The sequence below is a fragment of the Gobius niger genome, assembly GCF_951799975.1.
Source record: "Gobius niger genome assembly, chromosome: 22".
NCBI lineage: Eukaryota > Metazoa > Chordata > Actinopteri > Gobiiformes > Gobiidae > Gobius > Gobius niger.
The window spans coordinates 1,753,937-1,814,884 of NC_136873.1; the positions used below are offsets into that span (position 1 = coordinate 1,753,937).

Genomic DNA, 60,948 nt, shown 5'->3' on the forward strand with positions numbered 1-60,948 from the left:
TGATGCTTTCAAACATGTGTGTGTTTTCTTGTAGCACTCTGAGATTCACTGAATGAAAAGCGCGTTACAAATAAAATGTTTATTGTTTTTATTTTTATAACGTGTATGTAAACATGGTTCATGCTGTATATGAATTTTTTACATGATGTAATGAAGCCTGTTCATTTGGAAAAAATCTAATTTGAACTAAAAGGGATTATGGGATATGGGATCCGTTTCTGGAGGACTTCAAAAAAATTAAAACAGGCAAATGTGTGAATGTGGAGTGCATCCGTGGCCTGAACCTCCTTTTAAAAGTGTTAATGAATGTATTTTTTTTTTTACCCTGAATTTATGTGTATTTCTGTAAAAACTACATTTTCATCAGAAAAAAATACACCAAGTAACAGTGTTGTGTTGCCGATGTGTGTAGTTGCTCATTCATGTTTTTTTTTTATCATTTTAATATCCATTGCCCTCTTAATCATCTGTTGATCTTTAGCCCTGATGTTTTGGTCTAGGTCTAGTTCACACTTGTTCTTCAAATGTTCAAGAATGATTAAGGAATATTAAAATTCTACTATTAAAAACAAAAAAAGGAAGAAACATTTGTTGAAAATAAGGTCCATTGGCTCACTTTACGACTCCGAGGTGCTGTCAGAAGTTTGCCCAGAAGAGAAGTGTCTTTACCCACGGTGGCGCAGCAGTTAGTGCTCGTGCCTCACAGCTCGAAGGTCCCGGGTTCGATTCCCACCTGGACGGGGCCTTTCTGTGTGGAGTTTGCATGTTCTCCAGTGTCTGCGTAGGTTAGTGGTAGGTTATAAAAACATGTAAATAGGTGAATCCTCCAGCCAGGTGTTTCTGACCACCAGCCTGGCTCCACATCATGAGGATGGGTCTCCGAGTGCCGGCAGCTCACTGCTCCTACAGGACGCCCCATGTGACACTGAGGACGGGTCAAATGCAGAGAACACATTTCTCTACAGAGATTAATAAAGTATAACTGAACTTTTCTTTTGAGAAGAAGCATGTTGATCAGGGTGTGTCGTAAAGTGAGCCGATGAACCAAACAATTACAGTTTTTGTGCGTTTCCGTGTCACTGACCACCATGTGACTGAAAACAGTTTATCTTTTGTTATTAAGTCAATTACCAAGTTTTATCTAATAGTTCCATGTGCATTTCGTGTTTATTTCATGTTTAGGGGTTAAACAGGTATTGGCTTGCCCGGGGGTTAAGGGGTTAAACAGTCATCCACCGTTCTTGTGGGTTAAGTTTGAATATGTATTGTTTATTCATTTTGACGGTGTTTTTAGGGAAACTAGGCAAACAAGATGCATGCTAAGACTGGCGTGTGAAAATAATGACGATCTCGAGTCTCGATCGAACTGGAGGGTAGTAACAGTAGTGCCCCGTGTGGCCACACCTGGAAGTGCATATCCTCCACGGTGTTGAGAGTCATGGCGACCAGTGAGATGAGAACGAACATGGAAGAGGCCACAGCCACGACTTTGGCCAGCACCGAGGAAAATGGCTTCTCCATCAGGTTCCACAGAGCACGCCGAGCAGGCCCGTAACGCATATGACAGAACAGATCCTCTCGCTCCTCCACCGCCACCTGCAGGACACAGTAGTATATATCATCTACCAGGAACTCACTGTCAGTCACAGAACGGAATAGGAAATAAACAGGAACAGGAAGAACTGGCACACACAATTTAAAGGGACATTTTAGGATTTTTGACATCGGTCTTAAGTTTCTAATGTTGTTGATTTCTGGAAAATATTCTCTCTGATAGTTTAATGGTTTAGCTCTATAGTCTGTGTAGGGGTAGTGTCAGTGTGGGTGCATTTGGAAGGGATTTTTTGTTATAGCGCCTTGTGGGTCGACCCTCCAAACAGTCACATGAAAAACGATTGACTATTTGCTGATCTTATTCCCATGACAATGGGAATCAACCTTTCTGACAACACGCATGTGCATTTTCCTGATGTCACAATATGGTCTCCTCTCCCTCTCATGGTTAAACAGTGACACTGATACACACAGCAAAGCTTTACTGAGCAGCAGAAAGAAAAGAGGGGCAGAAGAAAGACATACTGATGATATGAAGTTGATCCATCTTGCAAAGATATTTACTGATTTGGACTCTTGATAACTGGGTATGGACTAGGCTCTCCCCTGGTTTATCGGAACTTTTTTCTACTCTCCCACCCCCGCCCTCCAGTCGACATGTGGGCGCCCCTCCCTACTCAAGAAAAAAGCGCCTGCCCTGGTGTACTGTGTGTTTCCTATGTCTTGATGTTTTTATACATGTGCTTTGCATTAACTTAGCCTGATTGTAATTTCACATATCTTCTTTTGTAAGGCACATTGAGTTGCCTTGTGTACAAAATGTGCGGTATAAATAAAGTTGCCTTGCCTCGCCTTTGCCTCGTGAGAGCTGTAAGACTAAACGTCCGGCAGTGTGTAGCATACAAAAAAAATAGTTCTTTCATTTTGCAAAATGAGAAATGAAAGTGAGAATAGACCTCTTGTTTCAGTCGGTTTGCGGTGGATTCACACTGACCCTGGAGCCCCTTTACAGCGACATAAGTAGAGCCTGTGTAAAAACGACCTTAGGTCCTGCTGTTCAGACAGTGCTGATGTCCGTGTAGTGCCGTATAGCTGGACATGATTGAAGGTCCGGGGTCTGCAGGTTCCACAGGTAGGACATTCATGTTACACATTCAGCTGTAGGCGCTGATGCTGTCAGATCAAATTTTTAAAATAGCTCGGGTCTGAATCTGTCTTTTCTCCCATTGTGGCCCGGTTCCGGGCAATGGGCCTAGGGGTTGTTGCGCAAGGCCCTGGTGCAAGTTTGGCGCTATTAATTCAGGCAGACACTGTTTAATCATTCCTGTGATTTTGATGAAGATTGACCACATTTAGTGACCAATTTAGGCAGAAATGTGAGAAATTCCAGACGATGTACTTACTTTTTCTTGGCCCTGTAAGTCCCTGTTGTAATGGTCAGCGGGCGCTGTGCATGCAAGTTACAAGTTAGCCTGGAATAGTTCACTGGTTTCACAAAGAAAAACCACCCTCTGCAGTAGGCTTGTTGATGATAATGCCCGGTCTGGCACCGGTGAAGTTGGGTAGATATTGGATATTCGGCAGATATTCAAAGCGGGAGCTGCAGCGCCTGTGAAGCCACCAGACACCCACGGGAGAGCAGATAACGATCGTACACTAATATTTGGTCAGACTTAGGGGCTGTCAGCAAATTACTGTACTTAAATTGTGGTTGTGTAGTAGGCCTACATGCCATTTATGCATGCGAGTCTGCACAATGCGCCCACTCCCTGCCCGCGATGGGCCCTTCAAGTGCTGACGCACCGGGGCCCACGGCACTTGGGCACCGGCGTACCCCGTCTTAACCAAGCTGCTGGTACAGGCTCCTGTCACTGGTTCCTAACCCTATTATAATCTCTGTGTGGCGTTTCAGGACACCTGAGAGCAAACTGAGCAGAGACCTTTGAGCCAAACATCTGTCCCAAACTGGGCCAAGAAACAGCTTATCTTGCGCACATCTGTCCAGGCGTGGTTTATGGGAGGGCATGAGCACACAGGCAGGATCAGCTCAGGCGGGGGACAGACTATGGGAAATCTTTTCAGTCGTGTAAAGACTCACATGAGTGAACATAGTGACTAAAGACTAGAGAACACCCTGACCTGTGTTTACTCCTGCCCCCCCCCGGTGCAGGATGGTTCTAACCTCGTCCAGCAGCAGTTTCTGGATCTTGAGCTGTTCGTTAAGCTCGTCCTGGCGCTCCTCGAACGAGATGCGGCAGCAGCGCTGGGTGTTGCGGATCCGCACACCCCAGTAGTTCATCTCCTCCAGGAAGCTCCGCGGACACAGCTCGTCTTTGATCCACAGCACACCCGTCCTGGACACAAAGACAAAAGCATTCACATAATCGCTAGTGGGAGAGAAACTGATTGTTTTCACTTGCAGAAGGTGTGACAGACTCACCTGTAGAAGGTGAAGATGTGATGGAATACTGAGGGATCTCTGTCGAAGAAGAATTCTTGGCTTTGGACGATATAGTCGTCACACAGGTCCAGTCTGCGGCTGTGCTCAGAACACGTGGCCAGGCGCCCGATCCGGCTCTTGGGGTAGCGTGCAGCCAGCTGGTAAGACAACTGATACGCCTGAGGGTAGAGGACATTAGTGAGGACACCCTCCCCAGGAGATTTAGCTAGAGCTTTTCATTCTGAACAATATTTTGAGGGCTCTGGCTCATATATGCTCCCTTTTTGTACACAAATAGATCCGTATGTTCCAACCATTGTTACTGCCGCTACATTTATGCTTCCACACGTTCCTAATGGCCAGGCTGTGTTATCCAAAGTGTTAGAGGATAAAATGAAATAGCTATTTCTCATACGTTGTACTCTCCGTGGGCCAAGCTGTACAGTGGTACGATCTATGTCCTTTACCGCGGTCCTCCAGCACCTTCCCTCAGCCACTGAATGTTTGCTTGCTTATCAGTATGATGCTCGACAGAGGGTATTTATCCCTCTTCTGCGGATGCATAGACGATCTTGAATGATAAGACTAGTGCAACGTCTCGAGTTCATGTCTCCGGGTCACACACCAATGGTAAATACATTTCTCTTGCATAAGACATTCGGACTGTTGCCTATTCTTAATCTATCCTCTCGGACGCCATTGTTATTTCTCTAACACAAAGTTACCAACCAAGAAATAATTCGGGCAAAACTAAGACAAAATTAGTCTCAAAATGCAAATTAAGTTTCAGATTAATGTGTGTGGTCTCGAAAATAAACCCTGGTTTAGGGGGGGAGGGAGACTGGAGGACAGGGATGAAAGACGGGACACTCACCGTACCCCCGACGTTGATATTTAGGGTGAACCTTTTTGTGGGAGACACGGGGAACTGCTCCTGGTCCTCTTCATGTTCATATTCGGCATAAATGTCATAGATGTCTCGGCTCACGTCCTGTCAATGAGCAAAACACACATAAACTATAGGATAAAGCACAGAGAGGACTCAGGTGTGCTTATTAACATACTAAAAGTCTACCAAAATCTGACCACTGGAAAGGTCTAATTTTCAAGATGGCGTCCAAGAGGGTGGCGAGATCCTTAAAATGCCCATTACTCCTTTATTATTCATCTTAAACAAGTCATTTTGGTGTCTAACCCCATGTTTTGGGGATCTAGGAATCCCATGTTCAAATTGTAGTGACATGATTATACAATTGTGAAATAGAAATGGTGGACAAAGACTCTATATATTAACATTAGCGAGTTTGTCACGGCAAAGACACACATTTTCAACGCAACCTTACATCGCTTCCCAGAGGCTTAGAGGGGCATGGATTTAAAGCCCCAACCCTGTTCTTCCCAACGCAATAAAAGGTAAGTCTCTACGACATTTACTCGCAGAGATATTCCTAAGTCTGTGAGACCACGTCGGCCCTGACATGGTAGACCTGTTATCTTAGCATTTTAGCCATTAGCATATTTAAAGTATAGTGAAATGATTACAATTAGAAAGTGATTACAAATCTCTTATTTATTTTTGAAGAAATACCTTTGATTTGCACCAGATTTACAAATAGTCATTGTCACACCCTTCCTCCCGTAATGATTACCATAAATGCTCTAATATAGGCCGTGGCCTTTATTTACTCAAGGGCATCTAGGACCAGGCCTTGATTGGAACCAGGCCACAATTAGAGACAGGCCTTTATTTCTATTTGAGCAAAATGGACGACCAGGAAAATGAAGAAAAACGAGATTTGTGTCCATTTGTACCTAAAATATTAGGTTCATTTATTAATGAACATTTCAAACCCTCTCCCAGCGGCTGGAACATTGACGCCTTTTATTTTGTCGGGACAACAGGAAGTGTTTCGTTGCTGTTAGCGGAGCTTTGACATCAATGTCACTGCAGGTTTCTGTTTCGTTTTTACTGGACCGGATTATTTGTTGTTATCTCGTGTAAAAGGCGAGTTTAGACGGAGCGTTTGTGTTTGTGATCGATCATGAGACTGACCCGAGAGAAGACGAGACGCTCGCGCTGATGGGAGGAGTTATTTTGAGGCGTGGGATTGACCTGCACACGGAGCAGCTGGACGTGCTTTGAAGACGCGATGGAGACTTTATTAAAACCCTGGAGGGTCACACAACTCTCCCCCTGTTTCCAAATATAGTCTGTGGAGGTTTGAAAAGTGGCTAAATCTGTGTCAAAGTTGCGCTCGGATCAGCTCAGCATCCCCATCGGCCCGGGTTCCCGTTTGTTACGTCCTGCGCGTGAGTTTTCATTTATCATTTATCTAGTATGAGACAAATTCCTAACATGGGGAATATTTCTACCGCTATAGTTTCTATGGAATGGTTTATATGGAAAATGGAATACAGGCCAGTATTAGAGAATTTACGGTATGTGGATTGTCACAATTTTCCACTTGGCATGGTTCACAAGTAGACGTGCATGGTAGTCACGTGTACTTGTGACGTGACTACAGTATTTCTTCAAAAATAAATAAGAGATTAGTAATCACTTTCTTATTGTAATCATTTCACTATAATTTGAGGGAGTCGCCCAATTCGTTTTAGATGTGCACATTCAGAGAACCAGAGTTACTGTAAGTAACTGTGCTCATGTGAACCGTGTGGATTAAACTCCACTTTTAAACAAAAAGGCCACGGAGAACGGCTTTACTCTCGTCTATTCGTCAAACTACTGTCCTGATACACTAGACTCACCAGACACAATATTGTGACACAATATTGTGACAATCCACATAATCATTACGGGAGCATGAGGTGCAGTGAGCCCCGGAGACAGACGGCCGAGCGGGACACGAGCGGAGAAGCACTCGCGCTTTGGAAGTCTCCTGCTCATCCACTTCAGCAGACTGCTCCACTTTGGTGTTATATGTGGCAAAGTAGGCGGAGAGTGAGTGAGGCTGTCAGAGGCTGTCAGAGCCTGTCCCGTAACAACGCGTTGATTAATCAGTGAAACAACACCGTAGTTTGACTGAGATGCGGGGCCCTTACGGCTGTGGGGGCCCTACGCACCTTGCGTTGTAAGTTAGGAAAAAACGGCTCTGAAAGAAACCAGGCTGTTTTTTGTAAGGTACATTTTAGAAATCACATACTAATGAGGGCCGGGCTTTGATTGACAGGCAGTTAGAATTAGCGCTAATGGACCAAACTACACTACAGTGAAGATCCCGCCCTTATGCCGTTTTTAGGAACGTACTCTGTCAGAGCAGCCTCGAGGAGTGAGGAGACGAGCTTATTCATTATTATGTCTATGAGCTCAGCTTGTTCTACTTCCTTGGCCGGCCCCCCTTGTGCAGGAGCAGTGGGGGTGGGGTTTTCAACACAGCTGAAGTGCGTGAGTCATTTACGCACAGGTGTCTGTTAACATTGCTCTGTGGTTGGTGGTCTGCCTGTACCATGCAGCTCACCTGTGTATTCCCGGTGGCTTCTCTCCGGTCGCCAGCCGGCATAGGGAATGAATGGAAGCTCGCCGCTCCATTCACTTCCGCCGCTGTAGGTGTGAGCGCGGTGTGGCTCAAGCTAACGGTAGCGCCACAGCCCATACAGTGATTTACGGTTTTGGTCCAGCACGCCCAAATAAAAGCACCGTCTCACTCATTAGTCCAGCAGTTCATTAGTTCAACTTTCTTTGCCTAAATATTAGCAGACAAAACTCATTCAATCACTCAATTGAAAGAAAATAATTTTTGGGAGATTTGGCCCGTCCTCGCTCTGCAGCCTGCACTTTCTCTCTCCTGAGTCCCCTCAAAATTCTCGCTTTAGAGTTTTTAGACTTTATTGTCCCCAGGGGGAAATTCTCTTTCACGTACAGAGTGCATGTTTGACAAAGGACAGACAGAACAACAGAGAACAAACAGTATGGAGCACACTCAGCGAGGCCTGTTGTTAAGATATGAACATTTAAGAAAAAGGTCAGGCTTTTCAGTGATCTGGTCGGTGAGAGGAGTTGCTCGCAAAAACATGTAACTTTTGGACATTGAGAGACTCATTCGTGACAGGATCGCATGTGGGATTAACAGCAGTAACATGTGACTGTTACTTTGAAAACTGCAGGGCCATAGTGGGGCACGCAGTGGAAGACGTTCACGCAGTGCATGGAGCTTCACAGCTTCCAGCAGAAGGAAAGCACCGTGGATTGCAAGTTTTGCGGCAAGACGCATGAGAGAAGCATACAGAAATGTCCAGCATTTGGAAAGAAATGCCAAAAATGTGGTAAGGAAAACCACCGTGCGGCTAAGTGTACAGCCGCAAAGAAAACCCAAAGAAGAAGAAATCTGTGCACAATATTACTGAATGTGAAAGTCAATATGACATACTGTGTGTTAGAGACGTAGCAGACAGTGAACATGTAAATGCTGTTGACTCTAACAAAGGTAATGACACCCAGTTGTTTGCAGGCCTGCTCCTAGGGAAAGATATTGTAACATTTCAGATCGATTGTGGAGCTACATGTAATGTTTTGCCTCTCAACATGCTGAACACAGATGCTAAGCTTGAGGATACAAAGTCTGTGTTAGTGATGTACAATGGAAGAAAAGTGAAGCCACAGGGTAAATGTAAAGTGAAATTAAGAAACCCTTGAAACCAAAAACTGGACCAGCTAGAGTTTCAGGTTTTTGACAAAGATTGTACTGTACCACTGATTGAAACTCATAAAAGTACACGGTAACACTTTATAATGAGGTTACATGAAGTCATGCATGAATAACATGAAATTATACATGAATGAATGCATGATTTCATGATGTAGTCATGTATGATGATACCATGACTCATCATGAGTTAACATGACTTCATGTTAAGTAACGACTGTAATGAATTCATGAGAAAATCGTGTTAATATATCATGATGAATTCACTAAAATGTGTGGATTTTTTAACAAAAACATTAGCTAATCATAGTTATGAAGTTTATGCACGAATATCATGATTCATCTTTTTTAAGAAAATGAGTTTGCAAGATATAAATTTACACAACATTTACTGCTGTAATGAACTCATCATGAGCTGATCTTAGTTGTTTAGTAACACCAGGAAGTCTAGCGAATGTAGTGTGTGAGTGAGTGGTTGGTGGTGGTCGGAGGGGTCGATGGCGCAGACTGGTTGCCTCGCTTCCGTCAGTCTACCCCAGGGCAGCTGTGGCTACAATAGTAGCTTACCACCACCAGGTATGGAGTGAATGAATAATGCAATGTAAAGCGTCTTTGAGTGTCCAGAAAAGCGCTATATAAAACCGATGCATTATTATTATTATTAGTTCATTCATAAGTTGATGATGATTGCGTCCCCTTTACTAAAGTGATGCACTTTTATGCTTTGGAAAACCAGTTGTAATGAGGTTGACGGACAATATTTGGGTATTTACAATATTGGCCGATAGAGCCTTCCTCTTTTTTGCATTGGAAAGAGCTTTAACATGAGCCTTCCTGGGCCTCAGGACTGGAGAAATGTTGCGGTGAAAATGGGTACATCTTTGATGTTGTAGACTTTTATGTATCATTTTGGAACCATCCCCTCCTGGAACCGCCACCTTAACGTGGTGGGGGGGTTTGAGCACTCGAATGATCCTGGGAGCTCTGTTGTCGGGGGCTTCGTGCCCCTGTAGGGTCTCCCAGGGCAAACAGGTCCTAGGTGACGGGTCAGACAAAGAGCGGTTCAGAAGCCCCTGATGAGAGACCAACAGGCCCGGTTAGAACCATGAGGCCGTCCTTCCGTGGACCCACCACCTGCAGGGGGGTCTGATAAGGGGCTGGTGCCATGTGATTTGGGCAGTTCCAACAGCTGCCCCCACGACCCGGCAACGGACAAGTGGAAGAAAATGGATGGATGGATTTTGGAACCATAAGAGACAAACATTTAACATTTTTAGACATATTTTAAAAATTGTTTAAAAAAAAAACTGTTTCTGTTGATGTAACCGCCCAGAGCAGCTGAAGGTCCTGATTTGATGAAGCCAACAGAACAACATCGTCTGCAGCAGAGATGAGATCCTGAGGTTCCCAAACCGGACACCCTCTGGTTTGGGAAAAATCCACTTGTGAAATATGAATAATGTTTAGACATTAATGGTAATAACTAAACAGTGGAAGCAGAATTGCAGGTAAAATTGTATTAAAAATCATCAGATTGAACCTTTAGTTGTGTAGCTTGACACTGACACTGACTTTATCATCCACATCTACAAAAATTGTATGAACACAAAAAAGGAAATGCGAGTGTAACATTGGCCTTTTATGAAACTCGTTTACCATATATGGGCAATGACATCATCTTTGATGACTGATTAGACCATATTAACGCAAGAATTTGCCTTGATAATGTTGATTTTTTAAATCAGCGCCCTCATATTGGTAGAAAAGATAAGCTTCCGTTTCAAAACACAAAACTAAATATTTGACCATATATGAATGATGAGGTCATCTTTGATGACCAATTTGACCATGTTAACACAAGAATTTGGTTTGGCAATATAGATTTTTTAAATCAGTGCCCTCGAATTCGCTATGTCTCTAAAAAATCAGAAAGGTCAGTTTTGAAGCATGTTTTTTACAGTGTTAATTAATGGAAAACCCTACAGTCTCTCCCTGACTGTAGGGTTTTCCATTGGTAATGTGCAGTCCTGTCATCACACTGCACCACAAACCAAAACATACGTTTCATTCACAAATATATATGTTAAATATAATCATATTTTACGTGAATAAATCTGAGCAAGCAGATTAGACATTGTGAATAAATCTGGAATTAATTTACATTTTTGTATCAATGAATCAATATGACACAAATTTCACCCCATACACTGGACCCCACGAGTCATGACAACAGCGAATGTTGTCAAAATGTTGTCAAAATGTTGAAATGAAATGAAACACAAAACTTTTGTCGCTTCATATGTCACGACCGAAGAGTCCTACAACTGTATAAATGTTGTAAAAGTGCATCAGAAACCCATCTCCTCTGCCTCGCCGCTAAACAGACTCCCCTTTGTCTCTTATAAACACACAAAACGGACGGAGGGCAAAGATCGGACCATGTTCTAGCCCATGGAGGCTGAACTGTGTTTGTGGCATCAGAAATAGACGACATCCTTTTAATTCTGTAAAATAACTAAGCCAAGTCTACAAACTGGCTGCTTTAAAGGTGCATTATGTAACTTTTCTGGATGGACCATGAGCAGTGAAAACCTACCAGAAACCCTTATCAAACACACATCAATTCACGCACTCATACAGGATTTCTGTGTGTGCCTCTGGCTTGTTCCATCTGGTTAAAGCAAATGTGTTCAAAGCTAATATTTTTCACACCGAATACAATTGCAATGATGACTTATTCTACATGACTGTGGGAGGCACTCACCTGGAGGGAGGTCCACGGCTTGAGGCAGGTGCTGATGCGGAGCAGCTGGTCCTGGTCCGAGTCACTCTCGGCGGTGTGGCCCAGTTTGTAGTTGTGGAACAGACTGCGGCTCCGAGCGCGGAGTGTGGTTAACATGCTTCGACTGGAGAGAGGCGCGGACCAAAGTGTTCCAGAGGAGAGACAGGAGGACGGGTCTTCACCAGTGCAGCTGTGGACTAATCACTGCTGATCCCTCCACTGCACACACTTAAATACCTTTATCCTCGCAATCTCTGCACACGCTCATCGGGGCGGGCGGCCACCGATGGAGTGCACACACCCTCCAGTCACCGGCTCCAGTCTCATCAGAGCATAAGGCACCACCTCAGGAGTATATGCAAGTCAAAATTATATAGTCAGATTAGAACATGACTTGTCCAGAAGCATCCACGTTCAGGTGTGAGAGGAATGTCTAAACCAAAGTAAACCAGGACTAAACTGACTGTCGCTGGTGCTTTTCAACTTTCCTGCAGCTTTAAATTAACCGACAGAGGTCACAAAGAGGACCAGGTAAATGCTTTACTCCATTAAACTCCATGTTGTTTTTATTGTATTATTTTCATTTGTTATCGAAAATAATTCAATCATTTAATTTGGGCCATTATTATTAATTATGTATTGCATTTTGGCAACTCTCATGGCCTGTCTCACCTCTTTGTTCACTTCTTTCTTTTCCTCTTCTCAGTCAGTGTAGAAAAGCGTCTTTTTCCGATTCAGCACCTCCTTTAGCTGTTTGGTCAACCAGGGTTTGTTATTTGAATGAATTAGTTAGGTTATAAAAAGATTTCCAAAGCTTTGAAAATCTCCCAATGTACTGTTAAATACACCATCCAGAAATGGACAGAGTATGGCATCATTGCAAATCTACCAAGACACGGCCGTCCTCCTTAACTTACTGACCGAACCAGCACTGACCAGAGCTGTTACCAAGAAGCCTATGATGACCCTGGATGAACTGCAGAGAGCTCCAGCTCACACTCACCTCCTCTAGCTGTTCTGGGGGACCCCGAGGCAACACCAGGCCAACTTGGAGACATAGTTCCACCAACATGTCCTGGGCCTTCCACGAGGCGTGAAGGAGCAGCGACTCTACTCTGAGCTCTTTCCGGGAACTGAGCTCCCCAGCCACCCTGCGAAGGAAACTCATTTCGGCCGCTTGTGTCCTTTCGGTCATGACCCAAATCTCATGACCATAGGTGAGGGTGGGAACATAGACCGATCGGTAAATCGAGAGCTTTGCCCCCAGACTCCGCTCTCTCTTCACCACAACAGTCCGATACAGCGACCGCATCACTGCTGACGCCGCACCGATCCGTCTGTCGACCTCCTGCTCCATCCGTCCCTCACACGTGAACACGACCCCGAAGAAGAAGATCCTTATTTATACAGCGCCTTTCGCAGACATAGTCACAAATCGCTTTACATGAGAATTTTACATTCACTCCATACTCGGTGGTGGTAAACTACTTTTGTAGCTTCAGTTTCCCCTGGGGGAGACTGACAGAAGCGCCGTCGTGACATACTTGAACTTGAACTCCTCCACTTGAGGCAAGGACTCCCCACCAACCTGATGAGGGAATGCCACCTTTTACCGGTGGAGAACCATGGCCTTGGATTTGGAGGCCCCAGAGCAGCTGAAGGTCCTGATTTGATGAAGCCAACAGAACAACATCATCTGCAAACAGCAGAGATGAGATCCTGAAGTTCCCAAACCGGACGCCCTCCAGCCTCTGGCTGTGCTAGAAGGAATTCTGTCCATAAAGGTAATGAACAGAACTGGTGACAAAGGGCAGCCCTGGTGGACACCAAGACGCACTGGGAACAGGTCTGACTTACTGGCAATGCGAACCCCCCCACATCACTCCCGTCAAGGTCTCACTGTCGTTACCCACGTGGCCGTTGAAGTCCCCCAGTAGAACAATGGAGTTCCCAGTCGGACCATCATATAGTACCCCTCCCAGGGACTCCAAGAAGGCCGGGTACTCTGCACCGATGTTGGGCCCGTAGGCCGAGACAACGGTGAGAGACCTGTCCCCGACCCCCTCGGGGTGAACTCTAACACGTGGCGGCTGAACTGGGGGGCTATGAGCAAACCCACCCTGGCCCAGTTGTCTCTCCGCGGACAACTCTAGAAAAATGGAGAGTCCTGCCTGCCTCGCTCCAGGACTGGGATCTGGAACCCAAGCACCCCCCCCCCAGCGAAGTGACGTTCCATGTCCTGAACACCAGAAGCTGCACACGCGGACCAGGTCATCGAGGCACCTTCCTTTGACTGCCACCCAGTCCTCTCTGCACCCTATAGTACCCCTCCCAGGGTACTCTCTACAGATCCCTCTGTGGGTGGTGGGTCCACAGGAGGGCGGGCCCACGTCATCCTTTCGGGCTGTGCCCGGCTGGGCCCCGTGGGCAGAGGCCCAACCACCAGACACTCACATTTGAGCCCCAGGCCTGGCTGGGCGACATCACGGTCCTTCATTGAATATTGTCCGGACAATATGGCTCCTAGGATCACTCGGGCACTCAAACAACCCCACCACATTAAGGTAGCAGTTCACGGGGTTGATATATATCATTATATATATATTATTTATAAAAAATTACCCAATTTTCACCTCATTTATTCAAAATTATTATTTTTGTTTTCTTATTTTTGAGATAATTTCTCCCAATTCTCCCCAATTATTTGCCATTTTTCACACATTTCTTGACATTGGAGATGAACCCGATATTGTAAATTTGCAGATCTTCCACACATTTGTTTCGTTCAGGTATCGGTATCGAAAACCAAGTATCGTTAAAGTGCTGGTATCGGCCCTAGTCCCGAAGCTGCAGCGCTTGAGAAAAACTGGTTCAAACTACTCATCAAAACACTTCCGTCGAGCAGAAAAAACAGACACCTGTTCTAAAATGTAGTAATTTGTACTTTTTACCCCATTACATTCCAGCACTGAGTTGTGATTTTATGTCAAGGGTAAAAATCGCACTGACCCTTTCTCTCTCCGTGGTTAAATCAGCCTCAGATTAATGGATTATGGCCCGGTGTGCAGTGGAGGGATGTTCAGGCAGCAGCTGGGTCGGCCTCACAAGTGACTTCATTACTGTGTTGTGCTGGCCCAGGTCGGCCCATAAGCTCCACCATAACGTCTGCGGTAATCCAGAGTGACCCGTGTGAGCAAACCAGCGCTAATCCTGCAACAGCCACCGTCACCCCAGTCAGCCGGGCATCTGGACTCTCACCGCGGGGGCAGATTTCTTCTTCTTTACGTTTCTTTAAGTGTGAAGGCCTGAGTCATTCTATGGGCAATTCATTGTTGTTGAGGGTCTCCACATTTTCCATGTTTTCCATATTGAGAATAGATTTTTACTTTTGTAACACACCGGCTGTAAGCGTGATCAGCAAGGCGCCTTAAAGGGGCCAGATGCAAGTTGGTGCTTTTATATGCACTAGTGCCACCTCAGGTCTTACGCATAACTGCAGCCTCTATATTAAACTCGTGCATGACGGCAGTTCAGTCCCAAACAACTTTTTAAGTGACAGTGCAGGATTTTAGAGGCAGTTGTGGCGAATAGATCGGACCTCATTTTATACCATTGGACACTGCTGGAACATGCTGAAACTCCGCATAGTCCCTTTAAGGCAAGACACTGCAGGTGAATAGGGAAAAAATGTATATTTACAGATATCAATTTGAAACTTTTGCTGTCGATCACTGGCATAAATGTGAGAAAAAAATACATTGCAAGTTTTCTGTCATTTTATCTTTTCATATAAGAACTTTTTATGCCTAAAAATGCCTCAAATTTCCCATCTTTTCGGCAACGAAATCTGAATAATGGATAGAGCTACATTCAAATTTATGGTTTCATTTCATTGATGAATGAGTTACCAAGACGTTTTCAGAGGGGATTTAGGATTTCTTGTTTAGTTTTAAAATAAGCTGTTTTTTGTGGAAAAATTTGTAAAAATTTAATTTTCGCCTTATTTTTTGACATTCAAAACTCAATAAATGGGGCTTAAGGGATTAAATAATAAAAAATCCCTCTGAAAAAATCTTCCAAATATCGTTCAGTCCAAGGCTGGAAAATGTGAAGTCTTTAGGTCCGACTGACGTGGACATAGTGTCGCCACAATGACAGAAAAATGTGTTTTGAGAAAAAGGCCCTTGAAATTGCATTCTCCCATATAAGTCTATGGGGGAACATTGAATCAGAGCAATATTTAAACATGTTATTGTGAAGATTAGGGATATTTTCTGTTTCCAGGTGAAAGCTTATATGTTCAGAGACCAATTTGGCCCAAAACCTGAAAACTGAAAAAATTTAGTTTTGCCTGTAGTGTCTCCCCTTAAGAGGAAATCTGTGAAAACATATCACCACTTTAACAGAAAATATACCTAATCTTCACAAAAACATGTTTAAATATTGAGCTGATTCAATGCGCGTCTTTGTCCTGACTTTGTCCTTTAAGACGCGCATAGCAGTTAATGAGAACATACAGATGTGAAGAAGAAAGTTGTAGTCATTCCGACATAAACAAGGGCACTTCCTGCCACAAGGGTTTTGTCCGAATGTCCATTCTCGTCCCTGACCCCTCATTCACTACACAGGCCCGCACTGTAGTGGACTAAATAGTGCACTGATTCTGTTTATGTTTTGGACAGAAGCCCAGTACTTTCTCCTCGCTGCGTGCCGTCATGTGCGCTGTGGTGTGTTGAAAGGTTTTTTTTCAATTTTTTAATCAGAATTAATTTATTGTTATAAACGTGTATTTTATGAAACAGAACCTCAGTTGAGGCACTTTTACGGATGTTTGATTTTACATTTAAAATTAAAACTATCACCTACCACTAAAAACATGTACAATAGGTTACCCTCTGGGGCCAGGACTCCCCTGAAAGAGATTCTTAATCTCAGTGGGACTTACCTGGTTCAATAAAGGTAAATTAATTAAGAGACAGTGGAATATTTATGGATGAATACGAGTCAGATGCGTATTTCAAATGGATTTTACATGAATGAGGAAAGAGAGTGGACACTGTTGTAACGCCCCCTATGGGTCGATCACCAGGGTACAAGGAGACCAAGACAGAGAAAGTTTTACTACTAAAATTGATTGAGGAGCAGGTTAGGCAGATGGGGTTCAGCTGATGCCCTTAGGAGTAGGAGGAGCTTGATGGAAGGGTGGGCCAGCTGTTTTTGAGGCGAGGAGGAGCTTAGCGAATGGCGGGCCAGTTGGTTTGGGGGTCCAGGCTTTGGTCGGCAAGATGGGGCTCTGCAGCGTAACGGCTGGCACAGCTGGTGTGGTGCTTTGTCCCCAGCGCGCCCCAGTTGGTCCTCGCAGAGGAGCAGACTCGTTGCGGACAGCCTGGACGACCCTGAACACCAAGGGAGACAGAGTGTGAGAGATAGCCAACAAATAGCTTCACAATCCCATTTTTACTATTATTTGGGCCTTTAATGTGAATGTGAGTGCTGCTGCTGGAGGAGACTGACCTGAACACCAAGGGAGACAGAGGCTCAATCCGAAACCATCAAATTATAGCCTCTAAGCACTAACACTAGCAACTAACTCCTTAACCTTTCATGGGTCGACTGTTAGATCTGTGCAGTTAGTGAACTAGACCTTCAGAAGCATTTGAACAATCCGTCCATCATTAAACAGGGGAAAAGGAAGTGACATCACCAACAGCTGCTTTTCTTCTTCTTTAAAGTTATTGGTGGAGTGCAGGCCAAACAAAAGTGCATGTCGCCCCCTAGTGTCCAACAACAACATAGTGTCCAAACAAAGACATTTAAGGAGAAAAAAAAATCCAAATGATCCAAACATTTCCCTTTAGTCTTATTTTATTTCAACAGGTGTTTCATAAAGCTACATTATGCAAATGATCCATGTGAAAATGACTTTCTGACCTCCAAATCGTTTTTTTCCTCTATAGAATCTGCATGAACCTGTTTACAACCTTGACAATCACCATGTAGGATCAGGGAGGAAGTGGGTAAACACTGATATGTTCATTTGACTCCCGTCTTGCCCCTGAGTGGTGGACCTGGTGGTCTCTCCCATGTTACAACTGACCCCATTATTCTTTGGAAAACATCTCCTGAAGCCCTTCTCCATTACAAGTGTGCTTTCAGACTTACAACGGGGTCTCCATTTTTGCTTTCCATTGTCATTGTCTTCCCTCCAAACCAATAAATCCAATCATTAATCACACAGCTGTTCAAGATTGAATCCAAATAATTAACCTTTCAAATTGCAGGCCGTCATCCAGCATCTTCCATTACACTGCGTTCCAAATTATTATGCAAATTACATTTTTCTAAGATTTTCTAAATTGTCAACTCAAATGAGAGTCAGCATAATTTTCAAGTCTTTCGCTGGTAGAGGATCAATTAAATGTGGTGGAAAAAATTTCCTAGTGATAACGGTATTTTTTTCAAAAATAAACATAGTAAAAACCTCAAAATCCACTGTTCCAAATTATTACGCAACTCATCGTTTCAATACATTTTAAAGCTTGTAATTGACTGAAAATGGTCATTTGTTGTATTTGTAGCATTAGGAGGTCATATTTACTGAAATCAAAAGCTATTTCAATCAAAGAAATATTAACAGGTCAAGATATATTTTAACATAGGAGCCCTTGTGTGATTGCAGCTTCAAAATTCTTAAATCCATTAAACTTGTGAGTTTTTGGACAGTTTCTGCTTGGATTTCTTTGCAGGATGTTAGAATTGCCTCCCAGAGCTGCCATTTGGATGAAAACTGCCTCCCACCCTCAAGTTTTTTTTTGTTGAGGCTCCAAATGTTCTCAACAGGGTTGAGGTCAGGAAAGGATGGGGTCCACATCATGAGTTTCTCTCCTTTTATGCCCATATCAGCCAGTGATGCAGAGGTATTCTTTACAGCAGGACATGGTGCGTTGTCATGCACGAAGAGGATCTTGTTCGGGAAAGCACGGCTCTTCTTTTTGTAGCATAGAAGACAGTGGTCAGTCAGAAACTCCACATATTTTTCAAAGGTCATTTTCACGCCCAAAAGGGCCTAAAGGAGCCGACCAGCTCTCTCACCATGATTCTGGCCCAAAACATGACTCCGCCCCCTCTTTACTGACGTCACAGCCTTGTTGGGACATTGTGGTCATTCACCAACTATCCACTACTCCATTGATCTGAGCATCCAGGGTTACACGGCCTCATCAGTGAACAAGACTGTTTGAAAATGAGTCCTCATGTATTTCTGAGCCACTGCAGCCGTTTCTGCTTCAGCGTCAATGAACAGTTTAGGGGAGGCCGGATAGAAGGTTTATGCACAACTGCAGCCTCTGGAGGATCCTACACCTTGATGTTCGGGAGACTCCAGAGGCACCAGCAGCTTCAAATACCTGTCTGCTGCTTTGTAGCATCTGTTCTAATAATCTGATGTGTTTGTCTGGCAGAAATCGTCCATATTGTGCCTTTATCTGCATAAACCCGAGTGTGTCTGAATCATCCACAAATCTCTTATCAGTATGATGATTACGCTTAATCTTTCATGAAATATCGAAGGTTTTCATACCTAGACCAAGGCATTCAACTATTTCATGCTTTTCATCAGCAGAGAGACCCTTTTTCTTAACCAAATTGCTTGAAAATGATGATCTGCATAATAAAGTGGAACACCCTTTTTCAGTAGTTTTTCCCTTAACTGGGCTTAACCCGACAACTACTCATCCCAGGTCTCTGAGATTAATGTCAGTGATTCATAGAGCCCCAAGACACGACACCATCCATGAGTTTCATTATTATTATTATTTTTTTTACCTTTTTGACACAAAAATACAATTTGCATAATAATTTGGAACGCAGTGTACACTCTTGGACAATCCTTCCCAGATCCAGAGACCCAGAGTCACTTGAGGAGAGAGTTTACAGTTACACGGTTCACAACAGTTCTGATCAATCACATCCCACATCAGTGTTGTGAGGAGATGTCCGAGCGATCAACTGATGTAAGAAAAGAGCGTGTATTATTTTAATAATTTCAACAGAAATCATTTTATACTTTTGTTTCAGTATCCCCTTGGATTGATTTTCAAAAATTAAAATAAAAGCAGATATTCCTACAGTTCTGTTAGGGTTTGATCTTATTCACCAAAACATGTTTTGTCTTCAGATATGTGCCCAGCTGGTGTGTCACTGTGCTTGTCTGCAGTGATGGACTAAAGTTGGAAACCTGCTTGAAGTCATTGTAAAATAAATAGTCTATGAATTCAGTGACTTTACAAGGAGGGTCTGGCCTGATAAATCAGCTTTTTCCTTATGTAAACGCACTGTATAAATCATTGTGTAATATTATTTATAATCACCCCCGCACACAAACACAATTCCTCACGCCGAGGACACGATGACATAGTAGAGTGGACAGCTGTCTCGCCGCCGTAACACCGGCTCTGAAGGCCCGTGACGTCAGGGGTCAGAGGTGGAGCGGAGCGAGGTGTAGGACATAACATCCCTCTTGATCTCCACTTAGAACATCTGCACAATTATGACACGTTGTTCCTAAAAGGCCTTGGTCCCTCACAGAAGAGTCTGCTGATAGAATCCATTGGAGTATTAAGTGGCACTTAAGGACCAAAAGAGGACATTGTAACCCTGGTCACTGTTTATCAAAATGCTGAACTTTTACACATTACCCACAACAGGGATACGGTGCATCCCTGGTTTCAGTAAAAGGCATTCAGATCAGAGGAATTATACGCCTCAATGACCTTATGAAACCACGAACACTGCCCTATTTAACCATCCACTAGATTACAAACAAGTTTTACACAGACTGTTTCACACAGACTGAAATATCTGGGAGGAAAGGGGTGGGATTAGCCTCAATATCCTGCAGATCACAAACATTTAGACCAGAACCAGAGATATTACTCCAGACATAAAATGTACCACAAACCCACATTGACCATCATTTTGATCTTTGCATGTAATATACACCACACCCACAAGAGGGTGGCAACGTTCCGTGGGAAATGACCAGAGCCAACTTATTGTTTAGTGTTAGACCCCAGGAAGAATAGTCTTTACTATTACAAAACATCATCATTACATTTACATCAATTAAAATCCCATTCCTGAACACAAGAACATGCTAATACAATGTTCCAATATGCCTAACCTTTTTTTTTTTTTTACCTTTCTTTTAAAGGGACAGGCCACCGATTTTCCATACTGTGATATGTTCTTACCTGAGCTTAGACAAGTTGATTTGTACCATTAGCCCCGGTTTGGAGCTTTTGGAAAATGCTGGGAGAGGCCAAATGCTGACAGCATGTTTGTGCGCGCCCTCACTCACGCAAAAAGACCAAAGACCAGACAGAGGAGTGTAAACATTTGTCCAGAACAATTTCAGACTGCAGGCCACTCTGTCCTCTACTTTAAACCAGGACAGCATATCATTCACGGCACGAACGCTGTGCCAAATGGGCATGGCAGTGCTAGACGAGCTGCTCTGTTCTACAAGATCCTTTTTTGAAGGACCTGGCCAGATAATGGAGCAGTAGTCAAGATGTAAAAGTACAGGTGACTGAAAAAACAACTTGGTAACTGTAATACTTAATAAATATGCACAGCTTCTTATATTAGAGATGACTTGACTCATTACTGTGTTTTTAATATGTGGAGACCAAGATAAAGAGTCAACAGTGACTCCGAACAATATGGCCTCAGTGACCTGCTGAATACCAGTGCCATGCATGGAGTGACTTAAGTTGTTGCAAAATCAACAAATGACAATCTTTGGGGCATTTAATAGTATTATTATATGCAGAATATAATCAAACTAAACTTATTGTTTAGTTTAGTTTAGTCAACTAAAAAATAAAGAAGCATGGAATGAATTGATGCTTTTGGAAAATCATTTTTCTGACTAAATGAAATAAAAGTGTAAAGATAGTCACTATACATATATGTGTTTTGTACCAACAGAACCAGAACAAAGGCAGGAGGTGTTTCTCTTTGATTTCTTGTACAGTATTAGACCCTGACCTGCTGTGGTTCCATTATGAGACTCAGAGCCACAGGTTTATCGGAGCATTACATGAAACGGTTGGTGGTCTAAAAATGTAACGCTTGGTCAGGGAGCTGCTCTAATAGGTCAGTAGGCTCCAGAACACAATATCACTTCCTTTGAAAGCACTCAGCGGAGTGTTGCCAGACCCTGTTCTGCTCTTCTGGAAAGAAGTTGGGTCTGGTTGGCGAGACCAGGCCTCTACAGCTCTACAGGATCAACTGTTTTTAGGGTTTCTCCTAGGTTTTCTCTGTAAATGGCATCTGCACTATAGTCAACGCAACTCCACACTAATATTAAGTATTTTTTGTGCATAAAAAGTTCCAGAATGCACCTTTAAGTCCTTACACATGATGCTTGTTTGATGTGGGTGCTTACAGAGGCAGCTGTCATAGCCAGGTCAGAAACTGTGCTTGCAGGCAAGTTCTACAAGACATTTCCCCACTGCCACTGTTTTCAGGTGTTTCCAGGTAGAACAGCTGAACTGTAACAAAATGTCAATAATAATAATAATTTTAATAATAATAATTTTAATGCTCAGCCAGACACCAGCGATCCTCTTTATGCAGCACTTAGTGGAGCCAATGTCTTCCATTTGGCTCAAAGCCGCTCACTGTAAAGACACATTTTTAAAGGCAGGTTTCGCCACAAAATATCTCCCGTAACAAAATAAATACTTTTATTTATTTGGTGAAATGTTGGCCCTCATAAAATGTGTGATTTTTCATTCGAGCTTTATTTCAGACACAGCATCCTGCTCCATAGAATTAAAAGAAAAAGGAAATCATTATTTGTGATTATGTCACATTCCCAGATGAGGCACAAGGATATGGTGGAGCTGTGAGCTCAACTGGTGGGAAAATGTTTGTTTTAATATTTATTGACAGAGTCAATATAGAATCACCACTTGAGTCTGTTAAAATGACAGTCGAAGGCCGCCCAGTCCTCTCTGCACCTGACCCCTGCCCCCTATGGCTCCCTCTACAGCAGGGGGGGGGGGGGTTAATATTCATAAGGGGCCACAGAGAAGCCTGAATTGAGTCGGAGCCGCACCAACAATGACTCAAACTTATTCTGCTCAACTTTGTGTATTCTGAATAACCATTATTTAGTAGGACCATTATTTTCTGTAAATATTTAGCTGTATCAAGCGAAGGACACAAGTCTCTGCTACATTGTAGTCAATATTGACTCCACACTCCGTGGTAGTAAGCTACTATTGTAGCCACAGCTGCCCAGGGGCAGACTGTCCAGTTCCCACTTGACTACAATGTGTTGTTTATATCCTGATCATTCATTATGTCAGTGCCCTCAGCCGGACACCTGTGGAATTCTTTCCTTTTATTTTTATTTAAGCAGCCCCCTAGTGGCTGGAGTGAGCATTCTGGTAATGTCTTAAAAATAATAATAATCATAACTCCACAAAGGAATGGGCTAGAGACTTACTTTTTTTTTTATTGACATACTTATGCATTTATGCCCTACAAGTCGTGGGCCGGACTGAATCATCTCGTGGCCCAGATGTGGCCCGCGGGCCGTATTTTGCCACGGTCTGCTCTACAGGTAGGGAGTCCACAGGAGGGCGGGTCCATGTTGTCCCTTCGGGCTGAGCCCAGAACAGCTGAAGAAAATGGATGGATGGAAATAAATGTTGAGCCTGATCACTTAGATTAGTCTGTACTACGAAGCCTTGATCTCCAGAGCACCGTAAATATCAGCACATTCATGAATGAAAAGCCTTTTTTGAAAGAAATGACTGAATACAAAAACATTATTCTTAATATTAAGAAATGTGTTAGTTTAGTGATAGTTTACGCATTATCCTGTGTCTTAATTATACATTTTCCTGACTATTCACACCCTCCACATACTATTACTACATACATATGGGAAAAAGTGGGAAAAAGGAATGATATTTTAACTGAGGGACCCAGAGCAGGTTTAAAGTGGGCAGTTGTTGAGTCTCCACACTGCATTCATTTACCGGCACAATCTCGGTCTTGAACTTGAGGCTCGTGGGGAAAACCAATGACGGTAAAGGATTTTGAAATTTGGATTTAGGTTTTTTTTTTTTTTTACATAGTTTTGTCACGACCCAATACTATATAGCAATACAATATATTCTAATGCATTAAGTATTGCATTCTAAACAATCTGATATTTTACCCAAATTAATTTCAATATAATAATAAGCCTGCGGTCGCACTCACAGACGAGTCACACATTTCAACAACAGTAGCATTTATTTCCATGTGACAGAGCTCTCAGTCGCACGCGCTGTACAAGGCTAGAAAATCCACAGCACACACACACAATTAGAAAACTCCAAATACCCCTGACCTGAAACCCACTGTGTCATTGTGTACAGTCTTTACATGAGAACCCACTGCTCAAAGTGCATCAAAAGTCCTGATGGGACGTCCCAGGATGGAGCCAGATATGTACAAAGGTCGCCAATGCTGATCTGGCAACAAATTTAGAATTATTTAGAATTCAAGCAGAAATAGAAGAAAAGCAAAGCAAAGAAAGAAAATAAATATGTGCAGTGTACATTTCATTCACTAATTGAGACAAAATACTTGTATCCAACAGAAGGGTTTACAGTTGGGTCTTAATCTGAATCTGGCCAGCAGAGACTTGATTTGTCATGACGATTGTGAAGGAAGAAAAATCATAAAAATAAAAACCGAGGGAACAGAAAATGTACAAAATATAAATAATGAAAATTACTAACACTTTTGACACGATGAGTTGGCACATTGACATAATAAATAAGCGTTCCCCCCGTCCAGGTGAGGGTCAAAGGCATGTGGTCAGAGTGGGGCAGTCCAAAACAGTCCAGGGCTGTGCTGACCGGCCCGAATGGGGTACAAAACCGAGCGCCACATCCACGATCAGGACAAGTCGTCATCTGTGCTCACGATGGAGATCTGAGGAGGCAGACGGGAGAAGGACAGTGAGCCCACTTTACGGACCTCCACACAATATATTACTTAATATATTATTAATATATCTGCTTAAGGGATTATGTCACATTTTAACCATAAAAGGTTCAAAATTAAGGAAGATAATAGAGAAATGCTTATGTTTAAAGTGCGTATGACACATTAGACATATGTTTTGCTAAAAAAGAGAAGAGAACAACTTTGTTACTGTCATTATACAGTTGTGCATTGAAATTGCGCCCGCAGATGTTGGGTTAGTCCTGAGCCGCAGTGATTCTGCGCACCGCCAGTGTGGGCCAACCCGACCAGCATGTTTTTGGAGGTAGGGGAAACCGGAGCACCTGGAGGAAACCTACGCAGACACGGGGAGAACATGCAAACTCCTCACATTGAACACAATTACTCTTAAGATTTTGATAAAGATTTTCCCCAGTTTTTTTTAAAGTGTGTTTATTGTTTCACCTCCATTTTACGTTTGTTAACTGTGACATCACACACAATAATAACCTACTTGCTTGGCCTGCCAAACTACATGCTTATTCATAGATATTTCAAAGACATATAGTCTGGGCGCAAGCGTGATCTCAACGATTTCCCGGTGGGCGTGATTGACAGACGGCATCAGCCAATTAGAGCAACGCTGGATACGTCGCAGTAACAAGCGGCAGGAAGCCTTTCGAAAAACGAGGAACGCTTCCAACGCTGTTTCTTGCTCCAGTTTTAGGGATTTTATACTTTCCAAATGATTTAAAGCAGTCGAAAGAGCAGAAGAAAACAGTGCATCGGTCGCCGCGCCGCCATCTTTAATGTTTTGGAAGAGTGCGTGGTGGTGACAGGTGATGCGTGATTGGTCCGATGTGGCTAAAATGGTGAAATAATAGGCTGCGAGCCGCCGCCCAGACGGTTCTTCTTTTGAGTGTCTGGCAGGCCAGGCAAATAAGCTACTTCTGGTTCCAAACAGTTCCACAGATAAACACAGGTTCGATTCCCACCTGGACGGGGCCAGAGCGTGTGGAGTTTGCATGTTCTCCGCGTGTATGTGTATGTTTCCCCTGGGCACTCCGGTTTCCCCTACAACTAAAAAGATGTACAATAGGCCAGGATGAATGATGCGTGTGTGTGCAGTAGCGACAGTGCTTCTGTCAAAGGAAGCTGACCACCATCGAGTAAGGAGTGAGTAAAGCACTTTGTGACCATGTCTGTGAAAGGCGCTATATATAAATAAAACTCTTCTTCTTCTTCTTCCTGTGGAAATAACAGATAAAAGGCCTGTTTTACACCGAATTGGAAAAATACATTTCCCCATTTTCCAGGAAAAATGAGCCTAATAGCCTAGTATAATAAGCCTTCATTGAATATGTAAAAAAAAAAAAAAAGATAATTAATGTCAGAAAAGCAAAAGAGTAAATGTGATATTTCTGTGTGATCAGATGTTTAAAAAGAGTCATGTAGTCGGCTCTGCAGCAGGTTCAAACAAACTGTTGGCATGAGAATTCTACGATACTTTACATCTAATAACATACAAATGTAAATAAAATAACTTTTCTCCCCAACTTTTCTTCATTAAATTGCTGCTTCACTGAAATAAAAACGATTATTCTTAACTAAGTCATAAATAATAATTAGCATTAAAACCTGTAGTATGCACTTCAACCCACCGGAAGCTTTTCGAACCGCAGAGATTGTAAAACCAGTTTATCTCGACATCCCTAGCCAAAATAGAAGTTTGTATTCAAGTCCCGGTCGAGTCACAGGTTTTTATCAAGTCAAGCTTGATAAAAGACCCCAATCCAAGTCATGACATTTTTCATGTACTGTGTAGACTCCAATAATTACACTTCAGTTCACAACCTTGAGAGTTGACAGTGGTTTGGGTCTGATTTACTGTGGAGAAATACAGAAAACAAACATGGTAAGAAGGTGTTGTGTAATGCAGGATGGGAGTCACTATTGTGTCACCGATCCTGGAGATGGGCTGAAAGCATCAGTGTGCGGATATGCTAATCTGTTCTGTGACTCCGAGGATTAGCAAAGGTCAGAGGTCGGGGCGGATGACTGTGCACAATAAGTTACGTGTAATCCAGACTTAAATGTGACACCGCGGGGCGAGTGTGTGCGGACTCACAGGAGGATAGGTATGGCCCACGTTGGCGCTGTGCCTGGAGATGTCGATGTTCAGGTCTTCCTCTGTGGTCTTCAGATACACCGGGTTGTCAAAGTTCATGCTCTTCTGGTTCTTCAGAGTCCAGTTCCTCCACATGAGGTAGGCCCCCACAGCCGCCATGGCCAGGAGAACTGCACAGGCACACAGGGCCACATCTTAAAACCATAGGTGACCATGGGAAGCAGGACAGCATGGCCATGAGAGCCATTCTATAATCAGGGCTGCGTAATGTTAACAGATAAATACAGTCTGGGATTTCTTTAAAGTAAACACGTAAACATAAACCCACCAAACATGTCCAAAATGTTTGTGTTTAAAAGCAATTTCTTTATTCTATTATTATTTCTGATGCAGCTGAAATCCTCATGAAATATCAGCCTGTTTAATTTTAATTTTTTGGCTGGATTTTTGTCACTTTTTTGCTGGATTTTTGTCTTTTTTCTGCTGGATTTTTGTAATTTTATTGATGGATTTTTGTCTTTTTCTGCTGGATTTTTGTCTTTTTTTGATGGATTTTTGTCACTTTTTTAATGGATTTTTGTCACTTTTTTAATGGATTTTTGTCTTTTTTTTGCTGGATTTTTGTCACTTTTTTGCTGGATTTTTGTCTTTTTTTAATGGATTTTTGTCATTTTATTGATGGATTTTTGTCTTTTTCTGCTGGATTTTTGTCATTTTTTTGGATGGATTTTTGTCACTTTTTTGCTGGATTTTTGTCACTTTTTTGATGGATTTTTGTCTTTTTTCTGCTGGATTTTTGTCTTTTTTTGATGGATTTTGTCACTTTTTTAATGGATTTTTGTCTTTTTTTTGCTGGATTTTTGTCACTTTTTTTGCTGGATTTTTGTCTTTTTTTAATGGATTTTTGTCATTTTATTGATGGATTTTTGTCTTTTTTTAATGGATTTTTGTCACTTTTTTGCTGTATTTTTGTCACTTTTTTGCTGTATTTTTGTCTTTTTTCTGCTGGATTTTTGTCATTTTTTTGATGGATTTTTGTCTTTTTCTGCTGGATTTTTGTCACTTTTTTGCTGTATTTTTGTCACTTTTTTGCTGTATTTTTGTCTTTTTTCTGCTGTATTTTTGTCATTTTATTGATGGATTTTTGTCTTTTTTTAATGGATTTTTGTCACTTTTTTGCTGTATTTTTGTCACTTTTTTGCTGTATTTTTGTCTTTTTTCTGCTGGATTTTTGTCATTTTTTTGATGGATTTTTGTCACTTTTTTAATGGATTTTTGTCTTTTTTTTGCTGGATTTGCTGGACAAATAATCGTTTGAATAATCGTGATTTCAATTATGACAAAAATAATCGTGATTATTATTTTTTCAATAATCGAGCAGCCCTACCGCTGGTAACAGTGGGAAGTGTGGTACTCACAGACGGGGAGTATTGCCCAGGCAGCGACAGAGCCCCGCGGAGTGGAATCCACCTGGATGGACGTGCTGACATTGGCATCTGAAAGACAGAAACAGAATCAACACCAAATATATATGTTAGCCCAACACCACAGAGTATGGAGTGGATGAATAATGCGAAGTGTCATCTCGGACTGTCCACAAAATTGCACGGATGCATTGTTTGTAAGCCCGTTTCACAACTTTTAGGGTCACTTTTTCAGGGTCACGATCACAAAATTCTTGTACTGGATAATGACAAAACCAATTTAATTCCAATACCAGGAAAAATATCAGATATAGAGCCTTCAAGGGGACATTTCTGGTGATATCAGTTTATTTTGTGCCCACCACCACTAGATGGAGCTGGTGACTTGGCTTACAGACCTGAGTCACATGACCTCATTTACAGAGAGATCCCTGTGGGAAGGCAAGGGAGTCAGAAATAGAAATGAAATGGAACTATTACTACCTTCATCAGCAGAAAACAGACAAAAGCTCCAAATGAGAATGGAATTGTCAGTAAATGAACTAAAGACCAGACCTGCAGAGGAGGCCGAGTACCATCTGAAACACGTCTAGGCCTACATTCTTTCAAATCTTATTTAAAAAAAGTCTGTCCCAGGGCATCAGTAGTAAAAACGAGTTTGATAATCACCATATAATAGCACTATACATTCAATACAGGGTTAGGATTTTCTTTAATCGGGACAATTTATGACAAAGTCTATGAGCGGGTGACACACTGTTTCTCGCAGTACTCCTAAAAAAAAGACTCTTCCAGTTCAAGTACACATGAAAAGGTTTGTCATTTTAGCACGTTTATTTAATGACCATTATTTTCATCATTGAAAAATACCTCAGAATTGTACAAACAAACATCTATGAGGCTAACCCCGCCTAAGATATGGTTGTAAACTTTAATGGGAGTGGGGACGTCTCCAGCTCGTCTCCATGGAGATGTGACTAAAGTCAGTAGAATTTGAGATTTAGACAGGTTAGTTTCACATACAAATCCATTCTTTTATTACACACAGCAGCAACAGCACTTTCTGTGTTCGAGCTGGTCATTAGGAGCATGTTTTGTTTTGCCACAACAATATAGTCCAAAATGTTACGCAGTGTGCCTTTAAAGAATTTTAACGTAAAGCTACTCTTAGATGAGTAATGATACTTTCCTCACCAGCCCGCCTCTGACCCTGTCCCATTCTCCTCCCTGTCCACTGCTCAGGTATTCAGCACGCGTTCTGAATTAGCTTAAACTAATCTGAGGAGTCACACCTCATCAGGGAAATGTGATTATGTTTAAAGACATGTGAAGTCACATGACCAGAAGCAGCCTTCTCACGCCAGCGTAGAAGATGCACACCCAACCAAACAGGCCTGTCTGAGATCTGTTCAGATCTAGTGTTGCACCGATGTGAGTATTTATTTGTTTCGGCCACATTTGCTCATAAATGTTTATGTGCTTACATATACCGTGCCTCTCGAAAGTGCTGTATATAAAGATTTTATTTTGAACAGAGAACTGTGAAGTTAGACCAAAATGATACATGATTCTGTTATTTTTCAAAAAATAGAAAAGTGGGCCGTGCATAAGTATTCATACAGCATTTTCTGAGTGCATTAAATTGCCTTTATAACATTCATAATGACTGCAGAATGTTCACACCTTGCCCTAACCATTAAATAGAGGCCACCTGTGTGTAATCTACTCTCAGTATAATTACAGCTGTTCTGTGAGGGCCTCAGAGCTGTGGTCGGAGTGTATTGGTCACTAAACAACATCATGAAGGTCAAGGAGCACCAGAGAGGTCAGGGATAAAGCTGTGGAGAAGTTTAAAGCAGCGTCAAGTTATACAAAGATTTCCCAAGATTTGAACATCTCACGGAGCAACTGTTCAATCCATCATTCAGAAATGGAAAGAGTAAAGCATCACTGCCAACTTACCAAGACACGGCTGTTCACCTAAATTAACAGACCGAACAAGGAGAGCACTGGTGAGAAATGCAACCAAGTGCCCCAAGATAACTCTGGAGGAGCTGTGAAGTCCTGCCGCTGAGCTGGGGGAATCTGTACATGGGACAACTATAAGTCGTATCTACACAAATCTGGCCTTCATGGACGAGTGGAAGAAGAAAGCCATTATTGAAAGGAGGCCATAAGAAATCCCGTTTGAAGTTTGCTAGAAGTCATATGGAGGACACAGCTCCATGTGGAAGAAGGAGCTTTGGTCAGATGAGACAAAAATTGAACTTTTTAGCCTAAATGCAAAACAATCTCCCCAGTCCCCGCTTTTCCTCAGCGGGGACTGGGGAGATTGTAAGAATAGTTGTGAGGATGGATGGAGCCAAATACAGGGACATTTTGGAGGAAAACCTGCTGGAGTCAGAAAGAGAACTGAGGCGGAGATTCACCTTCAGCAGGACAATGACCCTAAACACAAAGATAAATCTACAATGGAATGGTTTAAAAATAACATATTAATGTGTTAGAAAGGCCCAGTCAAAGTCCTGACCTAAATCCTATTGAAAATCTGTGGAAAGATCTGAAAACTGCTGTTCAACTCAAGCTCTGTCAAATTAGAAGGAGAGCGTTTTTTTGTAAAGAGGAATGGGCTAAAATGTCAGTCTCTACATGTGCAAATCTTGTAAAGTCAGACCCCAAAAGACTTGCTGCTGTTATTGAAGCAAAAGGGGGTTCCACAAAGTATTCATTCATGCTGTATGAATATTTATGCACGCCCCACTTTTCGGTTTTCTATTTTTTGAAAAATAACAGAATCATGTATCATTTTGCTTTTACTTCACAGTTGTCTGTTACTTGTGTGTGAACTTTCAGTAAAAAAATCCAAATAAAATCTTTATGTTTATGGTTGGAAACATGACAAAATGAGCATAAGTTCTAGGTGTATTAATACTTTCAAGAGGCACTGTACATACAGTGGGGAAAAAAAGTATTTGGTCAGTTTCACATAGACATTCTATTGGATTTTGGCCAAATACTTTTTTTCCCCACTGTACATTATGTAGCACAGTATAAGGTCTGAAATTCTATAAGGCCCTTACAATCATAAAAATAGGAGGAGATGGCTTCCATGACATCCCATTAAAGAGAACAGGACTCCATGCTAAAGAGCCAAGGCCTTCCTGACAGCCGATGTGTGCATTTGATTTTAAGAGTTTAGGCTCCTTGTCCGAGGCTGAACACCAGCCACACATAGAGGGGCAGGCGTCTGGTGAGACCTACAGGTAGGACAAGCAAGTTACACTCAATACTGTGAGAAAAGGTGTGTGGTCTTTGGGCCCATTAAGCGGATTTGGCTAAAACCTGAATGGGCTCGGGCCAGACCTAAACTCGGGCAACTTCAAACGTAAAGCGATTGAAATTCTTTTTAGATTAGTTTAAAGATCCAGACTAAAATGCTGGTAAATGAAGTGACTCAATCATAACTTGTGTCCCAGCCTTGATTATTCAGAAGTTAGTACATAAGTACACTAGTCAAGCCTATCCAGGAAAAACTTTGTATTAACTTGACATGGTTGCACCCATTGTACTGGATTGGATATTACACCAGATACCGACAGAAGTCAAAAGCTTTTCAATGCCATTTTAATGCTCAAATACTATGTTTTAATGCCGCAAATGCAGAAAAGCTGTGCATATGTAATGTCTTATGATTTGCAAACATTTCATCAAACAGACAAAGAGAATTGGACAAAACCTGAAACTTTTTAGCAAAAAGTATGGTTAATTTCAGCCAAAACTGTAACTGAATACAGTAAAAAAAATTGTTGAGCAATGTCATTACAATCAATTTAGATGTATAGTCAGTTTAAATGTCCTTTTAAAGCATTAAATTAGATTCAAAGGGACTATACAAATGTTCCTCCCCCTACATGTTCCAGCCATGTCCTAATGTGTAATGAGCTCAGACCGATTCACCACACACAGAATCCCATCAGCACTTACCCCTCACCTGATGATGTCATGATGTGGTGCCCCTTAGTTTTCCCATATCCAGTCAAGGTGTTTTGTGTGTCAAACATCTCCATGATTTTAAATGATCAAACGAGCTGCACAAGGACCTTTAAAATACATATAAACACTAACGAACATCTCAACATGGAATCTATTTTTAAAGCCAGTTCAAGTGAAGTGGGTCTTAGAGAAATGGACCAGCTCTCAGGGGATCTCTGCGATAAATAATATAGAGCTAACACACTCAGCTAACAGTCAAGAGCATCCGTCTGAAAAGAAACTACTGCTGCTCCACATTAGAGTCGCAGGTCCACAAGTCCTCCATAGATGGCGGAGGTTTTGGCTCATACAGTGGAAAAAAAAAGAACAGAATGAATCCGACCTGGCTACCATCAGGCATAGTGACATCACAACATTCTAAACAGCCCATAGTTTCAAATTGAGGTGGAGGGCAACTGAAAATTCTCTGGCAGTAACTCTGGTATGGCAGTAACTAACAGATTTGTTTGCCTTTTTTGGCCATTATCTCAGTCATTACTGGAAGAATCCACATGAAACAAAAACTTAACAAATAAACTAGGGGCGCAACGGATCAAAAAACTCGCGGTTTGGATCGTTCCTCGGATCAGAGTCACAGATCGGATCATTTTTCGGATCAGCAAAAGGCATATTATCTCCTTCCTTTAAACATGGACCAATGACCATTCATAAAAAAAACTACTATTAATAATATTAAATGTATCACAGACAATTAAATAGCTTATAAGCCTAAAGAGTGATATTTCAGCAATAGGCATATAGGATTGTACCTGTATTTGACAGGTTGTTGCTAAATGAGGCTGAGGGACAGAAGCCAAAGTGAAGAAAATCAAACCTCTGGTCACAAAAAATTCCGATCGCGTATGGTCAGAAAATAAATAAATTGGATTTGGGTCACATTAGCCAACAGTCTGAACTACGGCTTAACGATATGTACAACATTTTATATCGAGTGCCAGATATCTCGATACATTACATCACGATATAACTTTTTCATAATACAAAAGAGTGCGGTTTTATTGACGAGCGCTTAGAGCCTGTCATCAACATTAACAGAAAGTCACCAATCAATGAATAATAAATCATACATTTTAATGCAACATAAGAGTATCCAGAAAATGCAGAACAGAGGCAGCTCCAGCACAAGCTCTAGAGATTCTTTGCCAGGAACATGTCTAACCATGTCTCAGACAGCAGGCAATGGTGTTGTTTCAGGTGGTTGTGCTAGTCGTGGTCAATCCTTTGTAAAAGGCCTAAATCTGCTGCTCCTGTCGTAGTGATATTCTGACTCTTTCACAATAACGCTCTCCCAGTGGCTGGAACACTGACGGCTTTTATTTTGTGAAGACAACAGGAAGCGCTTCGCTACCATTAGCAGAACCCTGACGTCGATGTCAGAGCAGGTTTCTGTTCTTTTGCTTTGCCACGGTCTAGGATTATTTGTTGTTATCTCGTGAAAAAGCCAAGTTTGTTCAGGTAAGAACATATCTCAGTGTGGAAAAACAGTGGCCTGTTCCTTTAAGATAAAGTCTGCATCGCGTCCTGGAAGCTATTCAAATCCTGGAGGGTGTAATTTCCTCGTAAATATCTACTCACAAAGCATCTTTCATTTCATTTTACTTGATAAGCACCTGCCCCTGTGTCCTACACAGTCAGGGTTTATGCTGTTCTGAAGGAGCTAAACGAAACAAAAATTATATAATGTCCACAATGATATAAAATCACAACGATGTAAAAAATATCGTGATAACGATATACGATACGATACGATATGGCCCAAGTGACTAAATCGGTGTCAAAGTTGAGAACGCTTAGACCAGCTTGGACCAGCTTCACTCCGCAGCTTTCGCCCTTTCAGGGGAAATCTAGTTATCGTTGTATATACATCATTGCGTAGTATATCATTGCTTTTCGATATTAATATCTTGAATGTTAATAGCTAGATATAGATACGATAATGATGTATTGTTCAGCCCTAGTCTGAATCTAGTCTTATTTACAACATTTGGCTATATCCACACCTTCCCTTTCCACCTGTAAAGACACTCCTGCTTTTGTGAATCTTCTTTCTATAAAAGATTTTACTAAAATATCTCCCTCCTTTATCCATTGGCTTAGGGACAATCTACATTTTTAAAGCTGATCTTGGCACACAATGACTCTTCTGAATAATGTAGATATGGCCTCTCTTGCTTGATCTAGTCAAACTAATTAACCTGTTAAGGACCGCCTAAATTAAACAGCAACCTCTCCATATTAATATGACTATTAAAACAACATACTTTGTCCAAATTGCTTATGTGAACCATCATTGGAATCAGAACAAAAAAGTGCTTCTAGATTATTTTGGACCAAAATAATCCAGTCAGCCTATGATTGGACCACAAACAATGTAATATGGATAAGAAATGCTTCATTTTAATGCTCTATTTTGTAACTATTTTTTTTGTAACTAAACTATTTTGTCCTTAATTAATGTTTTAATTCCTGTGACGCTGTTCCATGACTGGAATAGATGTTTTGGGGAGAAAGGCCTGTTTAAAAATCTGTGCCACATGTCTATATTGGTCGAAATATAATTTGCCTAAATACTGTATGCAAGTAAATGGAAGTGGAGTCAGTCCCTGATCGGGGACAGTGGTCCTGAACTGTCCTAATTAGAATCTTCCATTTATCACCAGCAGAATGCCATTTCCAATGTGTGTTGATGATTGATTATTGATTGAAGTGTTCTTAGGGCATTGTTTGTGCACACAAAATGAGCATTTATGCATGTTTTGGTTTTGGTCAGTGTCCGATTATGACAAAAAAGTAGATTGGTAAACAAAATGACAGTAAACATGGAAGAATGGAGTGGCTCTGACCTGTCCGGCAGCGGAGCCCGTCCTCTGCCAGCTGCTGCCCCTCTGGACACACACATGTGTACTTGGGCGAGTGCTTGTTGATCTGGGGGGCAGGGAGGCACATGTAGCTGCAGCCGCCATTTTCACCTTTCTCCAGACACCAGTTTGTACCTGCGTCAAGCACAAAAAAACTTTCATCATTCCCTTTAGTTCAGGTTACTAATCATCACATCAATCACTTTAGTTTAGGAGACTAATCATCACATCAATCACTTTAGTTTAGGAGACTAATCCTCCGATCAATCACTTTAGTTTAGGTGACATAATCATCCAATCAATCAATCACTTTAGTTTAGGTTACTACTCATCACATCAATCCCTTTAGTTTAGGTTACTACTCATCCAATCAATCCCTTTAGTTTAGGTTACTACTCATCCAATCAATCACTTTAGTTTAGGTGACTAACCTGAGTGAAAGTTTAGGTCACTAATGATAAAATGATCATTAGTGACCTGTCATCCATCACATATCATCTCTCCTCTTGCATATGTTAGAGCAGAGAGGGCGTGTCCCCATTTGTGCCAATTAGGATTCTGGTAAATGGTAGGGGTGTTGAAAAATACTGATTTGCAGATATATCGATATTATGTCACGCGATTGTCGCATCGATACAAAAAGCGTCTGAATCGCTATTTAAACATCTATTTTGGGGGGAAATATTCATCGTCTCTTTGGTCCTGCACTTTTACTCCCACCTGCTAGATGGCAGCACTGCGCTGAGTAACAATTGAATAATCGCCCGCACCAGAAAGCTGGATGAGCTCGTGGTACACAATGATGTCCTGCGGGTCGTTCAGGTTACTGGCCAGAGTCACCACCTCGGATCCGCTAAACTTGTTGGCCCCGTAGATGGCCTTGTTCTCTCCGTCGGTCCAGAAGACTCGGTCCTACACAGCACAGGCATCAGTGAAACCACAAACAGTCATCACCAGATTCTTAATCACACAGAAGCAGCAATATGTGTGAGGAGAGATCACCTCGAACACAGTCAAGGCAAAGGGGTGTCCCAAGAACTCCGCCGACTGCAGCACCCTCTTCCTGTTGTCCCCATTCAAGTCCACGCTACTGAGCATGTGCAGCTTTGAGTCCACCCAGTACAGGCGCCCTTTGATCAGGTCTGACGGGCGAGAGAGAGGGGAGTGTAGAGAAATATTATGTACAATATTAAATCATTCTAGGACCAAAATCCCAGAACCTGTCCCCAGTCAGGTCAGAGCTTGCCTATCTGGTCATGTGCTTGAGCCTTACCCAGGGTGATTCCGTTGGGCCACTGGATGTCCGTAGCCACCAGCACCTGTCGGTCCATTCCATTCATTCCAGACTTCTCGATCTTGGCCGGTTCGCCCCAGTCAGACCAGTACAGAAATCTGCAACATCAAGATATCAAGGAAAAAAGACCGCCTTGTTTGGGTTACACAATGTCAGGAAAAGAGAGAGAGATGGACGTAAGTCATGTGATAGAACATTGAAAAACTGAAATTATTTCTCCCAAATCATAATCAGAACCTTCACTGTATTCACCTTATTCCGCCCCGCCCACTTTTTGCTTTGTCTCGGCACTTTCGTTGTACAGACACTTCCGGTCGCCGCTCAAATCTGATGTTTAGTTGATTGATTTGTGTAAAATGGCCAATGTTCACTTGCACCAACATGTCAACACTGCAGCGTTTCTCTGCACGGCCTGAAAACGGCTTTGTTCTTGTGTAGTGACTGATTTTATGTGGACTTCTCCAGTACCATGTTAACACATAGGAGAAAAGGGGCGGGCACAATTCATGGCGGTGCCCAGGCGAACTTCCGGAATAAGGTGAATTTTGCTGGAGCCAGTGGCATCAGCCTTTTAACTGACCGGATAATTGGCCAATCCTGTCGCCATCTTTAATATTTCGAAATGCGCCGTTTACTAGTATTTCTTTATGTGCATATGAAGTTGTCAGCGCTAAACTCCCTGAAGTCGTGGACTTGTGAGGCTCCGCCCTGAACACAAACCATTAGCCAACTCATTGGTCTGCTTCTGACATTCTTCAGATATAAAAACTAAACAAAACTTTGCGTTAACACTTTAGCAAATGCTGGATTTAAGAATATATCCCACAAAATAAAGACAGAGAAACGAAGAGGAACAAAGTGGTTCAAATAAGGCTGTCACGATAATTACTATATCGACTTCAATAAATGACAGATAAACAATACATTTTTGGGCTCAATAATTATCGTCAATACATTCATTTGCAATTTTTCCTCATTTTTCTAATGTAACGCTTTATTTTTTACCCAAAGTAAGTTGTGTCTCATCGTATTTCATGTACATTGTGGGATATTTTAAGAAGAAGAAGAAGAAGAAGATCTTTATTTATATAGCGCCTTTCACAGACATGGTCACAAAGCGCTTTACATGAGACAGTTGTACATTCACTCCATACTCGGTGGTGGAAAGCTACGTTTTGTAGCTTCAGTTTCCCCTGGGGGAGACTGTCAGAGGCGCTTTCGCGACTACACACGTCTGCGCCAACGGACCCTCTGACCACCACCATTCACTCACACACATCATTCATTCTGGCCTATTGTGCATGTTTTTAGTGGTAGGGGAAACCGGAGTGCCCGGAGGAAACCTACGCAGACACGGGGAGAACATGCAAACTCCACACAGAAAGGCCCCGTCCCTGGTGGGAATCGAACCCGGACCTTCTAGCTGTGAAGCGAGAGCACTAACCGCTGTGCTACCGTGCCGCCCAAGATTAAGAGCTTCATTTATTTGGCATTATAGGTCTTCAGTAGTACCTTTATCACGATAGTTTCCTGCCTCAGTAAATCGCACTTTAGATTTTGTTACCATGACAGGCCTAGGTTCAATGTACAAAAGTTGTTTAACAGATAACAAAGACTGGAAACCAAAATGTACAAGAGGGTCTAAACGCAGCCGATGGAGTCACGTGATCAGTGCACCTCCAAACCGCCACAGGAAATGACATCATTTCCATGTTTTTCCCCCGCAACATTTAAGTTGATCTCAATAAAATGCCTTTCGTACACCCCACTGTCAGTAAGGTTTGGTTTCTGCAGAGTTGACATCATTTCCTGTGGAAAGGTGGAGCTCCACTGATCACGTGCCCCTCCATCAGCTGCATTCAGACCCTTCTGGCTTTCCACCTCTTAGGACAATTCATTTTTCTGCTGTTTCGATTTTCTTCTTCAACACAACATGTTTAAGTGACCCCATTTTCGCTGGACTATTTCAGCGTGTTCAATATAAAGAATGAAAGCTGTGGTTGGCGCCTCTGCGGTGGATCAGCTGGTGTGGTACTGACCCAGACAGGGGGTCCACAGCGATGGAAGCCGGCTCCTTCAGGCCGCGGTCCAACAGCACTTTGTGCCTGGTGCCGTTGAAGGTGGACACGGAGATAGTCTTGGTGGCCAGGTCGGACCAGTACAGGTGCCTGTAGACCCAATCCACAGCGATGCCCACTGGAGTCTGCACGTTATCGATCACTTTGGTGTGAACGCCGGGATCCCCACGCCTGTCCAGCACCGTGCTACAGAGGAACCACACAGTCAAGACAACCATCCACCTGTTTCTGTTCATGTGCTGCCGAACGGTTCATGTTTATGCAACTTCACTTTTATATTTACTAAATGTACTTTTACTCTAAAATAACTGGTATTTGTCTGCACATTAGAGTCATTTTGCTCCCACTGTGCTCACGATTACTCTATACAGGAGATATTCAAGCTGTGAAGTTTGCACTAAATGTTGTTGCTATAAAAACTAGTGAGAAAAGTGGTTTGTTTTGGACCCACCCACCTGTAGATGGCCTTATGCCCGAGGTCGGCCCAGAAGATGGTGTTTTGGCTGAACGCAGCGTCCAGAGCCACCGTGTTCCTCTGCTGCTCCACAATCTGGGTGTACTCCCGCCGCTCCAGGCCCAGGCGCCGGATATCCCTGCGGTTGGTGAAGATCAGACTGGGCTCCTTCCCTGGACATAGAAAATATTATTTTATATTACTTCAGGACCCCAGGAATCACAAGTGGGAGCTAGTGGGGTCCTAATAAAGATAAAACATTTCCTCCATCTCATCTTGTACTGTATTCCTTCCTTGAGTAACGTGACTCACCCACAGCCTTGCACACGCCGCTGGTCGGGTCCATCTGGTAGCCGTTGTGGCACTCACACTTGTAGCCTCCCTTTAGGTTGATGCAGATCTGGCTGCAGATGCCTGGGTTTAGACACTCGTTGATGTCTGCACACAGAGGCATTTGGTTTAAGGTGAGACTAATTCATAGTTTAACAGAATGAACACCTCATTAAACATGTGCATGGGTAATTAGTGATGGTGCAGTAAAAAGGCCCAGGTCGGCCCAAAGCTTTACAGCAAGGAACCACTCATGCATTCATACTCTCATTCATACACCAACGTATGCAGACACTGGAGGCAGGGTGACTGGAGAACCCCCAACCTTCTGATAATGAGATGACCCGCTCTACCAACTGCACCAATGTTGCAACGACTAAACGCAGACCAAACAGGGCATGGTTAGGAATATTTGAATCAATAACTGACTCAATTCACACTTCTATAATAGTCATGTTCTGGACCTTCACTTCCATTTTTTGGATAAAACCAGGAGAATGATTTTATTTTATTACTGGTTCCTGGTTGAGCAGAATGTGTGTTTGGTGTGGGCAGCACCGGCGATTGTAGATGGCCGTCTGTGAAGCCAGTTTTGGGCGATTTATTGAGTCAGCGTTTCCCTGTCACCTGCACTAGGAGCCTTGTGATTGGCCGAGCAGCGAATCAGCTTTTCTACTGTGTTTGAGTTATTGAACTCACTAAATCTGGCTCCGTAGGGGAAACTCCTAGGGGAATTACTCGTTGGGGAAACCTATGCTGATACAGGGAGAACATTCAAACTCCACAGAAAGGCTCCGTCCAGGTGGGAATCAAACCCAGGACCTTCTTGCTGTGAGCACTAAATGCTACATGTACGACAGGAGTCTCTGATAGTCCACCACTCCCTCCGGAGACTAAGCCACATGGCATTTGAACAGGGACCAAGGCAATTTGTTTACAACTTACATGTGCATGCGGGCTCAGTCTGGAGTTCAGGTTGCTTCAGTGCATGTTGCTCTGAGCAGGTGAGAGAGCAGACAAGAAACAACCCCGCCTAGCCCGGATTGGTTAGAGCATTGTCGGGGGTATTTCGGGATTTCAATATTTGTGAATGGATATGCGAGAGAGAAAACTAACAAATGCATAAAAAACATTTAGGTTTGAAATCACACTCTCTCACAGTCATACACACTGTTCTCTGGCAGCACCATTAATTCCTCCAGTGTGGGGGACTGGTGTGAGGTGGTGAGGAGCGGTGCTAACCTCCGCAGGTCTTGTGGTCGATGAGCTGCAGGCCTGGGGTACAGTCACACTCGAAGCCGATGACCAGGTCTCTGCAGAGGTGGGAGCAGCCGCCGTTGTTCAGCAGACACTCGTTCAGATCTGCACAGTCACAACACAAGGCTTTGAGCTTTGGCAGTGTGGTAAAAGACCAGGTGCATGCTGGGACCGGGAATTTAGAGATGCAGACCGGCCCATTTCGATACGGAATTATAGCTGAAATGTAGTGTGCCGGTCTCAAGTACAAGAGGTAGCTGGTTCAAACACCACTTTGACAATATTCTAAACATATCTCTTTTAACATGGGCCGCTGCACACAGTATGAACCTGATACAACTCCACTTATGTAGATACAAATATATTATTTGTCCACTTTTATACCTTTCACTTAGCCTGGCTAACACCAGACTAAAATCACAAGTGATATTTAGTCTGGGGACCACCAATTCATTTTCTCGTAGGAGAGGTGTGGTTTACGATCGTCCATAGCTGTTTATTGGGCGATACGAAAAAAAAAAAAAAAAGTCTCATGCGTCTGCACGTAGCCCCAGCCAATCATATCATCGTATGAGATGACGTATGACGTACCCGCTGTAAACTTTTGAGCTAAATTATTTAGAACAAGGTCTAAAGCTTGATCAAAAAATACCATCGTGTCTGCTGCTGTCATGTTGGATCCGTAAATAAACTTTTTTTTAAATTATCCGTAAATAAACTACAAGCTTCCGTATATCGAATAGTGCGTCATCGTCTTGCCGTCCCTCCTCGCTCTGTGATTGGTTCCCAAATCCACCGGAGATTTGGCCATGGTCCCCAGGCTGTTGTGCAGTTCGAAATAATTCGAGCGCACACAGCAGCCTGGTGTTAGCCAGGTTACCTTTCACTGGCTTTTTCCCTTTTTATATGTGGGAAAACTTGTCTCTGCTGGAATCGACTGCACCAACTTGAACTAAAGCGGAGGGGTGTTCCACTTTAACGCCCGATACAATGTTCGATGTGAAAATTCTTTCTGATTTTGATCCATCAGTCGTTGTTTTGACAGATTTACCTGACAACCACGCTTGTGTTACATCATTATAATGTGGAACAGCGGCCCAGGCTCCTGCTTTAGCCCAGTTAAACAACTGTGAGTCTGTTGACGGGCCGGCCCAAAACAAGCCCCGCGACCGGGCAGCCCACTGGGGAAACGTCCCGGCTCTCCCGATTACCCAGCATGCCTTTGGAAAAGACCCAGTAACAGCTAATCAACACGATAACAAGCAGGATCCACAGTTTTGATCAATTATGGACTATGGACTAGCTGCTGAAAAAAGACACTCATTAATTAAGAATTAGAATGAAGGAATGGCATTTCATTGTACTTTATGTAATTATATAACACTGTTGGAATACTGCTGGAAAAGGGTGTTGGTTTCTGATGTGTTGGAACTGCTGAACAGTTACACTACTGTTTGATAAAGTAAGGGACCTTTTTTACCATCTATTATGTTAATTTAAAAAGGACTTGTAGAAAGACTTCACGTCTAGGACTGCACGATTAACCTTCATTGAATTGAAATTGAGGCTTGAGCTGCTGCAGTAAACTAACCTCAAGGGGCTGAGTGACAAACATGTTGGCCAATCAGCATGATCGATCCTCGCATCCTTTGCATTAAAGAATGACGAGACATTTTCATTTAGAGATATCAGACTGAAACTTTTACTGAACATTACTGATATAAATAAGAGAAAGAAAAGTATAGCAAGTCATTTTATGTGTTCATATAAAATAAGGCATTTTGTGCCTAAGAATGACCAAAAACAAAATGACAAAACCTAAATAATGGATAGACCCAAACCAAAAAGGTATGGGACAAATGCATGGATTTGGAAAGCAGGAGTTACAGATCAAACATTAGGATTGTAGGGGTCGAAGAAGATGCTGAAACGGGCAACCCTACTTGCTTTGTGACAGATCTTCTGACGCAGATACTGGGGAGAGAACATTTCGGTGCCCCTCTCACTATCGACCGAGCACACAGAATCCTCTTTAATCAAATGATTATATGTTCAAACACAGACATCTGCTCAAACTAATGGCTTCAACTCCTCTATGGCGCTCAACTAGAATTCTTTAATCGTTGTGTGTTAAAATTAATTGCATAATATATTTTGTCAAGGTAAGCTTCAAAATAATGTTAATTTGAGAATCGATGTCCTCGTGCTACAGTCATTATAACAGTATGGTACAGTTGTGTCAGTAGCAACAGGCTGTGCTGCTGTGCTAACGCTGCGACATCAGCACCCGAGCCTAAAGGTCAGCAAAGGAAAAACTCCTTGATAAGAGCATAGAAAAGAGTCTGTAAATCAAGATTGCATTGGAAATGGAGCCAAAAATACTCTCCACTGAGTTGGACTAGCAGCGCGGGATGCTAACACTAAATGAGAGATGGGAGGAACATGTTTTAGGTATGTTTCTTTGTTTGCTTGTTTTGGGATTAAAGCAAAGACAGTTTATTTAAACAGTGTTCACCTGCCATGGACCCGCCTCATTGATGCGGGAGTGTGGGAGGCGAGAACTGCGCTAGAAACATGTCCCGAGTTCCGACGCTTCAACTGCGGGGATCGCTCAGCAGCACAACTTTAACCGCAGATCTGTGTCATGTGACTGACACGCTCCTCCAGTCTGCACACGGCTGCTCCTGGTGACCATAATCCTTTATAGCCCGTTTAGTCCTGGTTCAGACCTGCTTCTGTCCAGGACACGGTTAGACCTGAAGTCCTCTACAGGGCTGATTTACCAGGGTTTAGTTCTGAGACAGACTGAAATATGGCCCACTCTTGATTAAATTACTTAATTAATTTACTTATCCAACCAATTTGGTCTAAAAATGCTGGAAATAAATTAGTCAAACTGTCCAACTGTAGCCTTCTGCGTGTACGAACAAGCAGCTAATGTCATCCCTATTTACTAGCCTATCATTTATATAGTGTTTTTATTTAAAGCGTACTTTATTTAATACAATGAGAACAAATTGTATTTTTTGACCCGTGATAATGGCATTAAATTAAAAAAGTCTTAAATTTCACTAGGCCAAAGCTGGAGCTACCCTGGGTGACGTATCATGTATCTGCTGTAAACTTTCGAGCTTAACTATTTAGAACACGATCTGAAGCTTGATTGAAAGACGGTGTTGCGTCTGCTGCTGCTGCTGTCATGTTGGATCAGTTAATAAACTTTAAAAAAAAAGTTTTACAAATGTATGCAGCTCAGTTGCATGATGGCATTGCTTGTGGTTTGAGAAGATGCTGTGACCGGTGCGTGAGTGGATGTGTGAGGAGACTGACTGCACTCCTTGATGGGCTCGTCGCTCCAGTCGGGACAGTCGCGCGCCTTGTTGCACACTTTGCTCATGTCGATGCACTCGCCGCTGCGGCACTTGAACTTGTCGGGGCCGTTGCAGTGCGAGGCTGAGGGGGGGGTAAAAAGCATGGGTTTAAGTATCTGTGCGGGTGGGGTGCGTGAGGGGGTAGGGGACAGCTGCACTCACAGTTCCTGCAGTTGAGTTCGTCCGATCCGTCCGCACAGTCCCGCAGTCCGTTGCACAGCCGAGTGCCCATGATGCAGCCGCCGTCCAAGCACTTGAACTGCTCTGGGGTACAGGTGCGCACAGCTGAGGGAACAGAGAGAGAGCACATCCTTTAATTATTGAGGGTTTTATTCTTAAGCCCAGTCTTGCGTAGGGCACAAATGGTAACGGGGTGTGTTGCTTACGACAGTTGGCCTCGTCGCTCCCGTCCTTGCAGTCCGAGTCCCCGTCGCACCTCCACTTGCGGTGGATGCACTCTCCGGAGCCGCACTGCATCTCACTGGCCGAGCAGCGCGAGGGAGGCGTGGGGTGGCGACCGCAGAGCTCTGGGGACTCATCCGACTGGTCCTGGAGAGAGAGCAGGGACAGAAAAAAAGAATCCATTAGGCAAATACAGCCATGTTCAACACAAAGGGGCTGTAAAATCAACCACCACTACCTTTTCTATAATAAATTAACACCAAGAAAAGTGCAGTTCTAGGTACAGCAAAGACACCCTCAAGCTCCCAGGCCTCTGGTAGAGGACCCGAGCTTGGAGGAAAAAGAGCGCCCACGGTGGGTGAGGAGGAGGTTTTTTCTTATTTATTTTTTTATATAAAGTCTAATAGCGAGCATTTTACAATCTTGACTAAGGTGGGCCTTTTTCTTTTCTGCTTTACACTTAAAGCAGTACTAAGTAACTCTTCCCCCTAAAGGCCAAGTTACGATTTTTTTATTTATTAATCGTCTTGGAGAGTAAATACTACGCTGACAGGAAAGGCGAAGGCAGAGAGGGTTACTGTGCATCCAATTATACAATAGAAATATTTTTTTTTCACTCTAACTTGGCTGTAAATACTGTTTAAAGTGACGTTAGCCCGCAGTTAGCTTTGCCCGTTAGCATGTTAGCTTCTTCTTCGTGATTCCATTAGTGTGTATTGCTTTCTCCGGACCGGTTTTCTAGCCAGAGACACCAGGGAGCGATGAAAGACCCTCCAATCATCCCATAAACACTTGTATTACCCCCACAGGGACTACGAAAAGGATTTATTAAGGTAAATAAGTTACTTAGTACTGCTTTAACACCTTACAATCCAAACTGTGGGCAAAGAGTGCCCGCAGTTTTAGTATAGGAGCTGTTAACCTTATTATGGCCACATTATACCCGCCACATTAGTGCACAGGTATTTCTGTATCATACTGAGCAAGAATAAATTATGTAATTAGCCTAGGTTCCCACGATGTCCCCCTTGCTGCTATTTTTCATAAATAATCCCCCAATTTCCATGCATTAATATAAGCTAATGAGCTACACCGCACAAACTGTGGTATCAACCGCAGGAAAAGTTCTTGACCGCGGCAGCTCAACAGGAAACCAATCATTTACACACCAGGCCCTCTGAGAAAGGCTTCATTATTAGTTGAGGAGCATGCTTGACTGACAGTTTAGTCGCCTTGTAGCCACGTGCATGTTCTACAGTGTCGCTTTAAGTGTGCTCTGTGGTTTAGTTCTGGCCTGCCGGTGTACCTGGCAGTCCACGTCGTCATCGCAGACCCAGCTGGCGGGGATACAGGAGGAGTTTCCACACTGGAACTCCGACGGCCCGCAGGACGAGGGCGCGCACTCCACCTCATCAGAGCCGTCGCCGCAGTCGTCCTCGCCGTTGCACACGAAGTTCTGGGACACGCAGCGGCCGCTCACACACGTGAACTCATTCACAGCACACGTGATGTTCCCTGCAGCGAAGAAGACAAGAGTCACAACGACCATCACCCTGACAGTTCAGTGTCTACAGACTCAGAATAAAGGCACAATATCCGTTTGGGAAAGAGCTCATCATGGGTTTAACGCCAAGCTAATAAACTGGAAAGCTTCTCTATTTACACATTAACAGCAATATGAGTCAAAACAGAGACAACATTTCAACAATATGTGGTCTATATGTGCTCTTCACAGAAGGGTCTGTTTGACCTCATGTTGCTTCAGAATTCTTTAATCATTGGTACAAAATATTCAGACATGATGGACTTTTTCTTTACTTTTGTCAAAGTGTGAGCATGCCAAAAAGAGGTTTGGTTGAATTTGTTGGACCAAACGGGGCCCGAGTTGGAACCAAGAATCATAAACTTTCAGCTCCTCCCAATCTGGACCCAAGTTTGTTTCAGATTTATCCATCAGTCCAACATTTGCGAATGTTTTGGGAAATTTCTTTCAAAAGCTTAATATTGATGTTCAACACCAGGGGTCCCCAACTAAATCAGCTCGAGGTCCGCAAACCTTTCTTTCATAATTTGTGTGTCCAGGGTCCGGACATTTGCAGTCGTTCCTCTTGAAAATGTTAAAACATGAGCATAGGTTGTATTTACAAAGCAGAGCTGAACAATTAGTCAATAATTTTGCCATTTTATTTCAATGTTATTCAAATTGTTTAGATATTGTTTAAATTATCATTTTCAAATGAAGTACATTGAGAGGATAAAAAGGCTTTGGGGTCCGGACAGCTGGACACTTATGGTACTTTGAATATCAGTATGAGTTATTTACTATCTTTGGAGATTAGATTAGTATATTGGAAAGGGGACAGTGTCATGTGACATGAAAAGCACAATTAGACAGTCGCCTGATGGCAACTCATGGCAATGTAGCATATCGAAATTACGCTTAGGACAATATGCAAATTGACAATATAGAATTTATCTCCAATGGCAAAAAATGTGGGTGCAAAAAAAAAGTGCCTAAAAATGGGACTAAATAGGCAGGAAAAAAGGGGGGAAAAATGTGGAAAGTATTTTTCCAGCACTTTTGTAGTCTACGCAGGACAACTATCTTTTAGAGCGACAAAGCAAAGTCAAATTAAGATATTTGCAGCATATTTTTGATGGTTTGCAAAAATATTGCTTCGTCGTCGTTATCGAGAAAGTTCCCAAAAATATTTAATTCTTCATTTTTGTTCATATCGCCCAGCCCACCATGTGTTCAGTATGGAATATGGGGATTGGGATCCAGGCTAGTGTACAGACGTACCACAGTTCAGCTCATCCTCGCCGTTGTCGCAGTCCTTCTCTCCGTCACACTTCCAGAACAGAGGGATGCACTGAGTGGAGCCCGCACCGCAGCTGAACTCATTCATGCGGCATGTCCTCATGTCTGCACACAACAACAGGAGAGTCCGGTGTTTGCCCAAAGAGATGACGACCCAACGCACAGGCCAGAGCTCAGGCTGCAGGTTTACACAATCAAAAAGAGGAAAAGAGGAGCACTTTCTGGACCTCCAAGGAGTACAATTTAAAACCAAGGTGCAAGGAGGCAGGGAAAGTCATTCAAAAACAGAAAAACCAAGGCACTCTCTGGTAAAGTTAAAATGCCTTTTCATGGCAGGTCTAAATGGACAAACATAGCCCCAACGCATTTCAGCCAAACATACCTTAATCGGGGGAAACAAAACAAAAAGAAAAAAAAACATGAAGGCCTTATTGGAAGTTTGCGGGATGAACTTTACTGTTCACTTTCAAATTGTACTCCCTCCTCACTCCTTTGCAATTTTAGAGACTATGACTTTAAGGCGAGAGACTGCAATTTCAAGATTTTGTGTCTAGTTTTGTCCTTAACATCTTAGTTTTCATGTTACAAAACGTAAGAGTGGAATGAAAACCTCATTTGGAGTTAACAGCCACACCATCTCCACACTTGTCCATCCGAACCGCGCCCAAGCACTGACAGTCCCTTCAGGTTCATTTGTGCAGTGACAGCACAATCAAACCGTGCCCCCAATCAAACCCTACCCGCTTAAAGGAGTTGGGCCAGAGCGCCTCTCGGTTGCTCGTGTATGCGTTGCATGAGTGGTTGCATTCGTCACGGTATAGCGGTATGTGCTGTGGTTTACCTCCTGAGGAACAAACCGAGAAGCAGCGGCCGCCTCACGTTCCTCTCTGGTTGACTTTACGGGGAGCGACCTATGCTTCTTCCACGCGGTGTCCGAGTCTCATTTCTCTGCTACTGTACCCTGGTTTGGCTTTTGTCTGACGGATAAGCTAAAAGCTGTGGGTTTTTTAAATTGCTTGTGATTTTAGTGCGCATTCATGTTAAGTGCTTTCTTGCAACGTAGCCTACTTCCAGGAGTTAACAACGCTGTTGAACTGGTGGCAGAAGCATGAATGACATAAACCAGGCGTCATATCTTCTGTTCTCGTAGCTTTTCTCAAGGCTGTATTTTGTCCATGAATCCATGGAGAAAAGGCTCAGAGCGACAGTTGCCCTGCCCACTGCCCACTGCCCACGGCACAGCTCTCTTTCTATCAGCTTTAAGCAACTATTTTATTCACCATAGCCCCTTTTTGTCATCTGCAATAAAATACAAAGAAAAGTGGAGTAAACAGATTTGACAACGGGGCTCATAGTAGACTTGCATTATTTCATGCTGGGTTTATTTTTTCTTCCCTTCAGCATTAAACAAATCCTTGTGTTTCTCTAATCGGCCATGCCCTAACAGAAAGTTAGCAGCCTGTGGTGTACTCTGGAGCGAAGAGAGCCTAGTCATGGGCGAAGAAAACCCCTCATGAGAATCACAATTTTTCCCTGGTTTTCTGGTGGACTATATACTTATTCATCACACACCAATAAAGTCAAGACAAAACCGGGTCGATATGTTTTTTCACGGCAAATTGTTCAGAAGAGGTGAAATACGGCACTTGTTAGCATCGCTTCGCTAGCAGTCAAACAGGGCTGTTGAACCACTTTACTCTTCTTCATATCTGTATCACTATTTAGTAGAAAAATATATTCAGAAATCAGCCTTTGTTATAGTTTTGGTTACTTTGTTTTCCCCCTCTAGCTGCTTCAAACATGACCGTATATGGGCATTTGCAAAGATGCCGTCTCTACATTTGTTATGTGTTGACGTCACAGCTCTACCTCCGGGTTCGCAGATGTGCGAGAAAATACAAAAAACTCTTTAATACCACAATCAATATTTGTGAAACTCCACAGAGAGTTACTGAACAGACTTATTTCTCAGGGCCATTAGCCAAAACTGCTGTACCTACTGCTATAAAAGTCATATTTACCAAAATCGGTACTTCCGGTTTAGCAGAGAAAAATGCTAACAGCGCAGCAGCTATGCTAACTTTAGTAAATACGACTTTTTTAGCAGTAGGTGCGGCATTTTTGGCTAATAGGCCTGAGAAATAAGTAGGTTCAGTAACTTTCTGTTGAGTTTCACAAATATTGATGGTTACTTTTAAGAATTTGTAATGTTTTTTTTCTCGCATATTTGCCGGTCTGCTAGGACCCGGAAGCACAAGTCGTGACGTCACACTTAACAAACGTATATCTATGGAACTTTACACCTCTATGTCACTCCCTGTCAGTAGCTTACCATTTCAAATAAAAATAAAACTTTTTTGCCCAATATTTATACATTAACATTTCTGCTTCACTGAAATAAAATGATAACTATGACTTATATTATATTATAAACTGACATTATTCACCTAACCAAGTCACATTTTCAAAGCATTAAAACCTGCCATATGCACTTTAACATTTGGAAGGAGTTTGTCCATGACTGGAGCAGAGCACTTACGGCAGATGTCTGGGGCTTCGTCCGAGCCGTCCTCGCAGTCCGGCTCCCCGTCGCAGTGCCAGCGCTTGGGCACGCAGCCGCCGCTCTGACACACAAACTCGGACTCTGCACACGTCTTCTGGACTGCGAGCGCAGAGGCGCAGAAAGGTTAGGGCGCCGGCCTGAGAGAGTAGTGTGTGTGGAAGTGTCTGCATGCGTGTACATAGTTACCACAGGTGTTCTCGTCACTGCTGTCGCTGCAGTCCTCGTCCCCGTCACACTGCCACACTGACGGGATGCAGCGGCCGTTCCCACACTGGAACTGACTGGGCTCGCATTCGGTCGTTGTACCTGAACGAGCACAGAACATACAGCCTTTACTTTAGAACTCAATGGTAAAAGGAGTGACCTATTTTCACTATAAAGTTAATGACGAATATTATATTTGACACAGACCAGCCATTTGCTTACAGTATCTGCTGTACTTTACAGAAAAGGATCATGTTTAATTGTACTTTTAATACATCGTGTTCACCAATACATTGATAACATCGAGTTAGGAATACTGTGCAACCCTAGTTTTCTTTTCCATTTACAAACTTTACATTAGGCCAGTTCTAATGTTGCCTGGATATTGAGGGTGATTCTCCGTATGATCTGAATTCATTTGGTTCAAAGCCTGCACTACATTTCTATTGGGACAACATTTCGACCTGGGTGGCTCGTCCTCAGGTCATACTTTTGCTGAGCAAGCCACTCCCATTTGTAACGTCTGCCCACTGACTGGTCAGCTCGTCCACCAGTGAGCAGGAGGAGTCTGGCACACATGAATACATATATAATATCAATGGTTGATCCATTAACCATTATACCCATAGGAACGACATTTTATCAAATGACCATGAAGTCTATTCAAAACATTCATGTGCTCAAATCAAATTTAATGCTATATTTTAAGACTATATTTTAATGCCACAAACACAATGCCACATCGTAATTTAAATATGTAAAGATTTGCAAACCCTCTCCTGGAACCGCCACCTTAAGGCGAGAGGTGAATAGGGAAAAAATGTATATTTACAGATATCAATTTGAAAAAAATACATTGCAAGTTTTCTGTCATTTTATCTTTTCAAATAAGAACAAGGTGTTTTATGCCTAAAAATGCCCAAAATTTCACCTTTCGGCGACGAAATCTGAATAATGGATAGAGCTACATTCAAACTTATGGTTTCATTTTATTGATAAATGAGTTACCAAGACTTTTTCAGAGGGGATTTAGGATTTCTTGTTTAGTTTTAAAATAAGCTGTTTTTTAGTGGAAAATTTTGTTAAAATTTAATTTTTGCCTAATTTTTTGACATTCAAAACTCAATAAATGGGGCTTAAGGGATTAAACAATAAAAAATCCCACTGAAAAAATCTTCCAAATATTGTTCAGTCCAAGGCTGGAAAATGTGAAGTCTTTAGGTCCGACTGACGTGGACATAGTGTCGCCACAATGACAGAAAAATGTGTTTTGGGAAAAAGGCCCTTGAAATTGTGTTCTCCCATATAAGTCTATGGGGGAACATTGAATCAGCGCAATATTTAAACATGTTATTGTGAAGATTAGGCATATTTTCTGTTTCCGGGTGAAAGCTTATATGTTCAGAGACCAATTTGGCCCAAAACCTGAAAACTGAAAAAATTGAGTTTTGCCTGCAGTGTCTCCCCTTAACGTGGTGGAGGGGTTTGAGCACCTGAATGACCCTGGAGCTCTGTTGTCGGGGGCTTCGTGCGCCTGGTAGGGTCTCCCGTGACAAACAGGTCCTAGGTGACGGGTCAGACAAAGAGCAGTTCAGACGCCCCTTATGAGAGACCAACAGGCCCGGTTAGATGTTAGAACCATGAGGCCGTCCTTCCGTGGACCCGGATGGACGGATGGATAAAGATTTGCAAACATTCCATGAAACAGGAACAAGGTGAAATTTTAATCATCAAAAGTAATCCACAAAGAAATGTGGACACATTCTGTCAGGTCGAGTGTGTTTACATCCATCTTTTAGTTTGTTTGTATTTTTGACAAACGTGTGCAATAAAAAATGATGTAAAAGAAATGTATAATGCCAGTATCGTTTTAGCCAGACGAAAACTCAAAAGGTTTTAGTCAAGTTTTAGTCAGTTCCATTATAAAAAGTAATGAAGCACTAGTAGGTATTGGAAATGGGGATGAACACTGATTGGATCATGACAAAAGTGTATCGTCCCAGTCCTAGTACAAGGGCATGAAAGGGTCTAGAAACAGATATGAGACTGTCACTCAGGAGCATCTGCAGAACAAGGAGGACTTAGCTACCACACGATCACTACAAACTCAAATAGCATAGTGAGTTCAGGGTCACCTACATTGACCCATCCATGCAGTGACTGTGGCCGACTTTATTCCCATGACAAATCCTGCCCCACGGCGTATGGGGGATCATAGTCATAGTCTAAAATCTGCACGGCCACACATTTAGAGAACCTGACCCAGATCTTCACAATGGCCCACTGTGAAACACATGCTAGAAAACCTGGTCCAGAGAGCGACAGGTGCTGGGGAGAGGCCGTCTCTGACCAATCAGAGAGGAGAACGTGCATTAGGTGTGAATGAAGCAGTCTATGCCCTTTATATTACCCCATCAGCAAAGTTTGATTTGGATTTTCAAAAGCTCTGGAGACCCACTGTGAAGCTGTGACCTAAATGTTCGGAACTGGTGAGTCAAAGGAGGAAAAGATTTGATCTAAAAGCTGCATCTCCAACAGCTCCTTCCTCTTCTCCAGTTCCTTCACCTTTGGGGCCGACGCCATGAGCTCGACCTTGAGGAACCTCTCACAGAACAGAACCTGGAGCAACAGCTGCACCTTCGTAAATCAATATGAGATAAATTATTGCGGTCATTTCTTTCTCCACCCTCTCTCCTACTTCCACAATCCCAGCAGCCTCCAGTGAAAACTCAAACTGAACTCTGGAGGTTCTTAGCTTTCATGTCAAGATGTTCCCACAGGCCCAGTTCAGTTGTAGAGACGTTGATTTTTTTTCTACCCCACACAGATCAAATCCTGCAAACTCTTTAAAGCAGTGATTCCTGTCTGGGCGTCCTTTTTGAAGCCGTAGTGAAGGGTGAGGACTACAGGAGTCAGCAAGGGACAGGCCTCACAGATCAAAAGATAGATAGAAATAATATATTCATCTCGACTTTCATTTGCTCCAGAATGCCGTTTAAAAGGCTTCAGTCGGAGCCAGTGCGAATACGTGCATGGGCATGAGCACCAACGCTTTGTTGTGTTTGTTCGTTAAGTATGACAAGTCGTATGTTCAGCACAAATTGCTCATTTCATAATAATCCTAAGTTAAAACGAACTATTTCGAAACTGACCAAACACAACTTCCTCAAACTGGCTTCCCCTCGCCGCCTTCCTTTCCTCTCCTCATCTCTCCCTGACACTTCTTACATTTTTCCACTCATTTTTGCTCATTTTTTTAAACTAATTTGAAAAAAAAATCCTTGTTTTTGCCTCAATTTCGCCCAGAATTATCCACCATTTTACCCACCCATCGTTCTCATGTCATTTTATTTATTTATTCATCTATCAGCACAATGTACATTTTACATTAAGCTTGTGAGCAAAGATGTAGTTCTGGTATTGGTACTATCGGAAACCAAGTATCATGGAAAGAAAAGCTTTTGAAATGAGGGCCCAGGTCTATACCAGGTTTCCATTGATCAGAAAGTTAGAAGGGAGACAGGACTTGGCATTGGTCAAAACTGGGGCACTCCGCAGTCCTAGATTGCCGTCTCGTAGTACTGCATCAGTGTCACCTGGTGAAGAAGAAGAAGTAAAGAAAGGCTACGAACATCAGGTCGAGGTGGTGCTGGAGAGCCTGTGTGGAGGTGCGGCCCCCACCCCCACCGAGCCAACCTCAAGACAAACTGCGAACGAAGAGTTATAAGTAGGGTGACCACTTCAAATAGTACGGAAAGTGGGACAGGTCATGTCACATGGAGGGTCAGTCATGACAAATCAAAGCTTAGATTACAAAAGATCAGGTCAGCACACCGGCGGCGCCTCCAAAAAACGCCATGACCCCCCATTTGACCCCCCCACCCAGTGGTGTAATCTAACCACTAGAAAGCCTACAGAATAGGGCAAAGATACATATCACTCTTTTCTTTCTAACCGGGAGAGATTAGAGATTAGAGACCAGCCCAAACTTCACAACAAGTCACTCTTTCGACAACTAATCGATTATTGAAATAGTTGTCAACTATTTTACTAATCGATTAATTGTTTTCTAGTAAACACAGACTTAAAAAGAGCAAAAATGACATTAATTTTTTTCTATTTTTAATGGAAACCTACTTTGTTTTACAAGTTAAGGTCTTTAGTGTTTTGTACATTGAAAATTTCATAAATATCTGTCTGTGTCTCATCCAGTCATAAAGCAGAATTGGCACGAAGAGCCTCTAAAAACACACTTTAAGTTTACTCCATCAACATGTCCTCAAGTCATGCCATTCACAGCTAAGCGGTTAATCGTAAAAATATTCGGTAGATTAATCGATTACCAAAATAATCGTTAGTTGCAGCCCTACCTGAGAGTAGCTGATAATGACAGAGGCTTATTAACGAACCTCATGGCGCTGGAGGAGTCAGCTCAGCGCCACCCACCCTGTTCACCGTGCTCTACAAGTCCTCCATGTTGGCCCATCGATGCACATTTCTCTGTCCCTCTGCAGAGGCTTTGGGCAAAGGCAGTGACAGGTGCGAGCCAGTCTGGATTTTAAAACAAAGAGCTGAAGTCCGTGGGAAAGACGCTGCATAGACTGTTTGAGTGTAGAACGCACATTTCGGACACTGGAGCCACTGAAGGATAATAATAAAGTGGATGAGCTCCGGCCACAGCGCTGACCGAGCCATGCGCTGCCCTTCATTCAAAACCTCATCCAAAAGCAAGTCCTTCTCCACGAAGACTGGAGACTATGGAGGACAGAAGGAGGGCAATCAAAAGGTGGTGCGAGTATGAGAATAGATCATATTTTGGGGGTGGCTATGGCAATCTAAGTTGTTTGCAAACGGCAATCGATTCATTAATCAAAAACAAAGTAGTTGATATGCTCTGTGCTGTTTTTGTTGTTTATATTTTGTTTGTTTAATAGTGGTTGATTTTCATTTGAAATGACCAGGACCCCCCAATCAAAATGGTCTGGAGCCGCCACTGGTTCCGCACTGAAGCGCTTCCTTTGCTATAGAGTTCGGGAATGTGACGTCATATCGCTATGCATTATGGGATTAGCAGCAATTGTAAATTAATGAAGATTTTAGAAGTTAAAATACTGGAGTGATTGTTCACATTAAAACACTTAGAGACCACAGTGTGTTAGATGTATTTACCAGCAGTAACTCTGCAGCTAACGGAGCTGTTCCACGGCTTTTTTCTCCACTTTTTAAACTGTTTTTTAGCTAATGTTAGTCTATGGAAATGTATGCTAACAGCTGCAAAGATGGCGGATCTCCATGGTAACTGTGGACTTTCCCGAACTCTATTTAGGCCCAAAATTACACACATAGATAGAAGTAGGTTACAAAATATCGTAATCCGTAAAGTTAGGATGTTGTACATTGTATATAAAAGTAATGTTTGCGATAAATCTATGTATTTATAATTTCTAAAAATGTGTAAACATTAGATTAAGATGAGGAATGGAGTCAGTGGATATTCGACCTATTGGGGAAAACGGACAAAATAAATACACAATACGTCATCCAAACATGCAGCTGGACGTGCTTTGGAATATACTTGTGATATTGGCCCCCAAGATGATTATGTGAAATATTACAATGCAAATAAGAGATCAAACACCTGTTGTTAGTGTAAAAATGCGAGAAATAGTGTCAGTGTTTTAAAAATTTCCCGTCAGAACATACCGCTTGGTCAAATATAATGTTGAACAGTGGTTCTCAACTGGTGGGTCGAGGCCCAAAGGTGGGTCACGGACAGGGGCGGACTGGCCATATGTCCATTCTGGAAGAGCACAGAGGGGCCACTGGCTCTAGGGCCACCGGTCCCGCCTCAACTGAGCTTTACCCAAATCTAAAAGCTAAAAAGAAAAGCATCAAAATAGCGAGAAAAAGAGGATGAAAACAAAACAAAAATGTGCTGGAAAAGCAACAAAAAATGTGATGAAAAGGCAACAAAAACATGAGAAAAACACGGACAAAAAATGATAGAAACAATAATGACGTGACAAAAAGCTTCCATCATTTTTGTAGATCTTAGCTTTCAAATGAGGCGTTACATTGTTGCTCTCCAGTCGAGAAGCTTTTAGATTTGGGTAAAGCCCAGTATTAAAAAAAATATGAATCTAAAAGGAATTCCGTGGAGTATGGTGCACCACAAGGTTCAATTTTGGGACCGATATTATTTACAATTTATATGAATGATTTTGCTTCTGTTTCTACGACCACCTTTCCCGTTCTTTTTGCTGATGATAAAAATAAATAAAAATAAAAAGTCGACCTGGGGAAAATTTGTGGAAGTCACAACTACGCTAATTTGGGCCAGGCTGGTCAGAGTCCAGGGCTGTTTTTCAGTCCCAGTCCGCCCCTGGTCACGGAACCATTTTCAGTGGGTCGTGAGTCTATAGGGAACTGTGTCTGTTAAAATGAATGTTATTTTGTTGTTTTGATCTTAATTTCAGTCTTACTGGGATATCTACTGCACGTGTGTGGAAAATACAATATTTTATACGATATATGACAATATTTTGTTTTACTTGTTATCCGAGGGTAATGGTTGGTCTAGGGCTGAAACAACTAATCGATTAATCGACAACTAATCGATTACTGAAATAGTTGTCAACTATTCCAGTAATCGATTAATCATTTTCTAGTAAACACAGGCTAAAACTGAGCACAAAAAGACATGACAATTATGTATTTTGGATGAAAACCTACTTTGTTTTTTAAAGTGAGCGTCTGCAGTGTTTTGTACATCGTAAATTTCATAAATATCTGTCTTTGTCTCGTCCAATCAAAGCAGAATTAGCACAAAGAGCCTCCTACAAACGTTTACTTTAAGTTTACTCCATCCACGTGTCCTCAAGCGGCGCCACTTTAGCTCTATGTGATAAAAAAATTGAAAAAAAATACAATTTCCACGCACCTTTCACAGCCAAGCGATTAATCGATTAATCGTAAAAATAATCGGTCGATTAATCGATTACCAAAATAATCGTTAGTTGCAGCTAGGGCTGGGTACCGTTAAACGATACCCGTACGGTATCAAAAATGAAGATTTAGGTACTACCGGTATCGGAAAAATAAAAGTATCGAAAGCAGGTACCGAAACGAAATATAAAATCTTTATATTCAAGTTTTTATGCTGTTGGATATACAAATTTAAAAAGAAAAAAAAAGCGAGAGACTAGGCAAAAAAAATAAATAAATGCATATAGTGGGAAAAATTGGGTTAAATTTAGGAAAAATTTGCGGAATCAAAAATATCAAAAAGGGAAATAACGTGGAAAAAAATGGAAGAAAAAAAATGGCGGGGTAAATTTGGGGAAAACTAGGAAAAAGGGGGAAATTGGGAGACAAAAAAAAAACCAAAATTTTGAAGAAAAATTTAAGACGGGGACATTTTTCTTTTAAATTGTTAAAAATGGGAAGAAAAAAAAAAGAAACGTGGAAAGTTTTTTTCCGCCTGTTAAAGGAAGTTTGATCTCGAACAACTAATACAAATGTAAAAGAAATTCAACGGAAGGAAAAGGATAAATTAACATTATTCATCAGTTTTATGGTTCTAAATGAAAATTAATGAAGTATCGGTACCGAAAGAAAGTATCGTTCAGGTATCGGTACCGGAAACCAAGTAGGTTAGTGCGAGATGTTCTGCTCCGGAGGGCCAGTCTGCTGTGAAAACGTGAGATATCATGACACAAATTAAGGTTAGGGCCAGGGAAATGGTTAACCTCTTAACTCCCGCCTGAACCCAGAGGATCTTTTTCCTCACGTCATCACATTTTTTTTCCAACATTTTTTTGTTGGGTATTCAACTCATTTTTGTAACTTTTTTGTTATTTGTCACATTTTTGTCATTTTTTTTTCCGTCAATTTTTCCGTCAATTTTTAATCAATTTTTTTGTCACATTTTTGAGTCAATTTTTTTTAATCATTTTTTTGATTTTTTTTTCGTCCATTTTTTCGTCCATTTTTAATCAATTTTTTTGTCACATTTTTGTCACATTTTTGACATTTTTCTGTCAATTTTTTTGATTTTTTTTTGTCACATTTTTGTCAATTTCTTGTGACATTTTTGCCACTTTTCCATACATTTTTCATCACTTTTTGTCAATGTTTTGTGACATTTTTGTCACATTTCCATCATTGTTTTGTTGCTATTTTCACAGCTTTTTTTCCAGAAGCTTTTGGACTGGGGGTAAAGCCAAACTGGAGAAAATGTGCTCGGTTCAAGTGGGAGTTAAGGGGTTAACATTAAGGATTAGGGTTAGGATTAGGATTATATGCATTTTTAGACAAACCAACTCATAAATCAAACTCACAGCAGACCGTCCCTCCGGAGCATACGATCTAGCACTAACCCTGATGTAAAACATTGGCATTTGCATTTACTTCAGGGTACAATGTAGAGGTTCGGCCCTTGGGTGTTTTGGCAATGATGAAAATCGGCCTCCACGATGTAAACTTGCCCCCCCCCCTGGCATAAAAGACCCACAAGTGTAGATTTAATGCCTACTCGAAACAACACGAATGCTTTTCAGTCACATTTAGGGCCTTAATCTTGTATAGTGTTTAGTGTATTGTGTCTATGGGACAGGTGGTTAGTGTCACCCTCACACACACACCCCCAGCCTCCCCCAGCCTCCCCCCGGGGGCACTTGATTTCCAGCCGCGGGGCTTGGATTGAGGGCACGCTCGGGCCCGCACGTCGATCCAAACACCGTCACCGCAGTGTCACACTCAGGCCAGGCCGAGCAGCGGACACACACACGCGGGGGGGTGCTGATGCGGGTGCAGACCGCCATTAAACAGCTGACAGGGGGGGGGGGACACAGGGAGGAGGACACGCGGAGGGGGGACAGAGGGGACACACGAGCAGCGGCAGAGGCGGCGGCGGCGCTAGCTTAAAGAGGTGCGCGAGGACAGGTGCACGCGGCGCGGCTAGCTCTCAACCGAGCGACGCGGCTAAAAAAAAATATATATACAACAAAAAAAAGCAGGGCCACTCACCGTCAACGTGCAGGCCGTGGAGGAGGCACATGAGCGGGCACAGGAGCAGCAGCCGTGCCGCGGTCACCATCTCTGCTCGCGGGGGTCGCTGTGGCTGAAGCCTGGGTGCCTGCTGCCCTCTCTCGGCTTCCTTCTCCTCCTCCGCTGCGGTTGGCTGGCTCCCTGCGTGGGGCCTGCCTGTTATTCCATGGATGCGGCTGCGGGGGGGGGGGGTGGCGTGGGGGTGGCGGTGGTTCGGTTATGCTCGGCACGGCTCGGCACGCGGTTTAGGGGGGGGTGTTCCAGGCGCTCGGATCTGATCGGTTTGTGGTTGAATGGCGGCTCCAGACGCGAGCGCAGTCGGTGGCACAAGGAGCAGGGTTTTCCTCCGCGTGCCTACTGCTGTTAACCCTTCACTGTCCGCGTGCCAGAGGAGCGTTTATACAAAACAACAACAACGATTCAAAACAACAACAACAACAACAACAGAGGAGAGCAGTTTTATTTCTATGAAGCATTCTACACAGGCTCATTTGAAAGTTATCCTTCTGGCGAGCTTTAGTTTGAATATCAAAATGTAGAAATTTCCTTTAGGCTGAGGTTTATCCTTAACTTTTTTTTTTTTTTACGTTAAACTTATAATTCATTAATTTGTTCTTTTATTTGTTATTTATATTAGGCTATCTATATTATATTTTCCCTCAGAACGCGGTGTGTCAAATACTATTCTCCACCAGATGGCGCCATTTCATCACTCACATCTTCCCGGGGGCCTCAGAAACGAGTGGCTGCACGATTCTCAATTTAACAAGCAATATTTTTGCATTGATTTGACGTTTGTCTCTATGGTTGTCCACATGACTCCGCACTGTGGCCCACACCGATTATTAATCAATCAATCAATCAAAGTTTACTTATATAGCACCTTACAACAACACAAGGAAGACCAAAGAGCTTCACAGACAGATAAAACAATATTTAAAAAAACAATCAATCAAATAAGTGCGATCTAAGTCTTAAAAGCTAGTTTGAAGAGATGTGTCTTCAATGTAGACTTAAAGAGGGGCAGCTCTGTGAGAACACGCAGACTGAGGGGCAGCTGTTCCACAGTTTTGGCGCTACAACCCTGAAAGAACGATCGCCCCACTGTTTGTACTGGGACCTGGGCACGTCCAGAACCATTTGATCGGCAGACCGGAGACTCTGCTGGGGCGATGTACGGTCACCAACTCAGTCAGATATAACGGAGCGAGACCATGAAGGGCTTTAAAAACAAACATTAAAATTTTGAAATCAATCCGAAAACAGAGCGGGAGCCAGTGCAGGGAGGAGAGGACGGGAGTGATGTGGCTGTGTCTGGATGAACCGGTGAGGAGACGAGCTGCTGCTTCTGCACTAACTGTAACCGGTGGAGTGACGACTGTGGGAGGCCAGAGTAGAGAGCGTGGCAATGGTCCAACCGAGAACTGATAAACGCGTGCGTCGCCTTCTCCAGGTCTTGGCGCGAGAGAAAGGGTTTAACTTTCCTCAAAAGGCGCAGCTGGAAAAAACTGGCTTTGACAACAGCATTTATTTGTTGTTTAAAATTCAGCTCTCGGTCAAAGATGACTCCCAGGTTCCGAACTGCATCGCGAACTGGACCCATGACCCTGGAATGAAATTGAAGGACATCCCCGGAACCAAAAAGAACAAATTCAGATTTTGCTTCGTTCAGGTGGAGAAAGTTCTGAGCAAGCCATAGTTTAATGTCCAAAAGGCAGCTATGGAGTGATTCGAGAGCAGAGGCAGTGTTGGGGAGTACCGGTAAATAGATCTGGACATCATCAGCATAAAGGTGGAAGGACAAGTTATGTTTAGAAATGATGGACCCGAGCGGAAGCATGTACAGTGAGAATAGGACCGGGCCAAGGATGGAACCCTGTGGCACCCCAGATGACAGCGGGGCAGAAGAGGAGGAATAATCGTCGACCATCACAGCAAAGCTCCGGTCAGTCAGGTAGGACCTGAACCACTGCAGGGCCGTGCCCTGAACACCAACATGCTCCGCCAGCCGGGAGAGAAGAACTGCGTGGTCCACGGTGTCAAACGCCGCAGTCAGGTCCAGCATCATTAAAAGCACTGGCTGCTACAAATCCAAACACAGCAAAATGTCATTGTGGACTTTAAGCAGGGCTGACTCCGTACTGTGACGGGATCTGAAGCCCGATTGAAATTTTTCCAGGATTGAATTATTTTCTAAAAAGGTCTGCATTTG

The 60,948-nt window shown here is 42.8% G+C and overlaps 2 protein-coding genes across 2 annotated transcripts in view; both read right to left on the reverse strand.

The window, feature by feature from the left end:
- kcnv2a (potassium channel, subfamily V, member 2a) overlaps window positions 1-11,554 on the reverse strand; it is a gene marked incomplete at both ends in the record, with an annotated part of 18,361 nt that extends 6,807 nt beyond the window's left edge. The window contains 5 exons of the mRNA XM_079581148.1: window positions 1,405-1,596; window positions 3,737-3,908; window positions 3,995-4,173; window positions 4,869-4,985; window positions 11,420-11,554. Of these exons, the coding sequence (XP_079437274.1) occupies window positions 1,405-1,596; window positions 3,737-3,908; window positions 3,995-4,173; window positions 4,869-4,985; window positions 11,420-11,554 (795 nt within the window). The remainder of the gene's footprint in view (window positions 1-1,404; window positions 1,597-3,736; window positions 3,909-3,994; window positions 4,174-4,868; window positions 4,986-11,419) is intronic.
- A 12,184-nt stretch (window positions 11,555-23,738) lies between these two features.
- Window positions 23,739-59,063, reverse strand: vldlr (very low density lipoprotein receptor). The gene is made up of 19 exons (XM_079581243.1): window positions 58,716-59,063; window positions 49,671-49,790; window positions 49,461-49,583; window positions 46,904-47,026; window positions 45,407-45,615; window positions 44,085-44,247; window positions 43,861-43,983; window positions 43,658-43,780; window positions 40,313-40,432; window positions 39,053-39,178; window positions 38,742-38,913; window positions 38,248-38,472; window positions 36,188-36,306; window positions 35,917-36,056; window positions 35,685-35,826; window positions 34,900-35,049; window positions 27,998-28,075; window positions 26,580-26,749; window positions 23,739-24,439 (listed from the first exon to the last, which is right to left on the reverse strand). Exons 1-19 carry the CDS (start codon window positions 58,783-58,785, stop codon window positions 24,404-24,406), a joined length of 2,532 nt encoding a protein of 843 aa, XP_079437369.1. The 5' UTR covers window positions 58,786-59,063; the 3' UTR covers window positions 23,739-24,403.
- Window positions 59,064-60,948: the final 1,885 nt, after the last annotated feature.

Coding starts and splice junctions, on each gene's coding strand:
- vldlr (XM_079581243.1), bottom strand. CDS start 58,785: ATGGTGACCGCGGCACGGCTGCTGCTCCTGTGCCCGCTCATGTGCCTC. Junction 44,248..45,406: donor ATGACGACGTGGACTGCCAG/GTACACCGGCAG, acceptor CTCTCTCTCCAG/GACCAGTCGGATGAGTCCCC. Junction 39,179..40,312: donor CGACCACAAGACCTGCGGAG/GTTAGCACCGCT, acceptor CTCTGTGTGCAG/ACATCAACGAGTGTCTAAAC.